Source organism: Triticum aestivum, chromosome 3B, assembly GCF_018294505.1.
Source record: "Triticum aestivum cultivar Chinese Spring chromosome 3B, IWGSC CS RefSeq v2.1, whole genome shotgun sequence".
Classification (NCBI taxonomy): Eukaryota; Viridiplantae; Streptophyta; class Magnoliopsida; order Poales; family Poaceae; genus Triticum; species Triticum aestivum.
In genome coordinates, this window is record NC_057801.1 from 233462551 (window position 1) to 233534639 (window position 72089).

General features: G+C 43.4%; 1 protein-coding gene and 1 pseudogene across 3 annotated transcripts; one reads left to right on the forward strand and one right to left on the reverse strand.

The window, feature by feature from the left end:
* The first annotated feature begins 11467 nt into the window (after positions 1–11467).
* LOC123069477 (ERI1 exoribonuclease 2-like) lies at positions 11468–12760 on the forward strand (annotated as a pseudogene).
* A 736-nt stretch (positions 12761–13496) lies between these two features.
* LOC123069476 (WPP domain-associated protein) lies at positions 13497–18998 on the reverse strand. 3 transcript variants are annotated; one of them, XM_044492349.1, is made up of 5 exons: positions 18852–18998; positions 16299–18137; positions 15933–16059; positions 15672–15773; positions 13497–13985 (listed from the first exon to the last, which is right to left on the reverse strand). In XM_044492349.1, the coding sequence occupies exons 2-5, from the start codon at positions 18104–18106 to the stop codon at positions 13935–13937; spliced, it is 2088 nt and encodes a 695-aa protein (XP_044348284.1). In that variant the 5' UTR covers positions 18107–18137; positions 18852–18998; the 3' UTR covers positions 13497–13934. The 3 variants fall into 3 exon arrangements, with proteins under 3 accessions (XP_044348284.1, XP_044348283.1, XP_044348285.1); XM_044492348.1 differs by lacking the exon at positions 18852–18998 and adding an exon at positions 18712–18776; XM_044492350.1 differs by lacking the exon at positions 18852–18998 and adding an exon at positions 18553–18773.
* Between the last annotated feature and the right edge of the window lie 53091 nt (positions 18999–72089).

Sequence of the window (72089 nt, forward strand, 5' to 3'; positions counted from 1 at the left end):
TCAATTTTTCAATAGTGGATGCCCGTATGGCCAGCATATTGGAATTGGCTCCTACTCTCGAGGAAGAAATTCGCAGTGCTCAAGCACATGACGATTCACTGCAATCATATGCCAAGCCGACCAAGGGTTTCTCTAAGGATCAAAACGGTACGCTGAGGTTTCGAGGAAGGATTTGCGTACCCAACCAAGAAAGTCTGAAAAAAGAAGATATTATCAGAAGCCCATGAATCTTCGTACTCGATTCACCTAGGTGGCACCAAAATGTATGAAGATCTCTGTCAGGTATTCTGGTGGGAAGGAATGAATAAAGACATCGCTTACTTTGTAGCTTGTTGCGACATATGCAATAAGGTGAAGGCGGAACATTAGAAGCCCGCCAGACTCCTTCAACCTTTGCCCGTATCACAATGGTAATGGGACGATGTCTGCATGGACTTCATCACCGGCTTACCAAAGACACACCGAAGGAATGACGCAATATGGGTCATCGTGGATACCTTAACCAAGGTGGCTCATTTTCTGCCTACCCGGACCACTTACCGTGTCAATCAACTTGCACAATTATATGTGTCCAGGATCGTCACTTTGCATGGCGTACCAAGGACCATCACTTCCGACAGAGGATCTCTCTTCACTTCAGCCTTGTGGTCCCGTCTACATCAAGCCTTGGGGACTGCCCTAAAATACAGCACAGCTTATCATCCACAGATAGACGGACAGACCGAGCATGTAAATCAAATACTCGAAGATATGCTCTGAGCATGTGTATTGTCCGAAGGACCTAAGTGGGAAGACTATCTGCCGTACGCTGGGTTTTCCTACAACAACAGTTTCCAGACCAGTTTGAAGATGTCACCATATGAAGCTCTGTATGGCCGTAAGTGCCGCACTCCACTGAACTGGTCTCAAACCAGAGACAGTCGTATCTTCATAACAGACCTAATGATGGAAGCTGAGAAGCAAGTCAACGAGATCCGAGACAGACTGCAGTTGGCCAAGTCACGACAGAAGAGTTACTATGATGCCAAGCACCGTCACATCAGATTTGAACTAGGAGAACGCGTGTATCTCCGAGTCACCCTGATGAAAGGAATTAAGAGGTTTCAGACACAGGGCAAGTTGGCACCCAGATACATTGGCCAATTCCCAGTCATGAACAAAGTTGGAGCAGTTGCTTATCAATTGGAGTTGCCACCAGAACTGTCAGAGGTACACAATGTGTTTCATGTATCCCAGCTGAGAAGATGTATCTCGCCACCGGAGAAAAAGACTGATATGGCAGAGATAGAACTGGCTAAGGATCTGACATATGAGGAAAGACCAGTGAAAATATTGGATAAGACAGAAAGAGTCACTCGCAGCAAAGTAATCAGGTTTTTCAAAGTTCAATGGGAGCACCATACCGAGGAAGAGGCAACCTGGGAAAGAGAGGAATTTTTAAGGACTACTTACCCAGAACTATTTTCCCAAGCAACTGAATCTCGAGGACGAGATTCATCCAAAGTGGGGGATGTTTGTGACAGCCTGGTTTTTGCCTTCTCTCTTTTTCCGGACTTGGTTTGCATTTGCCTTGGTTTTGAGTTTTTAGAATCAATTCAAATGGACTAGTCACTTGGGCAGGCCCTTGACTTTCACCCAAGTGACCCATCTGCGTCTCATCCAACTCCATTTCTTTTTAAAACCCTAGAATGGCCCATTGAATATTTTTCATAAGTGAAAATATTCGTTTTCTTTCTGAAACCTCATTTCAGAAATTAGGGCTCCAAAGCAACCCCAATTTTTATACCTCCAAAAATCCCAAGATAATTCCTGAAGTTTCATTGAACCTTGGGCCACCTCCCTGAGTAAAAATATTGCATGACTTTTTGTAACATTTTTGCTACAGAAAATCTTTTCCTTTCTGGCCCAAAAATGCACTTTGTACAACAAGTGCGTTTTTCCTTAATCTTTTGGAGCTGATCTTTCTTGAGCTTAAACACCCTCCTAAGAAACCCTTAACCCTAGGAGATCAGCCCTAATGGCCTTCTAGAAGCTAGCCAAACTTGGCGACCAAGTTTCTGTCCAAAAACTTGCCAGCAAGCTTGAGTCACTTCTGGTCAGCCTGGGTTTGAGTTTTCACCTTTCTTAGACCTAACACTGCATGTACTTTAGCCCAGACAAGGTTTGGCAGCGTTTGGGCGTCGTTTTGGCAATGCCAGGGCGGTGACCGCGTGTGGACACGGGGCCTAGCATGCGTTCGACGCGCTCTGCGTCGCGCCAGTGCCTCTGTTCGGCACGTGCCCGAGCCAGAGCTCGGCGATGACTGCCGCACCGTGCCACCCCCTTCGCCTCATCACCCTTGACCTCTCCCTAGCGCTCGCCGATGCCGGAGATGTTGCAGCGAGCACGGGCGCGTCGCGGCCAAAAGCCACAGTGCACCCGTGCCCCTGTCTTCTTCTCCCCCTCCTCCCTGTGCTCATCTACGAGCGTGGACAGCCTCCACGTGATCGCTGAGCTTCTCTCACCCTCGCTGACGCCTCTCGTCACCTCTCGTCGTCTTCCAGAGAACTTCGGTGGCGACACGTACCCCCTTCCCCCTCCGGCTATAAATTGAGCCCTCCCCTCCATTCCAGAGCAACCCACAGCACCATCCAACCTCCACACACACACGCAACCCGTCCGGCCAGACCTCTGGCCGCCGTGCCCGACCTGAGCTCGCGGGCGACACCCTTAGCTCAGCCACCCCGTCCCCGACCTCCTGGAGCCCAACCAACCACCTAGGCACGTCCCTAGAGCCCCTTTTGTGTCGTCCCGAAGCCGCAGAGCCCCTAGAACAGCCCCTCGTTGTCGCCTTCTTCCTCTTCGGCAAGACCCGACCGCCGCCGCCGCTTGCGAGGTTGATTGCGAGCAGCTCCAGCCATCTCTCATCGTCCCACGAGTACAAGCAGGTGCGCCGTAGCCCCCTCTCCATTTCTATCCCTCCAGTTTGGCTCAAGGACTCCTCCTCGCCAGCGTGAGCTCCGGTGAAACACCGCCGCGTTCTATTTCTCTCCCCCTCCCCTCTCTCCTGACCAGTGGGGCCCACTGTCAGCCTCTCCACTCGCACCTGAAGCGGTACGAGTGGAGGCGTCTTTTGGCTTGACGCCATCGACGTCACCCCCTTGGATTTTCTGTTTATTCAAATTAATTCAAATATTTTGACCAGAACTTTAACCTTGAATATCTCCTAGCCTATAAGTCCAAATGAGTTTATTCTTTTTGCATTTGGTTTGTTATAGAAAACTCTAGCAACACACCAAAGTGTGGACTATTCCTTGCTGCCTAGAATTTCTGGTGATTTTCAGAGTGGTTCTTGATATTTTGTTTTGTGGTTTAAATATTTTCAGAAGGAGAGACTTGTCTTGAAGCTATCCAGGAGGAGTGTGAACCTCCTCTGCACTAAGGCAAGCCATAATAACATTTGGATGGCATCATCTCAATATCTATGATTTTCTAATTAAATATGATCTTGTTTTCATGCATTTAAAATAGTTAAATAATTATGATTAAATGCTTAGTTACTTTATCATGCTTGTTATGCTTGCTTTAGTTACTGGTTGATTGCTTGCAGTAGTTTAATCAAGTAGAGTAAATATTTTGGCTTAATGAAAGTGCTTTGATAAATAATGGTAGTTTATTTTGATAAGTAAATTTTCATATTAAAGATAAATGACTAAAAGTGAGGTTTGATAATAACCAGTGTAGTAATACTAGTAGTTTTGTTGATGAGTAGTGCAAGAAAGTTATTTCTTTGATGTTGATCCGTTCTTATGAGATGCATCTTGAGCATATCGGGTAGTTGCATGATCATGGCATCATATGGCTTGTAGTGAGTTTATTTTCAAGTTAAACATGAAAATAATCCAACATGAATATTAAGTTGATCAATTCATGGTGCCTCTAAATCGGGTTCTTTTCAGTGCGACCACATTTACCTTTATGGGGGATCTTGATTCAGTCCTTTGTCATGCCTCTTACCAGTGCCTCCAATGAGGGAAGGTTATGGGCATGTGGTACCCTGGCCCGGTAAGTAGACATAACCTTGTGTGCTCGTTTGTTTTTATGGTACCTTGTCCCTGTTTGGGACCGTTTTGCCATGATGCTGGCCGAAGATGCCTTTGGTAGGCATGGGCCACACATGACTTAGCCCTGAGAGGGAGTGAGTCAGAGTGGTCGGGAGAGTGTCATGGCAAGGGAAGGGTTTCGTCGGAACTCCGTTGTCCACCCAAATGGGAGTGCGAGGCCCTTGAGTTCCGTAGTGTGGGTAAAGTGCAATAACCTATGCAGAGTGTATTTTAATCTATCGATAGCCGCGTCCTCGGTTATGGACACAACTCGGTAGTAAGTCACATCGTGGATCAACAATTATAATTAATCTTGCACACTTGGTATTATTGTGGCACTGGTTTCATGATGAACTGTGGATCATGTGATGATCGTAAGTGATTGGCTTTAGTTATGATCCGGGTATGATCACCGTTCGGTTACAGTGGTAACCCGTCTAGTAAGCGAGTCCAAGGGACTCGGTGCACATGTCGGTTTCATTGCATCCGTAGTATCACTTGCATTGCATTAAACCTGATTAATTGGCATGATATTGTTTGTCATTGTGCTTATGTTTGTTGTGAGCTTTCAAGTACATTTAATGTACTGACCTGGCGTGTCATGCCAGCTTTCAGGCAAGACTGATCGGATCGGAGATCATCCCGCGTCTAGCATCGTGTCCATGTCGGTGTCCCTGTACTATGGAGTTCCACTTCGTCTTTATTCTGCTACCGCATAGTTGATATGATCAAGGCCATTTCATGTTCATTAAATAATGTACATACTGTTCAGCTGCACCGTGTGTGCCTCTTGGCCTCTTATCTTCATGTAATCAGAATTATGTACCCGCTAGTATCAATAAAGCGGTTGTTTTCTGTACCATGATGGTGTGTGTTGCCAGAAGACTTGATCTCTTGGCTGGCAATGTAGGTAAACCGGTTGCTCTGAGCTGGGGTGCCACATAGTTTGCTATTTATTTTTCCCAAAAATCATTTCTAGGTACAAAAGTATCTATTTAATCAAAGAAACACCAAAAGTTTCCAAGATTCAACCACTAGCTAGGAACGGTCATGCCCGTAGTTTTGACCGCATTTTGAAACGGGCATGAAAAATTCAAAAAAAAATCAAAAATTGGGAAACCTTCGCATTGTGTCATTGTATGTGGCCAAGTTACTAGGAAAAATAATTAACTTGTAATACGACAATTATTTAAAAAAGTGTTCTCAGAAACGAGCTATCACATGTGGAGATCAATGGCTTTCAAGCCAAATGATCAATCTTATGGCCATATTCATGGCATAGTTTGTTCAAATGATCTCATATTGTGCACAAGGGTGCATATTGGATGGCAAACAATGTTGCCTAAGGAAGTTTTCATTTTCTTCGGACAAAAAAATCATTTTCCATTTTTCGAGCATCCAAAATGAGTTTTTTTAAGAACCTACCAAATAATTGTTGCAAAATTGGACCAAATCAATTTTATAAACTACTAGGCCATATGTAATGCACAATTGACTAAATGGTTGGGTGTGAAAAGCTTTTATCCACCTCTTGTGAAAAAGACAAATTTCCGCCGATTCAGTAGGAAGCGGGTCAAATTTGAACTGCAGCTGCCTTATAGTTTGCTATTTATTTTTCCCAAAAATCCTTTTTTAGGTACAAAAGTATCTATTTAATCAAAGAAACACCAAAAGTTTTCCAAGATTCAACCACTAGCTAGAACGGTCATGCCCGCTGTTTTGACCGCATTTTGAAATGGGCATGAAAAATTCAAAAGAAAAACAAAAAATTGGGAAAACCTCCGTATTGTGTCATTATATGTGCCCAAGTTACCAGGAAAAATAATAAACTTGTAATACGGCAATTATTTTGAAAAGGTGTTCTCGGAAACGAGCTATCATGTGTGGAGATCAATGGCTTTCAAGCCAAATAATCAATCTTATGGCCACATTCATGGCATAGTTTGTTCAAATGATCTCATATTGTGCACAAGGGTGCATATTGGAATGGCAAACAATGTTGCCTAAGGAAGTTTTCATTTTCTTTGGACGAAAAAAATCATTTTCCATTTTTGAGCACCCAAAATGAGTTTTGTTATGTGAAGAACCTACCAAATAATTGTTGCAAAATTGGACCAAATCAATTTTATAAAATACTAGGCTATATTTAATGCACAACTGACCAAATGGTTGGATGTCAAAAGCTTTTATCCACCTCTCGTGAAAAAGACAAATTTCCGCTGATTTAGTAGGAAGCAGGTCAAATTTGAACTGCAACTGCCTCATAGTTTGCTATTTATTTTTCCCAAAAATAATTTTTAGGTACAAAAGTATCTATTTAATCAAAGAAACACCAAAATTTTTCCAAGATTCAACCACTAGCTAGGAACGGTCATGCCCGCTGTTTCGACCGCATTTTGAAACGGGCATGGAAAATTCAAAAAAAATAAAAATTGGGAAACCTTCGCATTGTGTCATTATATGTGGCCAAGTTCCCAGGAATAATAATAAACTTGTAATACGACAATTATTTAAAAAAATGTTCTCAGAAATGAGCTATCACGTGTGGAGATCAATGGCTTTTAAGGCAAATGATCAATCTTATGGCCACATTCATGGCATAGTTTATTCAAATGATCTCATATTATGCACAAGGGTGCATATTGGAATGACAAACAATGTTGCCTAAGAAAGTTTTCATTTTTTGGAAGAAAAAATCATTTCCATTTTTCGAGCACCCAAAATGAGTTTTTTTGTGAAGAACCTACCAAATAATTGTTGTAAAATTGGATCAAATCAATTTTATAAAATACTAGGCCATATTTAATGTACAATTTACCAAATGGTTGGGTGTCAAAAGCTTTTATCCACCTCTCGTGAAAAAAGACAAATTTCCGCCGATTCAGTAGGAAGCGGGTCAAATTTGAACTGCAGTTGCCTCATAGTTTACTATTTATTTTTCCAAAAAATCATTTTTAGGTACAAAAGTATCTATTTAATCGAAGAAACACCAAAAAAATTCCAAGATTCAACCACTAGCTAGGAAGTCATGCCCGTCATTTTGACTGCATTTTGAAATGGGCATGAAAAATTCAAAAAAATTAAAAAATTGAGAAACCTTCGCATTGTGTAATTATATGTGGCCAAGTCCCAGGAAAAATAATAAACTTGTAATACAACAATTATTTTTAAAAAGTGTTCTCAGAAACGAGTTATTACGTGTGGAGATCAGTGGCTTTCAAGCCAACTAATCAATCTTATGGCCACATTCATGGCATATCTCATATAGTGCACAAGGGTGTATCTTGCAATGACGAACAATGTTTCCTAAGGGAGTTTTTATTTTCTTTGGATAAAAAAATAATTTCCCATTTTTTAGTGCCTAAAATGGGATTTTTTTTGTGAAGAACCTACCATATATTTGTTGCAAAATTGGACCAAATCAAATTTCTAAAATACTATGCCATATTTAATGTACAATTGACCAAATGGTTGGGTGTAATTTTTTTTTGATCCACCTCTCGTGAAAAAGGATAAATTCTGGCATATTCATTTTCCATTTTTCGAGTTTCCAAAATGAGTTTTTTTGTGAAGAACCTAACGTATATTTGTTGTAAAAAAACTTCTCCACTTTTCAAGAATATATACCACATTTTATGAACAAATTTGTGTACACTAGAAACATTTTTTATAGATATTAAATGGTTTTTAGTTACATCATTAACATTTTTAATAAATATTTTGATGTCTAATATTTTGAATACATGTCTACATTTTTTAAGACACTTTGTACATATTATTTATATATGTTTAACTTTTTTCACATACATGATTAACATATTTTCATATATTCCCAACAAAAAAGCATATTTTCATACATACGTTTTGATATCTATTTTTTTTACACATTGTACATTTTTGTATACATATAAAACATTGTTGATATTGGTTAGAAAAATTTAAGTACATGATTAACATTTTTAGAAAAATTTAAATACATGATTAACATTGTTGATATTGTTATTTTCCCATTTTCGTAGGGCCGAATATATCTTTTTTTAGTAATATGAGGGCATCCCACATTTCTTCCTCGATAGGCCAAGGCCTACATGGCACATAGATTTTTTTTTTAAAAGGAGGTGGCCTCGTTTCACCTAGGCCCAAGCCCACCTTGAGCGACACATCAAGTACCAATGCATCCATGTTCACAACCTCATGACCATTTATATTGGTCGTAATCGGGTAGAAATAAGGTTGTGGACCACTCTTGTCTGCTTTATGACCATTTGGTGTAAGGCAATTTCAGAGTTTGAGCCCTTCCAAGCGAAATGGCCGTGGATTTACGACCAATTCAGCTGGGGTCACTAAGAGAAGGTCACAAGTTGACATATTTCTTGCAGTGACCCTTCGTTCAATGACCGATATCGAAATCGTGGATGTCCATATCTATCCCTATGAGTGCAGGAATGAAATTCAAGTGAACCTTTGGTTATCATGTGATATTCCCTTTTCTTCATGATACTTCGCAAAAGCAGGGATGCATCGTTATCCTCCTGAGTCATCACATGCTCATTATACCGTTATCCTCGTTACCGGTTTTATTCTTCTTTCTCGTTGTTGTGTTCCGGCATCCCCGTGACGTAGTCACCTATGTCTGGCCAGACGATGATGGATGTCGTCACACCGAGAGGGCACTAAAAATATCTCTCCATCGTCGAAGGAGCAAATCTCCCTTGTCACTTTTCGATGAACCTGTAACTTGTCGTTATGATAACCGTGTTACAAGTGATGTTTGAGCAACCCCAAAGTCCATCGTACGGTAATAATGACTACGGTACTCTCATGGTGTAAGGATAAAAATCACATGTTAACACTCCGTGTTATTACAATTCATTACACACGATATTATCTCAATTCATATAAAACAAGTTTGGGTCGATTCAATATGATCGTTCTTCCAATGTCATAATCTCAATGTTGTTTTAGAACTACCGTTACACGTAACAATACCCAAAGAGCCGGAAAACGTGATCACCAACAACACTTGAGCTAGTCTTAGAGGTGAGACTATGAAATTTCATTTTATTCGTTTATCATTTCACACGTGCATTGAAATTTCCACTGAACCGCATATTTCAGGATTATAGAAGTTATAGCATGAAATATAGACACTTATTTATGAATATGGAAATATAATAATACAATATTATTGCATCTAGGGATAATTTCCAACAGACACGAGGACGACGACGAGCTGCATCTCGGAGGAGTCCCCGATGCTACAACCGACAAGGCGGCAAGCTGGAACCAGCACGGCGACGAACTAGAAACGATGGCGGCAAATGCTACAATCCACATATAGTGAGCTGGAACGGGAGCCCCGATGTTGCAACCATCACGACGGTGAGCCGGAGCTGAATGCAACCAGACGCGGCGAGCAAGCAACCGTGGTGGGGCGACGATGTCAAGCATCGGCGAGCGGTGGTTCAACCGGTGGCAATTTCGGCCATGAGCGCGCTGGTTGCAATTTTTATGCGAGCGGAACGATGCTCTGGTGGTGCCGGGCTATGCAGGGGAGGTTGGGGAACACCTGCTTCGTGTTGACTCTTTTTTGTTACGGGGGACCACTGATCCAATAGTTGTTACACACTCAATCATGTGGATGTGGTGCAACCGACCGAGTTTTCGGCCGTTGACCGGCGCCTAGCGCCAACCCATGTATGGGCGGGAGACACCATGCTTTTTTCAAAAAAAAAATCACTTCTTTTTTGTTTAAAATAATTCAGGACTTTAAGAAAGTTCAAAACCTAAAAAAACTTGCGTATTTCAAAACAAATGTTTCAAGAATTCATAAAATGTTCATGAATTCAAAAAATATTCATGTTTTTTAAAAATATTCAGGAAATCATATAACATCGTGGATTCGAAAAATGTTTGAAATTTCAAAAAAATGTATAGAAAATCAAAAAAAGTTCATGATTTTAAAAGGAGTTCACGTATTAAAAAAAGGCCATGAATTAGGAAAAAAATCATGAATTAAAAACTGTTCATAAATTTTTCAACAATGTTCACAAATTTCAAAAATATTCGTGAATTTCAAAAATTGTTCCCAAGTTTCAAAAACTATATTATTAAGTCTAAAACGGTTAGCCGATTCAACAAATGTTCATGAATTTCAAAATTGTTTCCGAAATAAAAAAATTGTCAGTTGAAAATTAATCAAATAAAAAAATATTCACAACTTTGAAAAATATATTCATAATTTCAAGACTGTTTTGAATTTGAAAAAAGCATTATTTCAAAAATTATTTACAATTTTAGTGTTTGCAAATTTATAAATAATGTTGGAGAATTAAAAAATAATCATGATTTCAAAAAAAATCATTATTTCAAAAACATAATCACGGGTTGAAGCAATGTTCATAATTTCAAAAAAATCATGAATTTTAAAGATGCCGCAAAAAATAGAAAAGGGAATAAAAAAGAAAAAGGGAAGAAAAGAGGAAAATTAAATCAAAATAAAAAACATGAAAAAAAGGAAAATCAACAAAGAAAGAAAATGAAAAAAGAAAGGGAAGAATGAAAATGAAAAAATATCCAAAGAAAACACGCTCACAAAAAAAAGGTTCATTGGGTGTCCAAAAGTATGCAACGGGGAGCGGTGTTTGAGCGTTTGGTCGCTATCCTGCGAGGCAATAGGCCGCTACGCCTAAAGGACGCATGTGATTGGCCTAGCATAGACCTGCGCATGGATAGCCCGGCCCAAAAGCCCGACATCTGGACCGGGCTCGGGTTTAGCTTTCCCGCCTGAAAGCCAGCACAAAATCTCAAAAATAAGCCCGAACATGGCATAAATCATTATTTTATTAGAAATATAGGTACAATGTATATTTTAAATACCCCAAAATCAGTATTTTAATAAATAAGTGCACTATTCTTGTGTTTTGTGCCGGGCTAGGCCAGGCTCGGGCTTGTGATTTTGAGGTCGGAACCAAGCCCGACCCGGAGAATGCCTAGGTTTAGCCTAGCGACATCAGTCATCATGCTAATGTCACTTCCATTTTTTCTCCTCTTTTTTTATTTTCATCTTATTTTATATGCATATACAATTATTTTAAAGACATAAATTTAGTTAAGAAATTCAAAACCACGAATTTGAAAAAATGTTAACATAGTATACAATTTGTTTGCTCGGTTCTTAGAAGATGTGAACAATTTAAAAAAAACCGTGAGAATGAAAAAATGTTGCTTTGTTTCAAAAAATATATGCCCAATTTTTTGAAATTGTTCATTCAATGTAAAATAAATAGATTAGAAATAGCCTTTGATTTGCTGATCCAACTGAAATCGCAGCCTTTGGTTTGTTGATTACTACTGTATAGATTAGAAAGTACTAGCGCCAACGACGTAAAAAAAAACGCGCCAACTGTTGTTCCGAAAAGCATCGGATTGGATTTGGATTTAAAGGGGACGACTCACCGGCGGGTTCGCAACCCTAGTTTTCGATCTGATCCTTCCCCGATCTTCGCCGCCCATCTTCCCAACTTCCCCCCATCTCGAGTTTGCGCGCACTCCGGCGAACATGGCAGCGATCATGGCGGGGCGCGGGCAGGGGCTGGAGCAAGATTTCGATTTCTTCGTGGTGGTCGACTTCGAGGCGACGTGCGTCCAAGACGCGCGGATCTTCCCCCAGGAAATCATTGAGTTCCCTGCCGTGCTCGTCGACGGCGCCACCGGCCGCATCGAGTCCGTCTTTCGCAGGTACGTTCGTCCAAAACATCACCCTGTGCTGACCCAGTTTTGCAGGGAACTCACCGGCATCCGGCAGGAGGACGTCGACGGCGGCGTGGATCTCGGCGAGGCGCTCTGGCTGCACGACGCTTGGTTGAAGGCGGCGACGGCGGGGGCAGGGAACAAGAGACGCGTCCGCTTGGCCGTCGTGACATGGGGGGACTGGGATTGCCGGACCATGCTCGAGTTCGAGTGCCGCTTCAAGGGCATCGAGAAGCCCTCGTACTTCGGTCAGTGGATCAATCTGAGAGTCCCCTTCCAGGCGGCGCTCGGTGGCGGAGGGCGGGTCAACCTGCAGGAAGCGGTCCGGGCGGCGGGGCTGGACTGGGAGGGCCGCCTGCACTGCGGGCTGGACGACGCGCGCAACACCGCGCGGCTGCTTGCTGATCTCATGCGGCGCGGGGTCAAGATCAACATCACCGGCTCGCTGGCGCCGCCGCCGCCGATGCAGAAGCAGCCGGCTCGCACAAGCCTTTGCGGTGGCTCACCGGCGCTGGCGTCGGCGCCGTCGCCGAGCCGCCTCGCACAGGCCCTTTCGGTGGCTCGTTTGCACTGGTGCCGGCGCCGATCCAGCAGAAGCAGCAGCCGCCGCAGCCACACATAATCAACCCCTGCGGTGGCTCCTCTGCGCCGTGCTTCTGGTACTGCGGCGTGGCGAGCAGAGGAGGCATGGAGCCAGGGCCGACGCAGTCTGGATGCGGCAACTGGACGCCGGCCATGGGACCCTACTTCCTGTGGAGCAACTGAACCCAGTGTCGCTCAGCTGCTAGTGTTGATCGTCCTAGCCATCAGAATCTGTCTAGTCTAGGTGTAAATTTGGTCATTGAAATCGAACTTGACCAATAGGGCTATTCTTGATGTAATCGGTGTCTGAATTAGTATTATCAATAGAAATTTCGTTTTAGTTATGTTCCTTCTCCGCGAATTTCTGAGACAACAGAAAATTCAGATCAGGAAAAACAACCAACTGTGGATTTCTGAGATAAGAGCACAAATGCCTCATCATATTGGAAAAAACAACCTTGTATCCAAAATAATTTCCTTGAACACAAATGCCTCAACTATACTCCTAGTCTATCAGTTATTGTTCACTGAAATCGAACGTGACCAATGGGGCTATTCTTGATGTAATTGGTGTCTGAATTATTAGTATCAATACAAATTTCCTTTTAAATACTACTCCCTCCGTCCCATTAACTCCGTCTCATTAAGACTTTTTGACACTCGTGTAGTGTCAAAAAGCGTCTTATATTATATGGGACGGAGGGAGTAGTAATAATAGAAGATTTGTTTTGCCTTCTCTATGGATTTCTTCAGTGCCGAGCAACGGGGCCAACGATTGACTTGTAAGTGACGTTAATAAATTTCTGATGAAGGCTACAATCCCAATCGACAGCGCAAACTTGTAAGCTGTCCTCAGATGAAGCCCCCTGCTCGTCCGAGGGGCTGCTCGCCGGACGGGGCATCCATCACGTCGGCCAAAGACATGGCGGTAACGACCGACCCCATGAGGTATGGTCTCTCTCCAAGGCACATTCGTCAGCACCGAACAAGACAATGTTGACAACTTGCCATCTTGCCGCATATCACCATCATATATGCAACATTATATCAAGATTGAAAAATAAAACAGCCAACTGTAGATTTCCGAGATAAGAGCTAATTCAAATCATTTGCTCCAACACAAATGCCAACGCTTGTCAAGCTCTTACATAAACGCCATACATTATCAGTCACAAAACGAAAACTTGGTTACAAGCACACCACAACCGTTGTTGCTGGCCAATCAAGTCTCCCCTCTGCAGACCAGCAGGTAGCATCACAGCCAAACACAAAGGAAGGACTAACCAGTAACCATGGTTTGGGTGAGTCGGTAACAAGGTGCTCAAAGACTAGCAAAATCTACTGCCTAAGGAGGGGAACAAGCTACTCTGCGCTACCATAGCCCTTGGTTTCTACTGCAAGGGCTATATCAACCACCTAGAGAAGTTGTCGCAGACCACCTGAAGTGCGCCTTCAGGCCAATAAAACCAAGGTTTGCTGTTAGCATCACACCAGCTGATGTGAATGTGCATAGAAATTTCACTTTGTTGTGCTGATGTGTTTCCTGATCATGTTCAAGGTCTCCATAACCTGTGAAAGCAAGACTACAATAAGTACCCGACAGAAACATCAAAATCATAATTTGTAAGGGTGCAAGAAAATCATGCTGTCCCAATGGATGCCAGCAATTCCTACCACACTAGCATGATATGGAGCAATAGGTAATCCTAGACGAGAAAAATCCACTTTACAACCCTCAACTTGCCACTCGGCTTAGGACTGAGAACCCAAAACCGGTTACCCCACACCCTTAACTTGCCACTAGGTTCAGAAATCAACCCCCTTTTTGGTTTTGACTGCGTTGACTGCTGAGTCAGCCTGTGGGACCCAACCAAAAAATAAAAGCTCTCTCTGCCACCTGCTGGGGCCTGGCTGCCGACTTGCAGTGGACATGCACCGTGGCCGTGGGTGCAGCCAGCACAGGCGAGCAAGGAGCCAGTGCCAGCAGCCGCTCCAGCTCCTTTGCCATGAAAAGGTTTGCTTGATGCGGCGAGCAAGTGCCTGACGGGGAGCGAGGCGTTGACGACGGTGTGAACCCAGCTGGGCGAGCAGGGTGCAGGTCTTGTCGCAGGCACCAGGTGCACGCCTGCCAGCTTGGTCGGCTCTGACAAGCTCCGCCGCCCCACGATCTCATTCTACGACCACACCCGCTCCTCTGTATATGTCCTTTCCTTTCTTAGGGATGCCGATGCACCCTTGCGAGCCATCGTCCCCCATCCTTTCACACCACCCCCCCCCCCCCCCCGGCTGTCGTCGGCGCACAACCTGCTCCTCCACGTGCCGTGCAACGACGGCAGAGGCGCGCACAAAAACTCTGCCCGGAGCGCTACGGGCAAGGCCCCAACCTCCGTGCCCGAAGCCACACGGGCGATGCCCCAGCCTCCTACTTCCCCAGCAATCTCCGTACCCGAGGCGGCGCGGTCGACGGCAAGAATGGGCGAGTCGGGGGAGCGGCGCAGGTGAGGCTCACCCACCTTGACCGGAGTGCAACAGGCGAGGCCCCAACCTCCTCTACCCGGCTACCCCCCTGCCTGGAGCGGCGCGATCGACGACAGGAATCAGTGAGTCGTGGGATGGCAGGCGTGCAGGCATGGCAACCGCACCCGTTTCCTCCTCATGCTTCCCACTAATTCCGACCGCACCCCTCTCCTCCAACTCTGCCAGAAATCGCCGCTGCATTTGCCGATGACCGTGTCAAGCCTACGGTGAATCCCGGATCAATTCCCCACGACTAGAGCTCCCTCTCCACCCAACTCAGCTGCTCCCCCTTCAATTGCAGATCGGAAGCCTCCCCGTGAGCGCAACGTCGACATGGCCGGTAGCTGTTGTCGCCAGCAAGAGAGAATAGAGAGATATTTATTTTTCTTCGATTTTTGGGTGGGTCTCACATGTAAGGAGGGTTCAACGTGGTTAAACCCAATCAAAACCGGCCAACATGGTTAAAACCGAGTGGGGGGGGGGTCAGGGTGTGGGACAACCGTTTTCAAGTTCAGGGTTGAATCCTAAACCGAGTGGAAAGTTGAGGGTTGTAATGTGGACTTTTCTCATCCTAGACATGTCCTCAAATTGCACGCAAAGAGCAAATTCCTTAATGAAGAAACAAACCAGCAAATTTTGATTGGAATTTCTATTAACATCCATGTTATATGAATTCGTGCTTTTAGCAAATTGTTTTGGTCAACGTCAAACAGAGATGGACTAATTATCGAGACTTACCCCAGAATAGTGTTGCAAAACTGGAGAATAGTGGTCAAGCGCAATATAAATTTTTGCAAGAAGATCCGTTAAGGCCTCAACTTCATCGCCAAGTAAATCCACCTGCAGAAAAATTCAGAAATCACAACTCAATACATCACTCGCCTCCCACTTTAGGGCATTATCAAGGTTATAACCTTGTTGCATTTTGCAGGCAAAGCAATATACATGGAACAGAAGCAATAAAGTATACTAGTCGATAGGATCTGAAATTATATTTACCTCGAGCTCAGCCTTTTGAAGATTAGATCCTCTTGTCTCAGATATCTCCTTGTATCGCAATGCCTTTCTTTTTAAAAGATTGCCTTCTTTCGTGAGGTGTTTACATTGGTCTTTCAGTAAACAGAACCTGTGCAAGAAAAGGACACCATCCTTATTCACAGAAATACCTGGTGCATGTAGCTCCCGCTTGCGCAGGGTCCAGGGAAGGGTCATAAGTACAACACAGAATAGTCATAAGTACTGTGAACTATAAAGGTAATCATATGGCAAGATTAGTTAAGATAAAATTAATTATCAGCAAGTAATCTAGTTTTCACAAAAGTAAACAGGTATCCTCAGTACTGAATGCAATGCAAATAAAAGCACCTTGATTCACTGTGCTGAATTTTGTTTGCAATGATAGTTTGTTGATCTGTAACCAGATTCTCAAACCCTCTCAATGATTCAACAAGACTTGTCATGCGTTCTTTGAACTCCTTTTCTTTGTAAATGGTTGATGTGAATATTTTCTCCTTATCTTGGATGACGTTACGTAAATATTGATTTTGTTTCTCCACCTCCTTTAGAGAGTCTGTAGCATTTCTAAATCTGTCGAGCAACTCACTGGAATTGATCTCATTTTGACGTACATCCTGCAGAGCTTGCTCCAGCCTGCCGGCAATCATATCAAACTCCTTGTTTTTTTCAGATATACAAGAGTCTTGCTTGTCGACTTTGACTGTAAGTAAATCAAGTTGGTGGGATAATAAATCCGTATGACCCTTCATTGCTCCCAGTTCGATCTGACACGCCTCTTTTTCCCTCACTACTTTACTGAAAGAGTCAACAGCTCGCTTCAGTTTCTCAATCTCTTGCTTTTGTAGAGTCGATACCGCTTCACAGCAGCTCCTTTCCTCATTGTACTTTAACAATGAAGAGTTGAGGTTTAACACCGCTTCTGCTACAGCTTCATTCTGAATGACTGAACAAATGTCTTGCTTCATGTTATACTCCATCTCATTACCATGCAACCGTATTTCTATTTCGTTAACAAACTCTCTTAGTACAATCATCTCTATCTCTTCTCTAATGATGGTTGCCATCCTGGCGTCTTCAACATCAGATTCTAGCATTCCAATTTTCTTTGCATGATCTGGCTCTATGGATGTAGTGTGGGATGCCTGGATGGGAAAAGCACACGCTTCTACTTGATTATTAGTGGCAGCACACTGTATTTGCTGGATTTCAGAATCTAAAGCATTGCTCTTGTCGTGTTGGCCAGCAAATGTTTCTGCCTTGATGCCAGAAGTGGTTCTCTTATTATTCTCCAAGAGAAGGCCATCTAATCTTGTCATAACTTCCCCGATTTTCTTTCTAATTTGCTCGAATTCTTTGTTATTCCGTAAATGCCATGGGTTGGATCCTTCCTTTTTTAGCAGCTTTCGCTTTAGTGTGAATATCTCTTCTGTCTTCTCTTGCACGACCTTATCATGCTGCCTTTTCATATGATTCATCTCTTTATTAAAATGGGCTATCAAAGCATCCTGATCCATGTGCTTCAGGTATGACGGATCACCAAAAACCTCTTCAGGAGGGACTCTAGGACTGTCTTCCTTTGTTGTACCATTTCTACAAGATTGTTCCTTGCCTCTTTGTTTACTCACATCTTCTGCACCATCAGAGTTATACTGGGATCCCAAAAGCCCCCACTCAGAATTCAAGAGCGACTTGGAAATGGCATCAAGCTGTTGACGAACACTATAAATTTCATCATATTTTCTATCCCGGCCCTCAGGCAAACTTAAGCTGACATTTCCAAGCTGCAGAAGCTTTTGGTTCAGCAACGTTATCTCTTCATCCTTGGAAGCAAGCTGCTGACCTATTTCCTGTTCTGCATCCTTTACAAACCCTTTGATGACAGAGTATGTCACGAATGTTGAGATGTCAACCATGGTATTTACATCATCCCACAAGGAGTCCATCTCATCCACGATGATTAACTCATTTCCTTCCGAAGAACATTCATCCTGAACAGTGGCACTTCCATTCGTGTCACTTACTGGCACATCCAAGCTCTCCTCACCATGAACACTGGCACTTCCGTTGGTGTCACTGAGTGGCACACCCAAGCTCTCAGCCTGAACAACAGCACTTCCATTGGTGCCACTGAGTGGCACATCCGAGCTCTCTGCCATGTTTGCTAGGCTGGGATTTGAAGGCACGCCACTGCAGAAATGAAAAAATATAAATAAGGAAATTGCAGCAACTGAATGCAGCTGTAATTAGAACAAAGCTCACTCTAACAACAGATTGGAACACGCTATCCCGAACGTCTAACAACAGAATGATTTGTAAGCAAAGCCCTAGCTTTATCAATCAACCAACCAGAAAGACTTACAAATATCTGGAACCAATCAGTTCATAATGCCCGGTTAACTATTTCTTATAAAGACAAAAAACAAATAGACGAGGATAAGGACACAAGCATCAGTATAGTCCAAATGCTCTACACCTGACTACATGCTAACCGAGAAAGGGACATGGATTGATATCCAAAGGAGTGCGGAGATAAATTAATCCTAATCAGTCAAACATGGTAAAACAAGAAAAAATTAGAACTGCTCTAATATACTGTACTAACCAAGACCTAACCACCAACCGCCGAGATTAATCAGCTCCAGGACTAGACGAACTCGGAAGGACTCCATCAGCCTATGCTCGAATCAGGGGCAAAATATGGGAACAAGACCGAAAGAGTCTCAGCGAGAAGAGCTACGCACCACCAAGGACACGAACTTACAAGGAAACAGATGAAGAAAATGGCAAGAAATCTAGAGAACACGGCCACATAAGGCAACTACTGCGACAATCCCCGCAGAAGATATAACAGCTAATGCGACAATCAGCGGATGATTTTCGCAATCGGGCAGGGAATCATACCTTTCCTGCCGCGGTGCCGCCGCCGTGGTGGGCGCGGGGAAAAGCGGCCGCCTTTCCTCTCCTTTTCCGCCGCCGCCGCTGAACTGGTGCGCTCCCCGTGTGCTGTCGCCTGTAGTGGGAAGCGACTATGCAACTGCTGCTTCTCGGCTCGGCCCCCATAGCCCAAGCCCCAGTAGCCCATTTCGTTATAGAAGCCCAACTCAGGCCCAACCCCTGGGGCCACATGGAGAAACCGGCGCTCACGCGCCCCAGGTTGTGGGCGGGCCCATCTTAAAGGCGAGCGCTCGATTGACCGGTCAACTGTTGACTTTCGAAAAAATGCTGAAGAAATAAAGTTTTGTCTTTAAAAGTTCATGATTTCAAAAATGTTCACGAACTTCTAAAACGTTCATGAATTTTAAGATTTTCATTAATTTTGGAAAAAAAATCGCCGAACTTAAAACATGTTCAGATAAATAAATAAAAATCATAAAAGTCGAAAAAAAGTTCATAAAATTTGAAACCATCAAATTTAAAATCTTCATTGAATTTGAAAAGATTTCACCGAATTTTAAAAAAGTTCATCAAATTTGCAAAAAAAATCATCGAGTTTGCAAAATAGTCATTGAAATTGAAGAAAAGTTTATCGAATTTGAAAATAAGTTTAGCAATTATAAACAATAATCAATATGAAAAAGGTTCATGCATTTAAGAATAGAAAAAATGAATAGGACACAAAAAATAATAAGAAGAAAATGTAGAAAACCCACGTGGAAACGCAGAAGAAAATGAACAGAGAGAAGAAATGGGTCGGATCGCTAAAAGACCTAGTGTATAGGGGTTGCGCCCTGTACCGGTTGGCTTTTAAGCGGCGCTTAAGGTGCCGTTTATGATTTTCCCGCTTTCTTGGCTTTTTGAAACAATGAATCAGGTAGATGGGGAGGTGTTAGAGCATGTGATACCAAACCGGCTGGGGATGGCGTCTATCGCTTTTTTGGCTTTTCGAAACCATGGATCAATAGGATTGGGCATGAGTTCTAATCATCATGTGGGCAATCTGGTGGGCGAGGAGACGTGCGATACACGATGACGAATTTTTGACTCCACTAAAAAATCAAACCGGATTGAGGATGAGCGTCTATAGCTTTTTTGGCTTTTTGAAACCATGGATCAGTAGGATTTGGTTTGAGTTCTAATCACTACGTGGGCGATCTGGTGGGTGGGGGATAAGATGTGCGATACAAGATGACGAATTTTAGATTCCACTAACAGCTAGGAGTCTAGGACTATGTGCTTTAACAACATATCTTAGAGAACCTAAAAATAGTTGATGCTCGTGTTCCTTGCTCCATCAGTTCTTTGCTTATACCTTGTCAGACGGTTGGTTATAGATTGCACCTGAGGGAGAGGCTCCAAAAATAAATACTGATGGTGGGCTACCTTGCCATTGCAGCATGGGTGCAGAGGTGATTGTTAGTAGGGAGGAGGAGGATCACTTCGTGGAAGCTTCTGCTGTTGTCTTTGATGGCCTAGTCGACCGAGCTAGCATGGAAGCACATGCATGTAATGAGGCACTCGCATTGCCAAGGACCTCAATCTCCCGCACCTAGTTATCGCGTACAATTGCATTGAAGTTATATCAAATATCAACAAGGGGACTGCAGACCTCATATGATTTGACTATGAGCGAGATCAATCACAGGAGCAGGTGTTTTGCTAGTGTCTAATTACGTTTCAAGAATTGAGAGGCTAACTTTGAAGCACATGCATTAGCGAAAGCAGTATCATTTCTTCCTGTAGGACACCATCTCTGGCTAGGGATAATTTCCAAAATTGCTTATATACCTCATGTTTTGAAATATGAATAAAATCCCTCGTTCACCTAAAGAAATTAATTTTGTCACGTAGCACACTCCCTATTCTGCTTGTAGGACGGGGTTGTCAAGCAAACACGCTCTTGATTTTTTCCTTTGCTGCACTTCGATTTAGTTTTCTTTTTCCGGGTTCACGTGGTTTTGTTTTCTTTCTCCTTTCTTTACTTTCTATTAGTTTTCCCCTTTTAATTTTTATCAGTTTTATTTATCTACCATCCTTTTTCTTTGCTAAAACCAAGAAAATTATTTCAATTCATGGTTCTCTTAGAAGTAAGACCACTCTGTGAATTCGTGAAAGCTTATTATATTTTTATTTATTTTTAAATAAATGAATGGTTTTTATAAAATTATTGAATAATCCAGCGCGTTGCAGGGTTGCTACGTATCCAGCGCACCATCCAGCGTGTTGCGCGTGGAACTTGGCTCTTCTCACGTGGGGAGAAGAGAGGGAAGCTCTTATTCACCGCTTAAAGTGACTAGCTAGTTGCAAGTGCGTTACAATAGGGACATACACCTATATCTATATCTATACCTATATAAAAAGACGCAAAGAGGTAGATCAAACAACTCAATTATCAAACAATATGATTCAACAATCTATATTGCTCCAATGGCTAGTGCTCAACATGTTTAACGTGCAATTAATAACATACCGAATATAGATTATCCACGTAATTATCACATAATTGATATCATATCTAATATTAACATGCAATTAATGTTTAGCCTACTACCAACATGCAACTAAATTCGTTGATTCTAGATGATACTTTTTAATATTAAGGTGATCCTCCCGTCCAATGCTCGAGGATACTTTTCATAGTTAACTGAAAGAAATATGCCCTAGAGGCAATAATAAAGTTATTATTTATTTCCTTATTTCATGATAAATGTTTATTATTCATGCTAGAATTGTATTAGCCAGAAACTTAGTACATGTATGAATACAGAGGCAAGACAGTGTCCCTAGTATGCCTCTACTTGACTAGCTCGTTAATCAAAGATGGTTATATTTCCTAACCATAGACATGTGTTATCATTTGATGAATGGGATCACATCATTAGGAGAATGATGTGATGGACATGACCCAACTGTTAGCTTAGCATTATGATCGTTACATATTCATTGCTACTGCTTTCTTCATGACTTGTACATGTTCCTCAGACTATGAGATTATGCAACTCCCAAATGCCGGAGGAACACCTTGTGTGCTATCAAACGCCACAATGTAAATGGATGATTATAAAGATGCTCTACAGGTGTCTCCGAAGGTGTTTGTTGGGTTGGCATAGATCGAGATTAGGATTTGTCACTCCGTGTTTCGGAGAGGTATCTCTGGGCCCTCTCGGTAATGCTCATCACTATAAGCCTTGCAAGCAATGTGACTAATGAGTTAGTTGCGGGATGAAGTGTTACAGGGTGAGTAAAGAGACTTGCCGGTAACGAGATTGAACTAGGTATGATGATACCGACGATCGAATCTCGGGCAAGTAATATACTGATGACAAAGGGAATAACGTATGTTGTTATGCGGTTTGTGAAGGAAATATGCCCTAAAGGCAATAATAAAGTTATTATTTATTTCCTTATTTCATGATAAATTTTTATTATTCATGCTAGAATTGTATTAACCGGAAACATGATACATGTGTGAATACATAGACAAACTTAATGTCACTAGTATGCCTCTACTTGACTAGCTCATTAATCAAATATGGTTATGTTTCCTAACCATAGACATGTGTTGTCATTTAATTAACGGGATCACATCATTAGAAGAATGATGTGATTGACTTGATCCATTCCGTTAGCCTAGCACTTGATCGTTTAGTATGTTGCTATTGCTTTCTTCATGACTTATACAAAGTTCCTACAACTATGAGATTATGCAACTCCCGTTTACCTGAGGAACACTTTGTGTGCTACCAAACGTCATAATGTAACTGGGTGATTATAAAGGTGCTCTACAGGTGTCTCCGAAGGTACATGTTGGGTTGGCGTATTTCGAGATTAGGTTTTGTCACTCCGATTGTCGGAGAGGTATCTCTGGGCCCTCTCGGTAATACACATCACTTAAGCCTTGCAAGCATTGTAACTAATGAGTTAGTTACGGGATGATGTATTACGGAACGAGTAAAGAGACTTGCCGGTAACGAGATTGAACTAGGTATTGGATACCGACGATCGAATCTCGGGCAAGTAACGTACCGATGACAAAGGGAACAACGTATGTTGTTATGCGGTTTGACCGATAAAGATCTTCGTAGAATATGTAGAAGCCAATATGAACATCCAGGTTCCACTATTGGTTATTGACCGGAAACAGTTCTAGGTCATGTCTACATAGTTCTCGAACCCGTAGGGTCCGCACGCTTAACGTTACGATGACAGTTATATTATGAGTTTATGAGTTTTGATGTACCGAAGGAGTTCGGAGTCCCGGATGAGACCGGGGACATGACGAGGAGTCTCGAAATGGTCGAGACGTAAAGATCGATATATTGGACGACTATATTCGGACTTCGTAAAGGTTCCGAGTGATTCGGGTATTTTCGGGGGTACCGGGGAGTTGCGGGAATACGAGAAAGAAGCAATGGGCCTAATGGGCCAAGTGGTGGAAGAGAGGAGGTAGGGCGCGCGGCCCCCCTAGCCCAAACTGAATTGGACTAGGGGGCCGGCCCCCCTTTCCTTCTTCTCCTCCCTCTCCTTCCTTCTCCTTCTCCTCCCCTTCCTTCCCTTCTCCTAGTTGGACTAGGAAAGGAGGGAGTCCTACTCCCGGTGGGAGTAGGACTCCTCCCTGGCGCGCCCTCCCTTGGCCGGCCGCCTCCTCCCCCTTTCTCCTTTATATATGGGGGCAGGGGGGCACCCCATGACACACAAGTTGATCTACGTGATCGTTCCTTAGCCGTGTGCGGTGCCCCCCTCCACCATATTCCACCTCGGTCATATCGTAGCGGTGCTTAGGCGAAGCCCTGCGTCGGTAGAACATCATCATCGTCACCACGCCGTCGTGCTGATGGAACTCATCCCCGACACCCTGCTGGATCGGAGTCCGAGGATCGTCATCGAGCTAAACGTGTGCTGAACTCGGAGGTGCCGTACGTTCGGTACTTGGATCGGTCGGATCGTGAAGACGTACGACTACATCAACCGCGTTGTCATAACGCTTCCACTTACGGTCTACGAGGGTACGTGGACAATACTCTCCCCTCTCGTTGCTATGCCATCACCATGATCTTGCGTGTGCGTAGGAATTTTTTTGAAATTACTACGTTCCCCAACAGTGGCATCCAAGCCTAGGTTTTATGCGTTGATGTTATATGCACGAGTAGAACACAAGTGAGTTGTAGGCGATACAAGTCATACTGCTTACCAGCATGTCATACTTTGGTTCAGCGGTATTGTTGGATGAAGCGGCCCGGACCGACATTACGCGTACGCTTACGCGAGACTGGTTCTACCGACGTGCTTTGCACACAGGTGGCTGGCGGGTGTCAGTTTCTCCAACTTTAGTTGAACCGAGTGTGGCTACGCCCGGTCCTTGCGAAGGTTAAAATAGCACTAACTTGACGAACTATCATTGTGGTTTTGATGCGTAGGTAAGAACGGTTCTTGCTCAGCCCGTAGCAGCCACGTAAAATTTGCAACAACAAAGTAGTGGACGTTTAACTTGTTTTTGCAGGGCATGTTGTGATGTGATATGGTCAAGACGTGATAAGATATAAGTTGTTGTATGAGATGATCATGTTTTGTTGAAGTTATCGGCAACTGGCAGAAGCCCTATGGATGTCTCTTTGTTGCATAAGATGCAAGTGCCAAATAATTGCTTTACTTTATCGCTATACGATAGCAATAGTTGCAAGAGCAATAGTTGGTGAGACAACCATGTGATGACACATTGATATAGATCAAGATGATGAAGATCATGGTGTCGTGCCGGTGATGATAGAGATCATGACTGTACTTTGGAGATGGAGATCAAAGGCGCAAGATGATCATGGCCATATCATGTCACATATTTTGATTGCATATGATGTTTATCTATTATACATCTTATTCTTGCTTTGATTGACGGTAGCATTTTAAGATGATCTCTCACTAATTATCAAGAAGTGTTCTCCCTGAGTAAGCACCGTTGCCAAAGTTCGCCGTGCCCAGACACCACGTGATGATCGGGTGTGATAAGCTCTACGTCCATCTACAACGGGTGCAAGCCAGTTTTGCACACACGGAATACTCAGGTTAAACTTGACGAGCCTAGCATATGCAGATATGGCCTCGGAGCACGGAGACCGAAAGGTCGAGCGTGAATCGTATAGTAGATATGATCAACATAGTGATGTTCACCATTGAAAACTACTCCATCTCACGTGATGATCGGTTATGGTTTAGTTGATTTGGATCACGTGATCACTTAGATGACTAGAGAGATGTCTGTCTAAGTGGGAGTTCTTAAGTAATATGATTAATTGAACTTAAATTTATCATGAACTTAGTCCTGGTAGTATTTTGCAAATTATGTTGTAGATCAATAGCTTGCGTTGTTGCTTTCATATGTTTATTTTGATATGTTCCTAGAGAAAATTGTGTTGAAAAATGTTAGTAGCAATGATGCGGATTCGATCCGTGATCTGAGGTTTATCCTCATTGATGCACAGAAGAATTATGTCCTTAATGCACCGCTAGGTGATAGACCTATTGCAGGAGCAGATGCAGACGTTATGAACGTTTGGCTAGCTCAATATGATAACTACTTGATAGTTTGTGCACCATGCTTTATGGCTTAGAATCGGGACTTCAAAGATGTTTTGAGCATCATGGACCATATGAGATGTTCCTGGAATTGAAGTTAATATTTCAAGCAAATACCCGAGTTGAGAGATATGAAGTCTCCAACAAGTTCTATAGCTAAAAGATGGAGGAGAATCTCTCAACTAGTGAGCATGTGCTCAGATTGTCTGGATACTTCAATCACTTGAATCAAGTGGGAGTTAATCTTCCAGATAAGATAGTGATTGACAGAATTCTCTAGTCACCATCACTAAGTTACTAGAACTTCGAGATGAACTATAGTATGCAAGGGATGACGAAAACGATTCCCGAGCTCTTCGTGATGTTGAAATCAACGAAGGTAGAAATCAAGAAAAAGCATCAAGTGTTGATGATTGACAAGACCACTAGTTTCAAGAAAAGGGCAAAGGGAAATAAAGGGAAACTTCAAGTAGAATGGCAAACAAGTTGTCACTCCCGTGAAGAAGACCAAAGCTGGACCAAAGCCTGAAACTGAGTGCTTACACTGCAAAGGAAATGGTCACTTGAGGCGGAAATGCCGTGAATATTTGGTGGATAAGAAGGATGGCAAAGTGAACAAGGGTATATTTGATATACAGGTTATTGATGTGTGCTTTACTAGTGTTTATAGTAGCCCCTGAGTATTTGATACTTGTTCGGTTGCTAAGATTAGTAACTCGAAACAGGAGTTACAGAATAAACAAAGACTAGTTGAAGGGGAAGTGACGATGAGTGTTGGAAGTAGTTCCAAGATTGATATGATCATCATCGCACACTCCCTATACTTTCGGGATTAGTGTTAAACCTAAATAAATATTATTTGGCGTTTGCGTTGAGCATGAATATGATTTGATCATCTTTATTGCAATATGGTTATTCATTTAAAATCAGAGAATAATTGTTGTTCTATTTAAATGAATAAAACCTTCAATGGTCATACACCCAATGAAAATAGTTTGTTGGCTCTCGATCGTAGTGATGCACATATTCATAATATTGATGCCAAAAGATGCAAAGTTAATAATGATAGTGCAACTTATTTGTGGCACTGCCGTTTTTGGTCATATCGGTGTAAAGCGCATGAAGAAACTCCATAAAGATGGATTTTCGGAATCACTTGGTTATGAATCATTTGATGCTTGCGAACCGCGCCTTTTGTGCAAGATGACTAAAACTCCGTTCTCCGGAACAATGGAATAAGCTACTGACTTATTGGAAATAATATATACCGATGTATGCAATCCAATGAGTGTTGATGCTCGTGGCAAGTATCGTTATTTTCTGACCTTCACAAGATGATTTGAGCAGATATGGGTATATCTACTTGATGAAACATAAGTATGAAATAATTGAAAGGTTCAAAAAAATTCAGAGTGAAGTGGAAAAATCATCATAACAAAGAAAATAAAGTTTCAGCGATCTGATCGCGGAGACGAATATTTGAGTTACGAGTTTAGTCTTCAATTAAAACAATGTGGAATAGTTTCACAGCTCACGCCACCTGGAACACCACAACGTTGTGGTGTGTTCGAACGTCGTAATCGCACTTTATTGGATATGGTGCGATCTATGATGTCTTTTACTGATTTACCACTATTGTTTTGGGGTTATGCATTAGAGACAGCTGCATTCACATTAAAAGGGCACCATCTAAATCCGTTGAGACGACACCATATGAACTGTGGTTTAGCAAGAAACCCAAGTTGTCGTTTCTTAAAGTTTGGGGCTGCGATGCTTATGTGGAAAAGTTTCATCCTGATAAGCTCGAACCCAAATCGGAGAAGTGCATCTTCATAGAATACCCAAAGGAAATTGTTGGGTACACCTTCTATCACAGATCCGAAGGCAAGATATTCGTTGCTAAAAATGGATCCTTTCTAGAGAAGGAGTTTCTCTCAAAAGAAGTGAGTGGGAGAAAAGTAGAACTTGATGTGGTAACTGTACCTTCTCCCGAATTGGAAAATTGTTCATCACTGAAATCAGTTCCAGTGATTTCTACACCAATTAGTGAGGAAGCTAATGATGATGATCATGAAACTTCAGATCAAGTTACTACAGAACCTCGTAGGTCTTCCAGAGTACGGTCCGCACCAGCGTGGTACGGTAATCCTGTTCTGAAAGTCATGTTACTAGACCATGATAAACCTACGAACTATGAGGACGCGATGATGAGCCCAGATTCCGCAAAATGGCTGGAGGCCATGAAATCTGAGATACGATCCATGTATGAGAACAAAGTGTGGACTTTGGTGGACTTGCCCGATGATCGGCAAACCATAGAAATAAATGGATCTTCAAGAGGAAGACGGACGTTGATAGTAGTGTTACTATCTACAAAGCTCGACTTGTCGCAAAAAGGTTTTTGACAAGTTCAAGGTGTTAACTACAATGATATTTTCTCAACTGTAGTGATGCTTAAGTCTGTCCGAATCATGTTAGCAATTGCCACATTTTATGAAATCTGGCAAATGGATGTCAAAATTGCATTCCTTAATGGTTTTCTTAAAGAAGAGTTGTATATGATGCAACCAGAAGGTTTCGTCAATCCTAAAGGAGCTAACAAAATGTGCAAGCTCCAGCGATCCATCTATGGACTGGTGCAAGCATCTCAGAGTTGGAATATACGCTTTGATAAGTTGATCAAAGCATATAGTATTATACAGACTTGCGGTGAAGCCTGTATTTACAAGAAAGTGAGTGGGAGCTCTGTAGCATTTCTGATAAGTATATGTGAATGACATATTGTTGATCGGAAATAATGTAGAATTATTCTGCAAAGCCTAAAGGAGAGTTTGAAAGGAGTTTTTGTTTCAAAGAAAGACCTCGGTGAATCTGCTTACATATTGAGCATCAAGATCTATTGAGATAGATCAAGACGCTTGATAAGTTTTTCAATAAGTACATACATTGACAAGATTTTGAAATAGTTGAAAATGGAACAGTCAAAGAAAGAGTTCTTGCCTGTGTTGCAAAGGTGTGAAATTGAGTAAGACTTGAATCCCGACCAAGGTAGAAAATAGAAAAGAGAATGAAAGTCATTCCCTATACCTCAGTCATAGGTTCTATAAAGTATGCCATGCTATGGACCAGACCTATTGTATACTCTGCCCTGGTTTGGCAAGGGAGTACGATAGTGATCTAGGAGTAGATCACTGGACACTGGTCAAAATTATACTTAGTGAGAACTAAGGAAATATTTCTCGATTATGGAGGTGATAAAAGAGCCCACCGTAAAGAGTTACATCGGTGCAAGCTTTTACACCAATCCAGATGACTCTAAGTCTCAATCTGGATACATATTGAAAGTGGGAGCAATTAGCTAGAGTAGCTCCGTGCAGAGCATTGTAGACATAGTATATTTGCAAAATACATACGGCTCTGAATGTGACAGACCAGTTGACTAAACTTCTCTCACAAGCAAAACATGAGCATACCTTAGTACTCTTTGGGTGTTAATCACATAGCAATGTGAACTAGATTATTGACTCTAGTAAACCCTTTGGGTGTTGATCACATGACGATGTGAACTATAGGTGTTAATCACATGGTGATGTTAACTATGGGTGTTAATCACATGGTGATGTGAACTAGATTATTGACTCTAGTGCAAGTGGGAGACTGAAGGAAATATGCCCTAGAGGCAATAATAAAGATTATTTATTTCCTTATTTCATGATAAATGTTTATTATTCATGCTAGAATTGTATTAACCGGAGACATGATACATGTGTGAATACATAGACAAACTTAATGTCACTAGTATGCCTCTACTTGACTAGCTCATTAATCAAAGATGGTTATGTTTCCTAACCATAGACATGTGTTGTCATTTGATTAACGGGATCACATCATTAGAAGAATGATGTGATTGACTTGACCCATTCCGTTAGCCTAGCACTTGATCGTTTAGTATGTTGCTATTGCTTTCTTCATGACTTATACAAAGTTCCTACAACTATGAGATTATGCAACTCCCGTTTACCGGAGGAACACTTTGTGTGCTACCAAACGTCACAACGTAACTGGGTGATTATAAAGGTGCTCTACAGGTGTCTCCGAAGGTACATGTTGGGTTGGCGTATTTCGAGATTAGGTTTTGTCACTCCGATTGTCGGAGAGGTATCTCTGGGCCCTCTCGGTAATACACATCACTTAAGCCTTGCAAGCATTGTAACTAATGAGATCGTTACAGGATGATGTATTACGGAACGAGTAAAGAGACTTGCCGGTAACGATATTGAACTAGGTATTGGATACCGACGATCGAATCTCGGGCAAGTAACATACCAATGACAAAGGGAACAACGTATGTTGTTATGCGGTTTGACCGATAAAGATCTTCATAGAATATGTAGAAGCCAATATGAACATCCAGGTTCCACTATTGGTTATTGACCGGAAATAGTTCTAGGTCATGTCTACATAGTTCTCAAACCCGTAGGGTCCGCACGCTTAACGTTACGATGACAGTTATATTATGAGTTTATGAGTTTTGATGTACCGAAGGAGTTCGGAGTCCCGGATGAGATCGGGGACATGACGAGGAGTCTCTAAATGGTCGAGACGTAAAGATCGATATATTGGACGACTATATTCGAACTTCGGAAAGGTTCCGAGTGATTCGGGTATTTTCGGGGGTACAGGGGAGTTACGGGAATACGAGGAAGAAGCAATGGGCCTAATGGGCCAAGTGGTGGAAGAGAGGAGGTAGGGCGCGCGGCCCCCCCTAGCCCAAACTGAATTGGACTAGGGGCTGGCCCCCCTTTCCTTCTTCTCCTCCCTCTCCTTCCTTCTCCTTCTCCTCCCCTTCCTTCCCTTCTCCTAGTTGGACTAGGAAAGGAGGGAGTCCTACTCCCGGTGGGAGTAGGACTCCTCCCTGGCGCGCCCTCCCTTGGCCGGCCGCTTCCTCCCCCTTGCTCCTTTATATACGGGGGCAGGGGGGCACCCCATGACACACAAGTTGATCTACGTGATCGTTCCTTAGCCGTGTGCGGTGCCCCCCTCCACCATATTCCACCTCGGTCATATCGTAGCGGTGCTTAGGCGAAGCCCTGCGTCAGTAGAACATCATCATCGTCACCATGCCATCGTGCTGACGGAACTCATCCCCGACACCCTGTTGGATCGGAGTCCAGGGATCATCATCGAGCTGAACGTGTGCTGAACTCGGAGGTGCCGTACGTTCGGTACTTGGATCGGTCGGATCGTGAAGACGTACGACTACATCAACCGCGTTGTCATAACGCTTCCGCTTACGGTCTACGAGGGTACGTGGACAATACTCTCCCCTCTCGTTGCTATGCCATCACCATGATCTTGCGTGTGCGTAGGAATTTTTTTGAAATTACTACGTTCCCCAACAGTTTGACCGATAAAGATCTTCGTAAAATATGTAGGAGCCAATATGAGCATCCAGGTTCCGCTATTGGTTATTGACCGGAGATGTGTCTCGATCATGTCTACATAGTTCTCGAACCCGTAGGGTCCGCACGCTTAACGTTCGATGATGATATGTATTATGAGTTATGAGTTTTTGATGACCAAAGTTTGTTCGGAGTCCCGGATGAGATCACAGACGTGACGAGGAGTCTCGAAATGGCCGAGGCATAAATATTGATATACCGGACCATGTTATTCGGACACCGGAAGTGTTCTGGATAGTTTCGGATATAAAAGGAGTGCCGGAGGGGTTACCGGAACCCCCCGGGGGAACTAATGAGCCACCATGGGCCTTAGTGGAGAGAGAGGAGGGCCGCAGGAGGGCTGGCCGTACCCCCCCCCCCCCGAGTCCGAATTGGACAAGGGAAGGGGGGCGGCGCCCCCCTTTCCTACTCCCTCTCCCTCTCCTTTCCTCCCCCCCTCTTCCTTAGAGGGGAATCCTACTAGGACTAGGAAGTCCTAGTAGGACTCCTCCTCTTGGGGCGCGCCATAGGGCCAGCCGGCCTCCCCTCCCTCCTTTATATATGGGGGCAAGGGGGCACCCTATAACACACAAGTTTCTCTTAATCGTGTGTGGTGCCCCCCTCCACAGTTACACACCTCGATCATACCATCGTAGTGCTTAGGCGAAGCCCTGCGTCGGTAACATCATCATCATCGTCGCCACGCCGTCGTGCTAACAGAACTCACCCTCGTACTCAACTGTATCAAGAGCACGAGGGACGTCATCGAGCTGAACGTGTGCTAAACGCGGAGGTGTTGTATGTTCGGTACTTGATCAGTTGGATCGCGAAGAAGTTCGACTACATCAACTGTGTTACTAAACGCTTCCGCTTTCGGTATACGAGGGTACGTAGACACACTCTCCCCTCTCGTTGCTATGCATCACCTAGATAGATCTTGTGTGATCGTAGGAATTCTTTTTGAAATTACTACGTTCCCCAACAGTGGCATCTGAGCCACGTCTATGCGTAGATGTTTTATGCATGAGTAGAACACAAAGAGTTATGGGCGATAATAGTCATACTACTTGCCACCAACGTCTTACTTTGATTCGGCGGTATTGTTGGATGAAGCCACCCGGACCGACATTACATGACCGCGTTCATGAGACTGGTTCTACCGACGTGCTTTTGCACATAGGTGGTTGGCGGGTGTCTGTTTCTCCAACTTTAGTTGAATCGAGCTTGACTACGACTGGTCCTTGTTGAATGTTAAAACAACACACTTGACGAAAAATCGTTGTGGTTTTGACGCGTAGGTAAGAACGGTTCTTGCTAGAAGCCCGCGGCAGCCACGTAAAACTTGCAACAACAAAGTAGAGGACGTCTAACTTGTTTTTGCAGGGCTTGCTGTGATGTGATATGGTCAAGACATGAGATGATCATGTTTTGTAACAAAGTTATCGGCAACTAGCAGGAGCCATATGGTTGTCGCTTTATTGTATGCAATGCAATCGCCATGTAATTGTTTTACTTTATCACTAAGCGGTAGCGATAGTCGTAGAAGCAATAGTTGGCGAGACGACAATGATTCTACGATGGAGATCAAGGTGTCGTGCCGGTGACAATGGAGATCATGACGATGCTTCGGTGATGGAGATCATGAGCACAAGATGATGATGGCCATATCATGTCACATATTTTGACTGCATGTGATGTTTATCTTTTATGCATCTTATTTTGCTTAGTACGGTGGTAGCATTATAATATCATCCCTTACTAAATTTCAAGGTATAAGTGTTCTCCCTGAGTATGCACCATTGCTACATACAGTTTGTCGTGCCGATAAACCACATGATGATCGGGTGTGATAAGGTGTACGTTCACATACAATGGGTGCAAGCCAGTTTTGCACATGCAGAATACTCGGGTTAAACTTGACGAGCCTAGCATATGCAGATATGGCCTCGGAACACTGAGACCGAAAGGTCGAACGTGAATCATATAGTAGACATGATCAACAAAGTGATGTTCACCATTGAAAGCTACTCCATCTCACGTGATGATCGGACATGGTTTAGTTGATTTGGGTCACGTGATCATTTAGATGACTAGAGGGATGTCTATCTAAGTGGGAGTTCTTAAGTAATATGATTAATTGAACTTTAATTTATCATGAACTTAGTCCTGATAGTTATTTTGCATGTCTGTGTTATTGTAGATCAATGGCCCGTGCTATCGTTCCTTTGAATTTTAATGCGTTCCTAGAGAAAGCTAAGTTGAAAGATGATGGAAGCAACTACACGGACTGGGTCCGTAACTTGAGGATTATCCTTATTGCTGCACAGAAGAATTATGTCCTGAAAGCACTGTTAGGTGTACCACCCGCGCAGCAACTGCAGACATTGTGAATGCCTGGCAGATGCGTGCTAATGACTACTCGATAGTTCAATGTGCCATGCTCTACGACTTAGAATCGGGACTTCAAAGACGATTTGATTGTCATGGAGCATATGCGATGTTCCAAGAGTTGAAGTTAATATTTCAAGCAAATGCCCGAGTTGAGAGATATGAAGTCTCCAACAAGTTCTACAGCTGCAAAATGGAGGAGAATAGTTCTATCAGTGAACATATACTCAGAATGTCTGGGTACCATAACCACTTGACTCAGATGGGAGTTAATCTTCCTGATGATAGTGTCATTGACAGAGTTCTTCAATCACTGCCACCAAGCTATAAAGGATTCGTGATGAACTATAATATGCAAGGGATGAACAAGACAATTCCCGAGCTCTTAGAAATGCTAAAGGCTGCGGAGGTAGAAATCAAAAAGGAGCATCAAGTGTTGATGGTCAACAAGACCACTAGTTTCAAGAAAAAGTGCAAAGGGAAGAAGGGGAACTTCAAGAAGAACGGCAAGAAAGTTGCTGCTCAGGAGAAGAAACCCAAGTCTAGACCTAAGCCTGAAACTGAGTGCTTCTACTGCAAAGGGACTGGTCATTGGAAGCGAAACTGCCCCAAGTATTTGGCAGATAAGGATGGCAAAGTGAAAGGTATATTTGATATACATGTTATTGATGTGTACCTTACTAATGCTCATAGTAGCGCCTGAGTATTTGATACTGGTTCTGTTGCTCATATTTGCAACTCAAAACAGGGGCTATGGATTAAACGAAGATTGGCTAAGGACGAGGTTACGATGCGCGTGGGAAATGGTTCCAAGGTCGATGTGATCACCGTCGGCACGCTACCTCTACATCTACCTTCGGGATTAGTTTTAGACCTGAATAATTGTTATTTGGTGCCAGTGTTAAGCATGAACATTATATCTAGATCTTGTTTGATGCGAGATGGTTATTCATTTAAATCAGTGAATAATGGTTGTTCTATTCATATGAGTAATATCTTTTATGGTCATGCACCCTTCCTGAGTTCCTGAGTGGTCTATTTTTGTTGAATCTCGATCGTGATGATACACATATTCATAATATTGAAGCCAAAAGATGCAAAGTTGATAATGATAGTGCAACTTATTTGTGGCACTGTCGTTTAGGTCATATCGGTGTAAAAGCGCATGAAGAAACTCCATGCTGATGGGCTTTTGGAATCACTTGATTATGAATCACTTGGTGCTTGCGAATTGTGCCTCGTTGAAAAGATGACTAAAACTCCGTTCTCCAGAACAATGGATTGAGCTACTGACTTATTGAAAATAATGCATACCGATGTATGCAGTCCAATGAGTGTTGAGGCTCGTGGTGGGCATCGTTATTTTCTTACCTTCACAGATGATTTGAGCAGATATGGTTATATCTACTTAATGAAGCATAAGTCTGAAACATTTGAAAAGTTCAAAGAATTTCAGAGTAAAGTGGAAAATCATCATAACAAGAAAATAAAATTTCTATGATCTGATCGTGGAGGAGAATATTTGAGTTACGAGTTTGGTCTTCATTTGAAACAACGTGGAATAGTTTCACAACTTACGCCACCTGGAACACCACAGCGAAATGGTGTGTCCGAACGTCGTAACCGTACTTTCTCAGATATGGTGCAATCTATGATGTCTCTTACTGATTTACCGCTATCATTTTGGGGTTATGCTTTAGAGACAACTGCATTCACTTTAAATAGGGCACCATCGAAATCCGTTGAGAGGACGCCTTATGAACTGTGGTTTGGTAAGAAACCAAAGTTGTCATTTCTTAAAGTTTGGGGCTGCGATGCTTATGTGAAAAAGCTTCAACCTGATAAGCTCAAACCCAAATCGGAGAAGTGCATCTTCATAGGATACCCAAAGGAAATTGTTGGGTACACCTTCTATCGCAGATCTGAAGGCAAGATATTCATTGCTAAGAATGGATCCTTTCTAGAGAAGGAGTTTCTCTCGAAACAAGTGAGTGGGAGGAAAGTAGAACTTGATGAGGTAATTGTACCTTCTCCCTTATTGGAAAGTAGTTCATCACAGAAATCAGTTCCAGTGATTCCTACACCAATTAGTGAGGAAGCTAATGATGATGATCATGAAACTTCATATCAAGTTACTACCGAACCTCGTAGGTCTTCCAGAGTGAGATCTGCACCAGAGTGGTACGGTAATTCTGTTTTGGAAGTCATGTTACTAGACCATGGTGAACCTACGAACTATGAGGAAGCGATGATGAGCCCAGATTCCGTGAAATGGCTTGAGGCCATGAAATCTGAGATGGGATCCATGTATGAGAACAAAGTGTGGACTTTCATGAATTTGCCCGATGATCGGCAAGCCATAGAAAATAAATGGATCTTCAAGAAGAAGACTGACGCTGACGGTAATGTTACTGTCTACAAAGCTCAACTTGTTGTGAAAGGTTTTCAACAAGTTCAAGGAGTTGACTACGATGAGACTTTCTCACCCGTAGCGATGCTTAAGTCTGCCCGAATCATGTTAACAATTGCTGCATTTTATGATTATGAAATTTGGCAGATGGATGTCAAAACTGCATTCCTGAATGGATTTCTGGAAGAAGAGTTGTATATGATGCAACCAGAAGGTTTTGTCGATCCAAAGGGTGCTAACAAAGTGTGCAAGCTCCAACGATCCATTTATGGACTGGTGCAAGCCTCTCGGAGTTGGAATAAACGCTTTGATAGTATGATCAAAGCATATGGTTTTATACAGACTTTTGGAGAAGCCTATATTGACAAGAAAGCGAGTGGGAGGTCTGTAGCATTTCTAATATTATATGTCGATGACATATTGTTGATTGGAAATGATATAGAATTTCTAGATAGCATAAAGGGATACTTGAATAAGAGTTTTTCAATGAAAGACCTCGGTGAAGCTGCTTACATATTGGGCATCAAGATCTATAGAGATAGATCAAGACGCTTAATTGGACTTCCACAAAGCACATACCTTGATAAAGTTTTGAAGAAGTTCAAAATGGATCAGTCAAAGAAAGGGTTCTTACCTGTGTTACAAGGTGTGAAGTTGAGTGAGACTCAATGCCCGACCACTATAGAAGATAGAGAGAAAATGAAAGTCATTCCCTATGCTTCAGCCATAGGTTCTATCATGTATGCAATGTTGTGTACCAGACTTGATGTGTGCCTTGCTATAAGCATAGCAGGGAGGTACCAAAGTAATCTCGGAGTGGAGCACTGGACAATGGTCAAGAACATCCTGAAATACCTGAAAAGGACTAAGGATATGTTTCACGTTTGTGGAGGTGACAAAGAGCTCGTCGTAAACGGTTACATCGATGCAAGCTTTGACACTGATCCGGATGACTCTAAGTCGCAAACGGGATACGTATTTTTATTGAATGGAGGAGCTGTCAGTTGGTGCAGTTCCAAGCAGAGCATCGTGGCGCGATCTACGTGTGAAGCGGAGTACATTGCTGCTTCAGAAGCAGCAAATGAATGAGTCTGGATGAAGGAGTTCATATCCGATCTGGGTGTCATACCTAGTGCATCGGGTCCAATGAAAAATCTTTTGTGACAATACTGGTGCAATTGCCTTGGCAAATGAATCCAGATTTCACAAGAGAACCAAGCACATCAAGAGACGCTTCAATTCCATCTATCATCAAGTGTCGGAAGGGGACATAGAGATTTGCAAGATACATATGGATTTGAATGTTGCAGACCCTTTGACTAAGCCTCTTCCACAAGCAAAACATGATCAACACCAAAACTCCAATGGTGTTAGAATCATTACTTTGTAATCTAGATTATTGACTCTAGTGCAAGTGGGAGACTGAAGGAAATATGCCCTAGAGGCAATAATAAAGTTATTATTTATTTCCTTATTTCATGATAAATGTTTATTATTCATGCTAGAATTGTATTAACCGGAAACTTACACTACAAAAAATACACTTCCGTGATGATACGTGTTTGTCACAGTAGGTCGCGTTTTTTATCATGCATGTACATCCATGATGATTTTATGACAGAATCAAGATAGTCATATGCGTGCTGTCGTAGAAGTGTTCCATGACATTACCAAAATTATCATCACGGAAGTATCCACTTCCATGACGATAAATCGCGTGTCACAGAAGTGCTTTCGTCAAGGGTGACCGACACGTGGCATCCACCGTAACGGGACGCCATTAACCGCCGTTAACCTATCGGGTCCGTTTTTTGGATCCGATAACCCGCTAACAGCCACGACCAATGCCGATTTTCCATGTGTAAAATTCTCATTGGCTGAGGGATCCACGCGTCAGCTCCGCGTTGGCATAGGTGTCACTCATCCAACGGTTGAGATGGGCCTATGATATGTTGACACGTGGACCGGCCCAAAAGTGGCCCATAAAGTTTAAATGGGCCAGCCCAACTGAAGGCCCATAAGATTTAGCGGACCATAATGGGCCGGCCCAGCTAATGGCCCACAAGATTTTGCAGACCATAATGGGCCGGCCCAGCTAAAGGCCCACAAGATTTAGCGGACCACAATGGGTCGGCCCAGCTAAAGGCCCACAAGATTTTGGAGACAATAATGGGCCGGCCCAGCTAAAGGCCCAACATTCTCTGTCAAATCGGCCCGTCAAAGGCCTGTCCTAAACTTGTCATCATCGCGGCCCATGGTCACTTTTGGCCCGTTAACAGTCCGCTAAGTAATTGGGCCGAATTACGACCCAGTGTATTTCCGGCCTATTAAAGGTCCCGCTTCATTTGGTCCCATTTACAGGCCATCAAAACTTTCGGCCCATAAACGACCGTGAAGGATTTGGGTCATATTCGGCCATGTCTGACATTCGGCCTGTTAGAGGCCCACTATAGATTTGGGCCACTTTCGGCCTGTTGTCATTTTCGGCCTGTTAACGCCGGACGAAAACCATGGGCCATATGTGGCCCAACGTCATATCGGGCCCATTAACGGCCCATATAAAAATGACGATAATCTAGCCCGACCGAAGTTCCGGCCTGTTAAAGGCCCGTGTATTAGGTCGGCGCATTTACGGCCCGTCCGAATTTCGGCCTGTCAAAGATCCGCATCGTAAATGGGCCACCATTTCGGCCTGCTAAGACCAGTGGGTTATTTGGCACAATCAGGGCCCAATCTCACTTTCGGTCTATTAAAGGCCCATGTTTTTATGGGCTCGAGATATTTACACCTGTAAACGGCCTATTTTTACTGAGGGCCCAAATTATGTTTAGGCCTGTTAAAGGCCCACTATGGGCACAGGCCTACCAGAAAAATATGAAAGCTTATGCTGATTTAGGCCCAGATATTTTTAGTGGGCTACATGCCAATTTCGGCCCGTAATCGTTTTTAGCCCAATTGGAATGGGCCCGACGAATGTTGGCATGTTGGGCTCCTACGAAGCTTTCGGCCGAATACATTACTAAGATAAACCTACACTATACAAAAATAGCGTCATAATTACTGCAGCCTATGGCAGCATCATAAATGCTGTATCACAACAAAATAAATTCCAACCATACAACAAAAGGCCTATTGGCATAAAGTTTACAGTCCTTCTAGATAAAAGCACCATCAGATGTATAGAAGCACAGATCATTTGACCTGAGTGCTAATGTTTCAGGCTGTAGAATCTGATGGAGCAGCATGATCTTCACCTTTTTTCCGCCATTGCTCTTGAACAACGAAGCGAATGTCTGATAGTCTGGTTTCAAAACCATTCATATCTTGACGACATTTGTCAACCACTATTCTTGTTTCCGAAACGACGTCCATTAGGGATTGGACTTGTGTCTGGAGCACAGATATATCACTCTGTCTAGCAGGAAGATTTTGTTCAGTAGGCGATTTGGACGAGGTTACCTTGACAACCAACCCAGAATTACGCAGGAAGGTGCTTTTTGCACTGTTAGTGGAGAGATACTGACGCACTGCAGCAAGAGGTGACATTGTGCCTGTGGTAGCCTCGTCACCTTCAGGTGGTTGTGGCTGTTCAATCATTTGTTCCATAGCTTCCTGAAAGTTTGAACTTGTAGATTAGTGTACCAGATAAGTTACTAATGAGACAAAAACAAACAAAGTAGGTTAAACGTTTATACATAACTTATTTTGGTGAACTACTGTAATACATTAGCATGTATTGTAGTGCCAACTACATAATAAAATCACTTTCGGAACATATGTCCATGTAGCATGCCTACTGTATTGTCTATTTCCTCACATTCGTTGACATCTAAGGATAAAGAGACATGGTTTAAAGTAGGATGAACATAGTATGACATCATTCATATCATGGGCAAACAGATATAAAACAAACAGGCTATTTTATCATTGTGTGCGCACGTGAACATAACAACTAGATTACAGATCAAGACCAAAAGAATATCCTTCATCTCTTTTAAACCATGTAAGGTGAAATGATACGTTAAGACAACTGTGTATAAAAGTGAACAGAGTAACTGACATTGGCTGCAAACCAAGTAGTTAAATGAACACATCACAGTACCAATCAGTTCAAGGCAGGAGGAGTAAGGACTTACAACAGCGGCTTGAACTGGTGTGCTCATGCCCTTCATCTTGCTGGTGTGGCAATCCTTGAAGATTTGCACTGCATTCGGTTCAGGTTCTTTTTGGTCCGCACGGGCTTTCCTCTGTATTTGGAACAAGTCAATATAGATACGATAATATGGCACAAAAAAAGAAGGAAGTAGCAGCTATTTACAAGAGCCTCGCAGTGTGCAATATAGCTACGAGATCCTGTTGTCTGTTGGAATTTCACTTTAGAACGGTTGGTTTTGTTCTTCAAACAGTTAGCCTAGAAGAAGATACACTTGTAAGGCACATACATAAATACAAGTTCAATATGTGGTCTGATCAAATATATATAGCCTACCTGATACTTTGGATCAGACCAGTGTTTAACGAGGGCTGTCCAGTCTTCATCTGTAATATATTCCACTGGAGATGTTTGGGCGATTTCATTGTTAGCCTTGCCTTCAAAGTGAGATTTTCTAAGGTGGTACCGATACTGTCGCAGAGCAGACTGAAAAACATGAGTGCATGCTTGTTTAGTTGCATCATCTTTCGGATCCAACTTGAACCTCATCTGTTGAAAAAAGAATGTGAGTCTTATTAGGAGGAAGCTAGAAAGTATGGGACAGAGCAAGACAATATTACTAATTGCGATGAATAACATTACTTACGGATAAATGGTCAAGGAAGGTGTTAAACTGGGTATTGTCTTTCTCATTCCTGTACTGGATCCACGTTGGGAGGATACGTGCATGACACCTAACGGCAACGGCTGCCTCTGATACTAACTTGGCTGACTCTGTAGCATCACGTGGCCTTTTTAAACCTGCCTCAAAATGGATCTCCATTCTTCCTCCTTTAGATTTTGTTAATCTGTCAAGCATTATCCCTGATGTCTGTTTCCGCTTGCGCCGTGGTGCTAGTTCAACAACGAATATGGAAAGTGTTAGTGTACATCAAACTGTGAGAGTACATATAAAGGAGCATGCAACTGCAACTTGACTCGGTCAGGTACCGTCTTGGTGTTGATGCTCATGAGGTTCATCTGATCTTGCCAAGTCCTGTTGTGTCAGCAGTGCTTCGGAAGTAGTGTTAGGTGTGAAGGCAGCTTGGGAACTGGCCAGTTCCGGAGCAAACGAACGAGTAACTCGTTGAGATGCTGGTACAGTTGAAGCGGATGCTGCAGCTGGTGGAGCAGGTGATACTGTGTTTGTAGATTTAGCCGGTGGACTTGGACCTTCTACTGCACTATAAGTACCAGCAGAATCTCGACGGCAGATCCTTTTCCGTTTCACCCGACGAGTAACAGCACTCCCTACTATATTATTTTCCTTGCTCTTTTTTGACTTTGCCATGTCAAGCCGTACCCACAACACAAAAGAATAAAATCGCTCTTCAGAACTCATTGATGCATGATACAGACAAGCAATACTTTGATGTAAGACAACCGTATGAGGATGGAATATGTAAGAAAAACAGGACGGCATGACATATTCACAGCTACGATGTGCAAACTAAGCAGAAGGATTTTCAAGAAAATAGAAGTAATGCAAGCTAGACACCATATGAAAGATGCAACCAATATTACTCTGCCAAGTTAAAAGTGTCTTGTCATAAGTGGCAATTCGAAAAATTAGAAGCAGTACAACGTAGAAATCAATGCAAGATGCAACCACTATCAAACTGCCATGTTAAAAGCGTCCAATCATGAGTGACTGATGCGGGATACACAACAGCAGTACTTTGATGTAAGAACATGGTATGATAGATAGATGCAGTGTATTCTAGACACAGAAAGCCATGTCATATGCACATGTATAACGTATAAACTCAGCAGGTGCAATTTAATCAAAATAGAAGAAATACAGGCTAGACAACATATGCAACATGAAACCAATTATCACACTGTCAACTTAGAGCAAGCACCTGCGATGGTGGAGTACGGGAGATGAACTCATCATGTAGACTTGGGACTTCAACTTCATTAGCAGTAGCAGTGGCAAATCTAGAGAGTCTCTGTTTGCGTCGGTGCGGAGGACCACCAACATCCCCTAACTTACTCTTTTCCTTCCTATTTTCTGATATTGCCTTATGAAGTCAAAACCACAAGAAGATGAATAAAATTAGCTCTGCATAACTGGTTGATGCATGATACAGACGAACACTACTTTGATGTAAGGCAAGCGCAGGATAGGAGGATGGAATATATACAAAAAAGACAGCGTTTCATATTCACACGTACGATAGGAGGATGGAATATGTATGAAAAAATAGTAAGCGGAAGGCATTTCAACAAAATTAGAAGAAATGAAAGCTAGGCACCATATGAACATGCAACCAATATCACTCTATCAGGTAAAAAGTGTCTCGTCGTAAGTGCCATTTCAAGAAATTAGAAGCAGTACAAGCTAGAAGACAATGCAAGATGCAACCTACATCACAGTCCCAAGTTAAATGTGTCTTATGGGTAAGTGATCGTTGCAGGTATAAGTTGTAAGCTACACAGATGCAATTCAACATAATCAGAAGCAATACAAACTAGACATCATACGAAAAACGCAACCACATATAATAGTTCCAAGTAAGAGCAAGCACCTATGATGGTGGAGTAGGGGAGATGTGCTCATCATGTACACATATGTTCTAGAAACAGGAACACGTGTCATATTCACAGGCATTATGTGTAAAGTAAGCATATGCAATTCAAGTTAGAAGCAATACAAGCTAGACATCATACACAACATGCAACTACATATAATCGTGCCAAGTTAGAGCAAGCACCTGTGATGGTGGAGTAGGGGAGATGTGCTCATCATCTACACAACTACGTTGACTGTCTAGCCTTGTGTTGTCTTGCGAATCTTGTTGGGAGGATGGTGGAGTAGAATCTGTAGAGACTCCCTGTTTGAGTCGCTCCGATGGACCACCATCATCCACTGCCAAACTAATTTCCTTCAACTGTAATGATTTTGCATTGTGAAGTTAAACCGATAAGAAAAAGGAATAAAATTCGCTCTTCAGAACTCATTCATGCATGCTACTGACGAACACTACTTGGATGAAAGGCAAACACATGATGCGAGTATGGAATATGTATGAAAAACAGGATGGCGTGACATATTCACACCTATGATGTGGTAACTAAGCTAGACACCATATGAAAGATGCAACCAATATCACTCTGCCAAGTTCAAACTGTATGACATTTCAACAAATTAGAAGCAGTACATGCTATAAATCATATGCAAGACACAACCAATATCACAGTGGCGACTTAAAGGTGCCTTATCATAAGTGACTGATGCGGGATATGCAAGAACAGTAGTCTGATGTAGAAACAGGAACACATGTCATATTCACAGGCATTATGTGTAAAGTAAGCAGATGCAATTCAACAAAGTTAGAAGCAATACAAGCTAGACATCATACGCAACATGCAACCACATATAATAGTGCCAAGTTAGAGCAAGCACATGTGATGGTGGAGTAGGGGAGATGTGCTCATCATCTACACAACTACGTTGACTGTCTAGCCTTGCGTTGTCTTGCGAATCTTGTTGGGAGGATGGCGGAGTAGAATCTATAGAGAACCTCCGTTTCAGTTGCTCGGAAGGACCACCATCATCCAATGCCTTGCCAATTTCCTTCAGCTTTATTGATTTTGCATTGTGAGGTCATACCGACAAGAAAAAGGAATATAATTCGCTCTTCAGAACTCATTCATGCATGATATTGACAAACACTACTCTGATGAAAGGCAAAATCATGATACGAGGATGGAATATGTACGAAAAAATGGATGGCTTGACATATTCACACCTATGATGTGGTAACTAAGCAGAAGGCACTTCAACAAATTAGAAGCACTACAAACTAGACACCATATGGAAGGTGCAATCAATATCACTCTGCCAAGTTAAAACTGTCTCGTCATAGGTGGCGTTCATCAAACTAGAAGCAATACATGCTAGAAATGATATTCAAGATGCAAACCAATATCACACTGCCAACTTAAAGGTGTCCCATCATAAGTGACTGATGCAGGATACACAAGAAGAGTAGTTTCATGTAAGAACATGGTGTGATAGACAGATATAGTATGTACCAAAAACAGGAAAGTGTGTCATATTCAGATGTATCATGTGTAAGCTAAGCAGATGCAGTTTACACTAATTAGGAGCAATACAAGCTAGACACCATATGCAACATGCAACCAGATATCACACTGCCAAGTTAGAGCAAGCACCTTGGATGGTGGAGTAGGGGAGCGGAGACTTGGACCTTGTAATGCACTATCAGTACAAGGAGAATCGGTACAGATGCTCCGTTTACGTTGCTGCAGAGGACCACCATCATCGCCTTCCTTACTCTTTTCCTTCCTCTTTCTTGATTTTGCCTTGTCAAGTCAAACCCACAAGAAAAAGGAATAAAATTTGCTCTTCAGAACTCATTGATGCATGATATTGACAAACACTACTTACATGTAAGGCAGCCGCATGATAGGAGGATGGAATATGTATGAAAAACAGGACGGCGTGACATATTGACATGTATGATGTATAAAGTGTAAACTACACACAAGGTGCTTGAACTTGTTAGAATTAATGCAAGCTAGAAACCATATGAAAGATGAAACCAAATATCACTCTGCCAAATTAAAAGGGTGCCCTAACAAATGTATTTGACCAAATTAGAAGCAATACATGGCAACAGGCTAGAAATAGTATGCAATATGCAACGAATAAAGGTGACTCATCGTAAGTGATTGATGCAGGATATAGAAGAGAGGTAGTTTCATGTAAGAACAAGGTTAACACATAGATGTAGTGTGTACCAAAATAGGAAGGCATGTCATATTCACAGGTATAGTGTGTAAACTAAGCAGATGCAATTTACCCTAATTAGAAGCAGTACAAGCTAGACACCATATGCAACATGCAACCACATATCACACTGCGAAGTTAGAGCAAGCACCTGTGATGGTGGTGTAGAGGACGTGCGGTCTTCAAGTACAGAGCTACGTTCAATATCTTCATTTAGCCTTGCTGTTTCTTGAGAATCATGTGGAGAGGATGAAATTGCATTCTTTATAAGAGTAGTGCGTCTCATATTAACCCACGTGCATGACTGTCTCATCATAAGCGATAGATGCAGGATACACAAGAACAGTAGTTTGATGTGAGAACATGGTGTGATAGGCAGATGTAGTATGTACCAAAAACAGGAAGGCGTGTCATATTCACATGTATAATGTGTAAGCTAAGGAGATGCAATTTAACAAATTAGGAGCAATACAAGCTAGGCACCATATGCAACATGCAACCAGATATCACACTGCCATGTTAGAGCAAGCACCTTGGGTTGTGGAGTAGGGGAGATGAGATTTGGAACTAGCACTGCAGTACGAGTAGCAGGAGAATCTGCAGAGATCATCTATTTCGGTTGCTCCAGAGGACCACCATGATTCCGTGCCTTCGTCCTTTCAGATTTTGCCTTGTCAAGTAAACACACAAGAAAAAGGAATGAAATTCGCACTTCCAAATTCGTTGATGCATGATACTGACAAACACAACTTTTATGTATGGCAACCACATTGTAGGAGGATGGAATATGTATGAAAAACGCTAAGCAGAAGGCATTTCCACAAATTGGAAGCAATGCAATCTAGACACCACATGAAAGATCCAACCAAAATCACTCTACCAAGTTAGATGTGTCTCATTATAAGTGGCACTTCAACAAATTAGAGGCAATACATGTTTGAAATGACATGCAAGGTGCAACCAATATTACACTGTCAACTTGAAGGTGTATCGTCAGAAGTGATTGATGAGGGATACACAAGAAAAGTAGTTTGATGTAAGAACATGGTTAATAGAAAGACGTAGTATGTACCAAAAATAGGAAGACATGTCATATTCACAGGTATAATGTGTTAACTAAGCAGATGCAATTTACCCTAATTAAAAGCATTACAAGGTAGACACCATATGCAACATGCAACCACATATCACACTGCCAAGTAAGAGAAAGCACTTGCGATGGTGGTGTGGGGGAATTGCGGTGATCAACTAGAGAGCTACGTTGACTATCTTAATTTAGCCTAGCTGTTTCTTGAGAATCATGTGGGGAGGATGACACTGCACTCTTTAAACAAGTAGGGCGTCTCACAGTAACCCAATGGGGTGACCGTCTCATCATAAGTGATTGATGAGGGATACAAAAGAGCATTAGTTTGATGTACGATACATATGTCATTATCAAAGGCATGTCATTATCAAAGGTATAATGTGTAAAGAGCATTAGTTTGATGAGGGATACATATGTAGTATGTATCAAAAATAGGAAGGCATGTCATTATCAAAGGTATAATGTGTAAAGTAAGCAGATGCAATTTAACCAAATTGGAAGCAATACAAGCTAGACACCATATACAACATGCGACCATATTTGACAGCGCGAAGTTAAAGCAAGCACCTGGGATGGTTGTGTGTGGCAATTGAGATCATCAACTGCAGAGCTACGTTTACTATCTCCAACTGCTGACACTGCACCCATTAGAGCGCTGAAATGCTAAGTGCTTATCTTCGAATTACACTAGAGCGACTTTTGTCTTTTCTTTTCTGCATTCATCAACACTGCGTCAGAGTCTGAAATACCCATGCATAAAAAACAATAGTGTGAGTATGGGCGAAGTGTGTGCACAATTAGTACAGTGTAAAGGTAGCAGATAGCAGGTCGGTGAGAAATAAATGACAAGAGACATATGATAGCTCTACAACATGCATGGCACACTAAATTACTACATGATTCTATGAAAATAACAGTCGACTGAAAACAAAGGTCAGTCCATTTTTTCTGCACCGTCTGATGTACAAAGAACGGGCGGATCGCGTTCATCTACCTCCAGCCAGTCAGTGTTGACGATCTTCCTTGAAAAGCCAGTGACCATCGGCCCAGTATTCCTCCCCTGCCTGCGCCCTCCCTTCGACGTACTGCATCGCCGTGCTTGCCACTGCCCCCCGGCCATCCATTCAAGCCCCGCCGACCTCCAGATCGGGCGCAAGCAGCTCCTGCGCCCACACCCCTATGATAGACACCGATGCGCCGCTTCCCCGGGGAACAGGCGGACTAGGTGCTTTGCGCACCTAAGTGGGTGCTGATTCTTTTAATTGCGGTTCGACTGACCCTGAATTGAAATCCAGGCGGGCTACTGACCTCTAGCAAAGGTGAAATTGTAAAGGGAGGAAACCTTGTGCATTTAGTATCACGAAGAAGATGTAGTAAGAAGCGCTCAACTAGTTTCTTTCATGGGATGAATACGGTGCGAGCAGAGACGTAAGATTTGCACGAATAAGGGAAGAGGGGTACCTCTTTCTACTGGCAATGCTGTGTCCTCCTTCTGTTTTGCCAACGATCTTCTTGTGGTTGATACGTATCCAACATATCTATAATTTTTGATTGTTCCATGCTATTATATTACCCCTTTTGGATGTTTATGGGCCTTATTTTACACATTTATATCATTTTTGGGACTAACCTACTAACCGGAGGCCCATCCCGTATTGCTGTTTTTTTGCCTATTTCAGTATTTCGAAGAAAAGGAATATCAAACGGAGTCCAAACAGAATGAAACCTTCGGGAGTGTGATTTTTGGAACAAACGTGATCCAGAGGACTTGGAGTGCAAGCCAAGAAGCAGCCGAGGCGGCCACGAGGGTGGACGGCGCGCCCACCCCTACAGGGCACGCCCCCCTATCTCATGGGCCCCTCAGGAGGCCACCGACGTACTTCTTCCTCCTATATACACCCACGTACCCCGAAAACATCCAGGGAGCCAACCAAAAAAAGTTTCCACCGCCGTAACCTTTTTTTATCCGCGAGATCTCATCTTGGAGCCTTCGCCGGCGCTCAGCCGGAGGGGGAATAGACCATGGAGGGCTTCTACATCAACACCATAGCCCCTCCAATGAGTTGTGAGTAGTTTACCACAGACCTTCGGGTCCATAGTTATTAGCTAGATGGCTTCTTCTCTCTTTTTGGATCTCAATACCATGTTCTCCCCCTCTCTTGTGGAGATCTATTCGATGTAAACTCTTTTTGCGGTGTGTTTGTCGAGATCCGATGAATTGTGGGTTTATGATCAAGTTTATCTATGAGAAATATTTGAATCTCCTCTAAATTCTTTTATGTATGATTGAGTTATCTTTGCAAGTCTCTTCGAATTATCAGTTTGGTTTGGCCTACTAGATTGATCTTTCTTGCAATGGGATAAGTGCTTAGCTTTGGGTTCAATCTTGCGGCGTCCTTACCCAGTGACAATAGGGGTTGCAAGGCACGTATTGTATTATTGCCATCGAGGATAACAAGATGGGTTTTATATCATATTGCATGAGTTTATCCCTCTACATCATGTCATCTTGCTTAATGCGTTACTCTGTTCTTGTGAACTTAATACTCTAGATGCATGCTGGATAGCTGTCGATGTGTGGAGTAATAGTAGTAGATGCAGGCAGGAGTCGGTCTACTTGTCACAGACGTGATGCCTATAAACATGATCATACCTAGATAATCTCATAATTATTCCCTTTTCTATCAATTGCTCGACAGTAATTTGTTCACCCACCGTAATACTTATGCTATCTTGAGAGAAGCCACTAGTGAAACCTATGGCCCCCGGGTCTATCTTTTATCATATAAGCTTTCAATCTACTTTTATTTGCATCTTTACTTTTCCAATCTATATTATAAAATACCAAAAATATATTTATCTTATCATACTACCTCTATCAGATCTCACTTTTGCAAGTGGCCGTGAGGGGATTGACAACCCCTTTATTGCGTCGGTTGCGAGTTCTTTGTTTGTTTGTGTAGGTGCGTGGGACTTTTGAGGAGCCTCCTACTGGATTGATACCTTGGTTCTCAAAAACTAAGGGAAATACTTACGCACTATTGCCGCATCACCCTTTCCTCTTCAAGGAAAACCAACGCAAGCTCAAGACGTAGCAAGAAGGATTTCTGGCGCCGTTGCCGGGGAGGTCTTCGCTCAAGTCAAGACATACCAAGTACCCATCACAAACTCATCTCCCTCGCATTTACATTATTTGCCATTTGCCTCTCGTTTTCCTCTCCCCCACTTCACCCTTGCCGTTTTATTCGCCCTCTCTTTCCCAATCTTCTCCTCTCTCTTTCACTTGCCTTTTTTCTATTTGCTTGTGTGTTGGATTACTTGTTGCCATGGCACAAGATAATACCAAATTGTGTGATTTCTCCAATACCAATAATAATGATTTCCTTAGTACTCCGATTGCTCCTCTTAATGATGTTGAGTCTTATGAAATCAATACTGCTTTGCTGAATCTTGTTATGAAAGATCAATTCACCGGTCTTCCTAGTGAAGATGCCGCTACCCATCTAAACAACTTTGTTGATTTGTGTGATATGCAAAAGAAGAAAGATACAGATAATGATATTGTTAAATTGAAGTTATTCCCGTTTTCACTTAGAGATCGTGCTAAAGTTTGGTTTTCGTCTTTGCCTAAAAACAGTATTGATTCTTGGAACAAGTGCAAAGATGCTTTTATCTCTAAATATTTTCCTCCCGCTAAGATTATCACTCTTAGGAATGATATTATGAATTTTAAACAACTTGATCATGAGCATGTTGCCCAATCTTGGGAAAGAATGAAATTGATGATTCACAATTGCCCTACTCATGGTTTGAATTTATGGATGATCATACAAAATTTTATGCCGGTTTGAACTTTGCTTCTAGAAATCTTTTAGATTCGGCCGCGGGAGGCACATTTATGGAAATCACTTTAGGAGATGCTACAAAACTTCTTGATAATATTATGGCTAATTATTCTCAATGGCACACCGAAACATCTACTAGTAAAAAAGTGCATGCTATAGAAGAAATTAATGTTTTGAGTGGAAATATGGATGAACTTATGAAATTGTTTGCTACTAAGAATGCTCCTCTTGATCCCAATGATATGCCTTTGTCTACTTTGATTGAGAATAATAATGAATCTATGGATGTGAATTTTGTTGGTAGGAATAGTTTTGGAAACAATGCTTATAGAGGAAACTTTAATCCTAGGCCGTTCCCTAGTAATTCCTCTAATAATTATGGAAATTCCTACAATAATTCTTATGGTAATTTTAATAAGATGCCCTCTGATTTTGAGAATAGTGTGAAAGAATTTATCATTTCTGAAAAGAATTTTAATGCCTTGCTTGAAGAAAAATTGCTCAAAGTTGATGATTTGGCTAGGAACATTGATAGACTTTTGCTCGATGTTGATTCTCTTAAACTTAGATCTACTCCTCCTAAGCATGATATCAACGAGTCTATCAAAGCCATGAGAATTTCCATTGATGAGTGCAAGGAAAGAACCGCTAGATTGCATGCTAAGAAAGATTGCTTTGTAAAGGCGTGTTCTTCTAGTTTCCATGAAAATAATGATGAAGATCTTAAAGTTATTGATGTGTCCCCTATTAGATCTTTGTTTTGCAATATGAATCTTAATAATAATGGGACTGGAGATGAGTCAACTTTAGTTAGAAGGTGTCCCAATAATTCGGAGTTTTTAGATCTTGATGCTAAATTTGGTAAAAGTGGGATTGGAGAGGTCATGACTTTAATTTGATTACGATAATTGTTCTTTAGAAGGTTGTATTTCCTTGTTGCAATCCGTTGTGAATTCTCCTCATGATTATAGTCAAAATAAAGCTTTTACCAAACATATTGTTGATGCCTTGATGCAATCTTATGATGAAAAACTTAATTTGGAAGTTTCTATACCTAGAAAACTTAATGATGAGTGGGAACCTACTATAAAGATTAAAATTAAAAATAATGAGTGTTTTGCTTTTTGTGATTTGGGTGCTAGTGTTTCCACGATTCCGAAAACTTTATGTGATATTCTAGGTTTCCATGATCTTGATGATTGCTCTTTAAATTTGCACCTTGCGAATTCCACCATTAAAAAGCCAATGGGAAGGATGAATGATGTTCTCATTGTTGCAAATAGAAATTTGGTGCCCGTAGATTTTATCGTTCTTGATATAGATTGCAATCTTTCTTGCCCTATTATTCTTGGTAGACCTTTCCTTAGAACGATTGACGCGATTATTGATGTGAAGGAAGGGAATATTAGATTCCAATTCCCATTAAGGAAGGGCATGGAGCACTTTCCAAGAAAGAAAATTAAATTACCTTATGAATCAATCATGCGGGCTACTTATGAATTGAGTGCCAAAGATGGCACTACCTAGATCTATCTTCGCTTTTATGCCTAGCTAGGGGCATTAAACGATACCGCTAGTTGGGAGGCAACCCAATTTTATTTGTGTTTTTGTTTTTGTTTCTGTTTAGTAATAAATTTTGCATCTACCTTCTGTTTAGATGTGTTTTTGTGTTTTAATTAGTGTTTGTGCCAAGTAGAACCTATAGGATGACCTATGGTGATAGTTAATTTGATTCTGCTGAAAAACAGAAACTTTGCGCGCACGAAATTAGTTTTGTTAAATCACAGAAACATGCTTTTACCTTGATTCTTTTCGCTGTAGATCAATAGAAAAATTTTCCAGGACTTCCTATTTTGGTAGGATTTTTAGAGTTCCAGAAGTTTGCGTTAGTTACAGATTTCTATAGATTGTTCTGTTTTTGACAGATTCCGCCTTTCGTGTGTTGTTTGCTTATTTTGATGCATCTATGGCTAGTATTAAGTGGTATGAACCATAGAGAACTTAGAATACAGTAGGTTTAACACCAATATAAATAAAGAATGAGTTCATTGCAGTACCTTATGTGGTGGTTTTCTTTTCTTTCACTAACGGAGCTTATGAGATTTCCTGTTGAGTTTTGTGTTGTGAAGTTTTCAAGTTTTGGGTAAAGATTTGATGGACTATGGAATAAGGAGTGGCAAAAGTCGAAGCTTGGGGATTCCCATGGCACCCCAAGATATTCAAGAATAGCCAAAATCCTAAGCTTGGATATGCCCCCGGAAGGCATCCCCTCTTTCGTATTCGTTCATTGGTAACTTTACTTGGAGCTATATTTTTATTCGCCACATGATATGTGTTTTGCTTGGAGCGTATTGTATGATATTAGTCTATGATTTTTAGTTTACCACAATCATCCTTGCTGTACACACCTTTTGGGAGAAGTCCACTTTATTAGAATACTCTATGTGCTTCATTTATATCTTTTGAGCTAGATAGTATTTGCTCTAGTGCTTCACTTATATCTTTTAGAGCACGGCGGTGGCTTAATTTTGTAGAAATTGCTAGTCTCTCATGCTTCACTTATATTATTTTGAGAGTCTTTTAGAACAGCATGGTATTTGCTATGGTTATAAATTTGGTCCTAGAATGATGAGCATCCAAGTTGGGTATAATAAAAAGTATCATAGAAAGTGCATAACACACTAGGATCAATTTGATGCTTGATAATTGTTTTGAGATATAGAGGTAGTAATGTTAGACTCATGCTAGTGGGTAATTATGAAATTGAGAAATACTTGTGTTGAAGTTGGCAAGTCCCGTAGCATGCACGTATGGTAAAAGTTGTGTGACAAATTTGTTGCATGAGGTGCTCTTTTAATTGCCTTCCTTATGAGTGGAGGTCGGGATCGCGTGATGGTTAACTCCTACCAACCCTTCCCCTAGGAGCATGCGTAGTAGTACTTTGCTTCGAGGGCAAGTATACTTTTGCAATAAGTATATGAGTTCTTTATGACTAATGTGAGTCCATGGATATACGCACACTCACCCTTCCACTTTGCTAGCCTCTATTTTACCATGCAACTTTCGCCGGTATCATGCACCCATTATTTACCTCCCTCAAAACAGCCACCATACCTACCTATTATGGCATTTCCATAGCCATTTCGAGATATATTGCCATGCAACTTTCCACCGTTCTGTTTATTATGACACGCTTCATCATTGTCATATTGCTCTTTGCATGATCATGTAGTTGACATCATATTTGTGGCAAAGCCACCTTCATAATTTTCATACATGTCGCTCTTGATTCATTGCATATCCCGGTACGCCGGAGGCATTCATATAGAGTCATATCTTGTTCTAGTTTTGAGTTGTAATTCTTGAGTTGTAAATCAATAAAAGTGTGATGATCTTCATTATTAGATCATTGTCCCAGTGAGGAAGGGATGATGAAGACTATGAATCCCCCACAAGTCGGGATGAGACTTCAGACTTTATAAAAAGAAAAAAAGAAAAAAAGGAGAAAGGCCAAAAAGAAAAAAAGAAAGGCCAAAGAAAAAAAAGAGAAAAGAAAAAAAAGAAGAAAAAAAAATAAAATGAGAGAAAAAGAGAGAAGGGACAATGCTACTATCCTTTTTACCACACATGTGCTTCAAAGTAGCACCATGATCTTCATGGTAGAGAGTCTCCTATGTTGTCACTTTCATATACTAGTGGGAATTTTTCATTATAGAACTTGGCTTGTATATTCCAATGATGGGCTTCCTCAAAATGCCCTAGGTCTTCGTGAGCAAGCGAGTTGGATGCACACCCACTTAGTTTCTTTTGTTGAGCTTTCATATATTTATAGCTCTAGCGCATCTGTTGCATGGCAATCCCTACTCACTCACATTGATATCTATTGATGGGCATCTCCATAGCCCGTTAATACGCCTAGTTGATGTGAGACTATCTTCTCCCTTTTTGTCCTCACAACCACCACCATATACCACCACAGTGCTATGTCCATGGCTTGCGCTCATGTATTGCGTAAGAGCTGAAAAAGCTGAAGTGCGTTAAAAAGTATGAACCAATTGCTTGGCTGAAACCGGGGTTGTGCATGATGGGAGTATTTTGTGTAATGAAAATGAAGCATGGCATAACTATATGATTTTGTAGGGATAAGCTTTCTTTGGCTATGCTATTTTGATAGGACATGATTATTTGTTAGTATGCTTCGAAGCATTATTATTTTTTATGTTTCATAAGCTTTTATATTGAATCATTTGGATCTGAACAATCATGCCACAATAAAGAAAATTACATTGAGAAATATGCTAGGTAGCATTCCACATCAAAAATTCTGTTTTTATCATTTACCTACTCGAGGACGAGCAAGAATTAAGCTTGGGGATGCTTGATATGTCTCCAACGTATCTATAATTTTTTATTGTTCCATGCTATTATATTACCCCTTTTGGATGTTTATGCGCTTTATTTTACACATTTATATCATTTTTGGGACTAACCTACTAACCGGAGGCCCAGCCCGTATTGCTGTTTTTTTGCCTATTTCAGTATTTCAAAGAAAAGAATATCAAACGGAGTCCAAACAGAATGAAACCTTCGGGGGCGTGATTTTTGGAACAAATGTGATCCAAAGGACTTGGAGTGCAAGCCTAGAAGCAGCCGAGGTGGCCACGAGGGTGGAGGGCGCGCCCACCCCTACAGGGCGCGCCCCCTATCTCGTGGGCCCCTCGGGCGGCCACCGACGTACTTTTTCCTCCTATATATACCCACGTACCCCGAAAACATCTAGGGAGCCAACCAAAAATAGTTTCCACCGCCGTAACCTTTTGTATCAGTGAGATCTCATCTTGGAGCCTTCGCCGGCGCTCCGTCGGAGGGGGAATAGACCACGGAGGGCTTCTACATCAACACCATAGCCCCTCCGATGAGTTGTGAGTAGTTTACCACAGACCTTCGGGCCCATAGTTATTAGCTAGATGGCTTCTTCTCTCTTTTTGGATCTCAATACCATGTTCTCCCCCTCTCTTGTGGAGATCTATTCGATGTAAACTCTTTTTGCGGTGTGTTTGTCGAGATCCGATGAATTGTGGGTTTATGATCAAGTTTATCTATGAGAAATATTTGAATCTCCTCTGAATTCTTTTATGTATGATTGAGTTATCTTTGCAAGTCTCTTCGAATTATCAATTTGGTTTGGCCTACTAGATTGATCTTTTTTGCAATGGGAGAAGTGCTTAGCTTTGGGTTCAATCTTGCGGTGTCCTTACCCAGTGACAATAGGGGTTGCAAGGCACGTATTGTATTATTGCCATCAAGGATAACAAGATGGGGTTTATATCATATTGCATGAGTTTATCCCTCTACATCATGTCATCTTTCTTAATGCGTTACTCTCTTCTTATGAACTTAATACTCTAGATTCATGCTGGATAGCGGTCGATGTGTGGAGTAATAGTAGTAGATGCAGGCAGGAGTCGGTCTACTTTTCATGGACATGATGCCTATATACATGATCATACCTAGGTAATCTCATAATTATTCGCTTTTCTATCAATTGCTCGACAGTAATTTGTTCACCCACCGTAATACTTATGCTATCTTGAGATAAGCCACTAGTGAAACCTATGGCCCCCCGGGTCTATCTTTTATCATATAAGCTTTCAATCTACTTTTATTTGCATCTTTGCTTTTCCAATCTATATTATAAAATACCAAAAATATATTTATCTTATCATACTATCTCTATCATATCTCACTTCCGCAAGTGGTCGTGAAGGGATTGACAACCCCTTTATTGTGTTGGTTGCGAGTTCTTTGTTTGTTTGTGTAGGTGCGTGGGACTTTCGAGGAGCCTCCTACTCGACTGATACCTTGGTTGCCAAAAACTAAGGGAAATACTTACACTACTATTGCTGCATCACCCTTTCCTCTTCAAGGAAAACGAACGCAAGCTCAGGACGTAGCATGGTTCGCTGGAAACGAGAAGTTGTGGAGGACGGTGGAGCCTTGGACGAACCCGTGGACAAGTTGTTGAGTGTGGTGCGGTGGCCGTCTGTCGGCGGCGGGGAACCAGATCCGAGGCGGCGAACGACGGCGTAGCGGGAACAACTCTAGTGTGGTGGACGGTTGTGACAGTGGAGCGACAGCAGTGAGGCGCATGACGGCGTGATCATAGTGGTTCTGGTACGGCGCATGTCGGCGTCGGCGTCGTGGAGGCAGCTTTGCCTCGGCTTCAACTGCTAAGTCCTTGAGGGCGTTGCGGTTGCGGTTGCGTTGGATGATGACATCGGGGTACCAGCTCCGACGTGATGGAGGAGGGCGGCGGTGGATTGGCCGCTATGGGGTGGAGGACAAAGGAGGCTGGGGTTTTGCGACTGGTGGAGAGGGTGTTTTGGCGCCCACGGATTATGAATGGGGAAACAGAGGGAGGCGGGGAACTAAGGGGGAACAATGTTTTGGTTTGAGACGCGCTTGTTTGAAATTTGGGGAAAGTTACAAACTTTGCCCCCATCTAAAATTTTGGACATATTGCGGGTTGGGGCTAGGACAGTAATCTCAGGTGTCCCAAATGTGGGCGGGATAGATTTCGGCCGAGCGCATGGGTGTTTAGGCGCCCACGGTGTATGAATGCTTCCCGGAGGCGGTTGAGACTGGCGTCTTGGTGAAGTTACAAACCTACCCTGGTTTAGACCTTTGGACATAGGGCCGATAGGCTACACGGGCCAGAGTCAGGACAGTAATTTCCTACCACCAAACATTAGTCTCGCACGGTTTTGGGTGACCACAAGCCTATTTGGCGCTTCGTTCAATATTTGGGAGCAGAAGCATTAACGTTTTCGGTTCTCTTGAACTGAACTTTCAGGATTTGTCAAATTTCACAAATCTTTACTCTTGAAAATCCTAAAGCTACAATTATTTTGGAATGGAGGGGGTACATTTGAATATACATTGTACACGAGTATATATTAAAAAATATGCAACTTCCCTCAGTTCATGCATGGTTCCAGATATAATCTCCTTGGTTGCAAAAAAAGTTAGATATGCGTATGAATATATAGCATGTTCAAACTCGCAACAAAGATTGATGCCCCCTTTTACATCTGATTTACAAATGCCATTATCTCGGGTTCAAATAGATGAATGCACTTTCTATGAATTCGAATCTTCGAAACCCCCTTTATGTTGAATTTGACATGTATTCTATTTCATAGCTAGCAATTTGGAATGTATTCATGCAAGTGACAAATGTATAAAGTGCTTACACTAACAACATGGAGTGCACTAATTAATGTTTATATATGAATTGCAAAAGCATCCATTGCTTGTATTTCAAACCGCTCTCACTCTATGGATCGATAATATGAAATAAACACATGCACATGCTAGAATTCAATAGAGTATGGGTGTCTGATAGACCGATTTTCGTCCATACGCAATTTGCAAAATTCATGATCTCATCCAAAAATAATAATGCCATTTATATTTTAATTTAATGCGTAGAACCACCTTTTACACGTAGATGCACTATGCCTCGGCCCATTCTCACAAACGCGTTATATATCTCTCTATCTAACGCATAAGTGCACACACTTTATATGCATCGGCATTTCTCTTTCACACATGCTCACAATCTCTCTCAGGGTGTCGGGGTGTCTCACGCACATGCTCTCTCTATTTCTCTCTCTCTTTTTGACTACTATGTACCACTCTTTTCACTAATCTTAGTTGGAAAACACTATTTCTCTCACATGCATATATACACACGCACGTTCTCTACTAGCCCTCTATACGCACATATATGTGCCTACGTGTCTCCCGCACGCACATTATGTTTAGGCCTCTCTCGCACACATTGCCCCTAGACACACCTCTCTCTTAGTAGTTGGCAGATATGATTTCATCATATCATTCGGTAGGATATCCCTGACTGTTAGGCTGGATGGTAATATGGGGCAAAGTTTTACCCTAGTTCGGACCCTTGCAGTTGAAGAAAGAGCCTACTCCTGGTACTGTATATTAGTGATAGGGGTGTGTACAAAGTACACGTGAATACCAGGCATTGTGTGTGTGTGTATACTATCGACGAACTAGCCCTCAAGCTTCTATAACATACTGGGGGCCTAGGGTTACAAATCATATATAGTCGGCTTATCACCAGTGGGGTTAGAGTCCTCCGCGACTCTGGTAGCTTAGTGTTGTACGCTGAGTCCTCCACATGGGTCTTCATATAACGCGTCTCGGTCCAACCTATATGTGGCGCAGGATGGAACCGACCCATGAGTCTTCATGTTGACCCACCACAACTAGAAATGATGTGCCCACCACATCACACATGCAATCGGCCACTAAGAAAATAAGCATATACAATAGTACAATGGTATCTAGCTCACGATACGTCTCCATATTTTGTTGATGACACTGACGGACTTTGCATTTGATGCATGCTCCGTATTTTGTTGACGACACTTATGGTCATTGTATTTGAAGCGAAAGCACGATATGGTCACTGGACTTCAGAATAAGCTCACCACGCTCACCACATACATTTTGTCGTGCTAACCAATATGTAGTTGGATGGTTATGAGGACAGTGGTTTCTCGAGCCCACCAAGGTTAAAGTCCCGGTGCTCGCATTTATCTTGTGTTAATTTCAGTATTTTCCGGCGATGTGCGTTCAGTGGGAGGAGACGTTCCACTTGACTACGAGGCACCTATGGTGACTTCGTAAAATCTCAAGATCATATATGCTGGCCCACTCTCTCGAAGGTGCTCATAGCGGTAGGGTCCGCGTGTGTGCGCTTATAGCGGTGAGTGCTTGCGCGTATATATATGAGCCCTTGCGTCTGTACCGTGTTAAACAAATACATGTCATGATTATACGATCGCTAGCTCACCCGTACAACTCCGTATTTTGTTGATGACACAATCAATTGACCAGTCAAACATTCCATGCGGCGCAACTAGTGTTGCACCATCGGGGTGCGTAACCATGGGGCCCACCTGTCAGCCCGTATATGAAAGAAAGAAATGGTAGTTTGAGTATGTACCGTGTTAATAAAATAGGAGTACATTTTAGGGTGATCACACGGTCACTGGCTCACCATGCAGCTCTGTAATTTGTTGATAACATGATCAATTGACCAGTCAAACGGTCCACATTCAGCAGCGTACATTACCATAGGGCCCACCCATCAGCGTGTATATGAAGGACAGAAATGGTAATAAATTAGTGGTCGATGGGTATTCGAAGTCGTGAGACCTCTGTTTGGCAGTCGCTAGCGGTGGGGGGGGGGGCGTTGATTGGGCGGTGGGGTGGGGATCGCCGGAGGAAAAGCTCGGCGTGGGGGGCCTAGAGGGTGTTGGAAATATGCCCTAGAGGCAATAATAAAAGGTTATTATTATGTTTCCTTATTCATGATAATTGTCTTTATTCATGCTATAACTGTATTATCCGGAAATCGTAATACACGTGTGAATACATAGACCATAATATGTCCCTAGTAAGCCTCTAGTTGACTAGCTCGTTGATCAACAGATAGTCATGGTTTCCTGGCTATGGACATTGGATGTCGTTGATAACGGGATCACATCATTAGGAGAATGATGTGATGGACAAGACCCAATCCTAAGCATAGCACAAGATCGTGTAGTTCGTTTGCTAGAGCTTTTCCAATGTCAAGTATCTTTTCCTTAGACCATGAGATCGTGTAACTCCCGGATACCGTAGGAGTGCTTTGGGTGTACCAAACGTCACAACGTAACTGGGTGACTATAAAGGTGCACTACAGGTATCTCCGAAAGTGTCTGTTGGGTTGACACGGATCGAGACTGGGATTTGTCACTCCGTATGACGGAGAGGTATCTCTGGGCCCACTCGGTAATGCATCATCATAATGAGCTCAAAGTGACCAAGTGTTTGGTCACGGGATCATGCATTACGGTATGAGTAAAGTGACTTGCCGGTAACGAGACTGAACGAGTTATTGGGATACCGACGATCGAGTCTCGGGCAAGTAACGTACCGATTGACAAAGGGAATTGTATACGGGGTTGATTGAATCCTCGACATCGTGGTTCATCCGATGACATCATCGAGGAGCATGTGGGAGCCAACATGGGTATCCAGATCCCGCTGTTGGTTATTGACCGGAGAGCCGTCTCGGTCATGTCTACGTGTCTCCCGAACCCGTAGGGTCTACACACTTAATGTTCGGTGACGCTAGGGTTATTAGGAAGACTTGTATGTGATTACCGAATGTTGTTCGGAGTCCCGGATGAGATCCCGGACGTCACGAGGAGTTCCTGAATAGTCCGGAGGTGAAGATTTATATATAGGAAGTGCTGTTTCGGCCATCGGGAAAGTTTCGGGGTCACCCGGTATTGTACCGGGACCACCGGAAGGGTCCCGGGGGTCCATCGGGTGGGGCCACCCATCCCGGAGGGCCCCGTGGGCTGAAGTGGGGAGGGGACCAGCCCCTGGTGGGCTGGTGCGCCCCCCTTGGGCCCCCCTCTGCGCCTAGGGTTGGGAACCCTAGGGAGGGGGCGCCTCCACTTGCCTTGGGGGGCACTCCACCCCCCTTGGCCGTCGCCCCCTAGAGATCCCATCTCTAGGGCCGGCTCCCCCTGGGGGCCTATATAAAGGAGGGGGAGGGAGGGCAGCCGCACCCCTGAGTCTTGGCGCCTCCCTCCCCCTGCTACACCTCTTCCTCCTCCCGCGGTTGCTTGGTGAAGCCGTGCCGGAGTACTGCTTCTCCACCACCACCACGCCGTCGTGCTGCTGCTGGAGCCTTCTTCCTCAACCTCTCCTCCCCCTTGCTAGATCAAGAAGGAGGAGACGTCATCCGCTCCGTACGTGTGTTGAACGCGGAGGTGCTGTCCGTTCAGCACTTGGTCATCGGTGATTTGGATCACGGCGAGTACGACTCCATCATCCCCGTTCTCTTGAACGCTTCCGCTCGCGATCTACAAGGGTATGTAGATGCACTCCTATCACTCGTTGCTTAGATGAACTCATAGATGGATCTTGGTGAAACCGTAGATTTTTTTTTAATTTTCTGCAACGTTCTCTAACAGTGGCATCATGAGCTAGGTCTATGCGTAGTTCTCTATTGCACGAGTAGAACACAATTTTGTTGTGGGCGTAGATGTTGTCAACTCTCTTGCCGCTACTAGTCTTATTTTGCTTCAGCGGTATTGTGGGATGAAGCGGCCCGGACCGACCTTACACGTACGCTTACGTGAGACAGGTTCCACCGACTGACATGCACTAGTTGCATAAGGTGGCTAGCGGGTGTCTGTCTCTCCCACTTTAGTTGGAGCGGATTCGACGAAAAGGGTCCTTATGAAGGGTAAATAGAAGTTGACAAATCACGTTGTGGCTTTAACGTAGGTAAGAAAACGTTCTTGCTAGATCACCTATAGAAGCCACGTAAAAACTTGCAACAACAATTAGAGGACGTCTAACTTGTTTTTGCAGCAAGTGTCTTGTGATGTGATATGGCCAAAAGTTGTGATGAATGATGAATGATATATTGTGATGTATGAGATCATGTTCTTGTAATAGGAATCACGACTTGCATGTCGATGAGTATGACAACCGGCAGGAGCCATAGGAGTTGTCTTTATTTTTGTATGACCTGCGTGTCATTGAAGAACGCCATGTAAATTACTTTACTTTATTGCTAAACGCGTTAGCCATAGAAGTAGAAGTAGTCGTTGGCGTGACAACTTCATGAAGACACGATGATGGAGATCATGATGATAAAGATCATGGTGTCATGCCGGTGACGAAGATGATCATGGAGCCCCGAAGATGGAGATCAAAGGAGCTATATGATATTGGCCATATCATGTCACTACTATATAATTGCATGTGATGTTTATTATGTTTATGCATCTTGTTTACTTAGAACGACGGTAGTAAATAAGATGATCCCTTACAACAAGAAGTGTTCTCCCCTAACTGTGCACCGTTGCTAAAGTTCGTCGTTTCGAAACACCACGTGATGATCGGGTGTGATAGATTCTTACGTTCACATACAACGGGTGTAAGACAGTTTTACACATGCAAAAACACTTAGGGTTAACTTGACGAGCCTAGCATGTACAGACATGGCCTCGGAACACAGAGACCGAAAGGTCGAACATGAGTCGTATGGAAGATACGATCAACATGGAGATGTTCACCGATGATGACTAGTCCGTCTCACGTGATGATCGGACACGGCCTAGTCGACTCGGATCGTGTAACACTTAGATGACTAGAGGGATGTCTAATCTGAGTGGGAGTTCATTAAATAATTTGATTAGATGAACTTAATTATCATGAACTTAGTCTAAAACCTTTGCAAATATGTCTTGTAGATCAAATGGCCAACGCTCATGTCAACATGAACTTCAACGCGTTCCTAGAGAAAACCAAGCTGAAAGATGATGGCAGCAACTATACGGACTGGGTCCGGAACCTGAGGATCATCCTCATAGCTGCCAAGAAAGCATATGTCCTAGATGGACCGCTAGGTGAAGCACCCATCCCAGAGAACCAAGACGTTATGAACGCTTGGCAGTCACGTGCTGATGATTACTCCCTCGTTCAGTGCGGCATGCTTTACAGCTTAGAACCGGGGCTCCAAAAGCGTTTTGAGCAACACGGAGCATATGAGATGTTCGAGGAGCTGAAAATGGTTTTCCAAGCTCATGCCCGGGTCGAGAGATATGAAGTCTCCGACAAGTTCTACAGTTGTAAGATGGAGGAAAATAGTTCTGTCAGTGAGCACATACTCAAAATGTCTGGGTTGCACAACCGCCTGTCCCAGCTGGACATTAACCTCCCGGACGAGGCGGTCATTGACAGAATCCTTCAGTCGCTCCCACCGAGCTATAAGAGCTTTGTGATGAACTACAATATGCAGGGGATGGTGAAAACTATTCCTGAAGTATTTTCAATGCTGAAGTCGGCAGAGGTAGAAATCAAGAAAGAACATCAAGTGTTGATGGTCAATAAAACCACCAAGTTCAAGAAGGGCAAGGGTAAGAAGAACTTCAAGAAGGACGGCAAGGATGTTGCCGCGCCTGGTAAGCCAGTTGCCAGGAAGAAGTCAAGCAATGGACCCAAGCCTGAGACTGAGTGCTTTTATTGCAAAGGGAAGGGTCACTGGAAGCGGAACTGCCCCAAATACTTAGCGGACAAGAAGGCCGGCAACACTAAAGGTATATTTGATATACATGTAATTGATGTGTACCTTACCAGTACTCGTAGTAACTCCTGGGTATTTGATACCGGTGCCGTTGCTCATATTTGTAACTCACAGCAGGAGCTGCGGAATAAGCGGAGACTGGCGAAGGACGAGGTGACGATGCGCGTCGGGAATGGTTCCAAGGTCGATGTGATCGCCGTCGGCACGCTACCTCTACATTTACCTACGGGATTAGTTTTAAACCTTAATAATTGTTATTTAGTGCCAAGTTTGAGCATGAACATTGTATCTGGATCTCGTTTGATACGAGATGGCTACTCATTTAAATCCGAGAATAATGGTTGTTCTATTTATATGAGAGATATGTTTTATGGTCATGCCCCGATGGTCAATGGTTTATTCTTAATGAATCTCGAGCGTAATATTACACATATTCATAGTGTGAATACCAAAAGATGTAAAGTTGATAACGATAGTCCCACATACTTGTGGCACTGCCGCCTTGGTCACATTGGTGTCAAGCGCATGAAGAAGCTCCATGCTGATGGACTTTTAGAGTCTCTCGATTATGAATCATTTGACACATGCGAACCATGCCTCATGGGCAAAATGACCAAGACTCCGTTCTCCGGAACAATGGAGCGAGCAACCAACTTGTTGGAAATCATACATACCGATGTGTGCGGTCCAATGAGCGTTGAGGCTCGCGGAGGATATCGTTATGTTCTCACTCTCACTGATGACTTGAGTAGATATGGGTATGTCTACTTAATGAAACACAAGTCTGAGACCTTTGAAAAGTTCAAGGAATTTCAGAATGAGGTAGAGAATCAACGTGACCGAAAGATAAAGTTCCTACGATCAGATCGTGGAGGAGAATATTTAAGTCACGAATTTGGTACACACTTAAGGAAATGTGGAATCGTTTCACAACTCACGCCGCCTGGAACACCTCAGCGTAACGGTGTGTCCGAACGTCGTAATCGCACTCTATTGGATATGGTGCGGTCTATGATGTCTCTTACCGATTTACCGCTATCATTTTGGGGATACGCTCTAGAGACAGCTACATTCACTTTAAATAGGGCACCGTCTAAATCCGTTGAGACGACACCGTATGAATTATGGTTTGGGAAGAAACCTAAGCTGTCGTTTCTAAAAGTTTGGGGATGCGATGCTTATGTCAAGAAACTTCAACCTGAAAAGCTCGAACCCAAGTCGGAAAAATGCGTCTTCATAGGATACCCTAAGGAAACCATTGGGTATACCTTCTACTTAAGATCCGAGGGCAAGATCTTTGTTGCCAAGAACGGATCCTTTCTGGAAAAAGAGTTTCTCTCGAAAGAAGTAAGTGGGAGGAAAGTAGAACTCGATGAAGTACTACCTCTTGAACAGGAAAGTAGTGCAGCTCAGGAAAATGTTCCTGTGATGCCTACACCAACTGGAGAGGAAAATAATGATGATGATCAAGGTACTTCGGATCAAGTTGCTACTGAACTTCGTAGGTCCACAAGGACACGTTCCGCACCAGAGTGGTACGGCAACCCTGTCCTGGAAATCATGTTGTTAGACAACGGTGAACCTTCGAACTATGAAGAAGCGATGGCGGGCCCAGATTCCAACAAATGGCTTGAAGCCATGCGATCCGAGATAGAATCCATGTATGAAAACAAAGTATGGACTTTGACAGACTTGCCCGATGATCGGCGAGCGATAGAAAACAAATGGATCTTTAAGAAGAAGACGGACGCGGATGGTAATGTTACCATCTATAAAGCTCGACTTGTCGCTAAGGGTTATCGACAAGTTCAAGGGGTTGACTACGATGAGACATTCTCTCCCGTAGCGAAGCTGAAGTCCGTCCGAATCATGTTAGCAATTGCCGCATACTATGATTATGAGATATGGCAGATGGACGTCAAAACGGCATTCCTTAACGGACATCTTAAGGAAGAACTGTATATGATGCAGCCGGAAGGTTTTGTCGATCCTAAGAATGCTAACAAAGTATGCAAGCTCCAGCGATCCATTTATGGGCTGGTGCAAGCATCTCGGAGTTGGAACATTCGCTTTGATGAGATGATCAAAGCGTTTGGGTTTATGCAGACTTATGGAGAAGCCTGCGTTTACAAGAAAGTGAGTGGGAGCTCTGTAGCATTTCTCATATTATATGTAGATGACATACTCTTGATGGGAAATGATATAGAACTTTTGGACAGCATTAAGGCCTACTTGAATAAGTGTTTTTCAATGAAGGACCTTGGAGAAGCTGCTTACATATTAGGCATCAAGATCTATAGGGATAGATCGAGACGCCTCATAGGTCTTTCACAAAGCACATACCTTGATAAGATTTTGAAGAAGTTCAAAATGGATCAGTCCAAGAAAGGGTTCTTGCCTGTATTGCAAGGTGTGAGATTGAGCTCGGCTCAATGCCCGACCACGGCAAAAGATAAAGAAGAGATGAGTGTCATCCCCTATGCTTCAGCCATAGGATCTATTATGTATGCCATGCTGTGTACCAGACCTGATGTAAACCTTGCCGTAAGTTTGGTAGGAAGGTACCAAAGTAATCCCGGCAAGGAACACTGGACAGCGGTCAAGAATATCCTGAAGTACCTGAAAAGGACAAAGGACATGTTTCTCGTTTATGGAGGTGACGAAGAGCTCGTCGTAAAGGGTTACGTCGACGCTAGCTTCGACACAGATCTGGATGACTCTAAGTCACAAACCGGATACGTGTATATGTTGAATGGTGGAGCAGTAAGCTGGTGCAGCTGCAAGCAGAGCGTCGTGGCGGGATCTACATGTGAAGCGGAGTACATGGCAGCCTCGGAGGCAGCGCATGAAGCAATTTGGGTGAAGGAGTTCATCACCGACCTAGGAGTCATACCCAATGCGTCGGGGCCGATCAAACTCTTCTGTGACAACACTGGAGCTATTGCCCTTGCCAAGGAGCCCAGGTTTCACAAGAAGACCAGGCACATCAAGCGTCGTTTCAACTCCATCCGTGAAAATGTTCAAGATGGAGACATAGATATTTGCAAAGTACATACGGATCTGAATGTCGCAGATCCGTTGACTAAACCTCTCTCGCGAGCAAAACATGATCAACACCAGAACTCTATGGGTGTTCGATTCATCACAATGTAACTAGATTATTGACTCTAGTGCAAGTGGGAGACTGTTGGAAATATGCCCTAGAGGCAATAATAAAAGGTTATTATTATATTTCCTTGTTCATGATAATTGTCTTTATTCATGCTATAACTGTATTATCCGGAAATCGTAATACACGTGTGAATACATAGACCATAATATGTCCCTAGTAAGCCTCTAGTTGACTAGCTCGTTGATCAACAGATAGTCATGGTTTCCTGGCTATGGACATTAGATGTCGTTGATAACGGGATCACATCATTAGGAGAATGATGTGATGGACAAGACCCAATCCTAAGCATAGCACAAGATCGTGTAGTTCGTTTGCTAGAGCTTTTCCAATGTCAAGTATCATTTCCTTAGACCATGAGATCGTGTAACTCCCGGATACCGTAGGAGTGCTTTGGGTGTACCAAACGTCACAACGTAACTGGGTGACTATAAAGGTGCACTACAGGTATCTCTGAAAGTGTCTATTGGGTTGACACGGATCGTGACTGGGATTTGTCACTCCGTATGACCGAGAGGTATCTCTGGGCCCACTCGGTAATTCATCATCATAATGAGCTCAAAGTGACCAAGTGTTTGGTCATGGGATCATGCATTACGGTACGAGTAAAGTGACTTGCCGGTAACGAGACTGAACGAGGTATTGGGATACCGACGATCGAGTCTCGGGCAAGTAATGTACCGATTGACAAAGGGAATTGTATACGGGGTTGATTGAATCCTCGACATCGTGGTTCATCTGATGACATCATCGAGGAGCATGTGGGAGCCAACATGGGTATCCAGATCCCACTGTTGGTTATTGACCGGAGAGCCGTCTCGGTCATGTCTACGTGTCTCTCGAACCCGTAGGGTCTACACACTTAAGGTTCGGTGACGCTAGGGTTATTAGGAAGACTTGTATGTGATTACCAAATGTTGTTCGGAGTCCTGGATGAGATCCCGGACATCACGAGGAGTTCCGGAATAGTTCGGAGGTGAAGATTTATATATAGGAAGTGTTGTTTCGGCCATCGGGAAAGTTTCGGGGCCACCCGGTATTGTACCGGGACCACCGGAAGGGTCCCGGGGGTCCACCGGGTGGGGCCACCCATCCCGGAGGGCCCCGTGGGCTGAAGTGGGGAGGGGCCCAGCCCCTGGTGGGCTGGTGCGCCCCCCTTGGGCCCCCCTCTGCGCCTAGGGTTGGGAACCCTAGGGGAGGGGGCGCCTCCACTTGCCTTGGGGGGCACTCCACCCCCCTTGGCCGCCCCCTAGAGATCCCATCTCTAGGGCCGGCTACCCCCCTGGGGGCCTATATAAAGGAGGGGGGAGGGAGGGCAGCCGCACCCTTGAGTCTTGGCGCCTCCCTCCCCCTGCTACACCTCTTCCTCCTCCCGTGGTTGCTTGGCGAAGCCCTGCCGGAGTACTGCTTCTCCACCACCACCACGCCGTCGTGCTGCTGCTAGAGCCTTCTTCCTCAACCTCTCCTCCCCCTTGCTGGATCAAGAAGGAGGAGACGTCATCCGCTCCATACATGTGTTGAACGCGGAGGTGCTGTCCGTTCAGCACTTGGTCATCGGTGATTCGGATCACGGCGAGTACGACTCCATCATCCCCATTCTCTTGAACGCTTCCGTGCGCGATCTACAAGGGTATGTAGATGCACTCCTATCACTCGTTGCTTAGATGAACTCATAGATGGATCTTGGTGAAACCGTAGAATTTTTTTTAATTTTCTGCAACGTTCTCCAACAGAGGGATGGCCGGTGCGGCGGCGGACCGGCGGTGGGGAGTGGTTTCGGGGAGGGCGGGGCGGCCAGGCAGCGCGGACCGGCCGGTGGTGGCTGGCGGCTCAGGGGGGTGGAGTTTGATGATAAACTGGAGGCCCTTGATTTCTTATCCAACGGCTGGAAAATCTAATGACCAGAGATGAAAAAGTCAGTCGACTGACGTGTAGCCTCACCCCGCACGCACACATGCACGCACGCGTGCAGGCGTGCAACACTGACACATACACATAACGTACACACGCACGCATGCAGGTGTGCAACACTGACACCTACACATGCACTCACAAACACACGCACGTACGCACCCATGCATGCAACACTGAAACGTACCCTTGCACACACGCAACCTTTGCACACCTGCATGCACACAACACATGACGCAAGACACACGCTCAACCTATACGTGCATGCACCCTTTGTTAAGGACATGGATTGTTATGGGTATTAATCAATCTTATCTGTGATGAGCAGAACATTGATGTTTGCAGCGGTCTTTATGAATCACAGCGTATCGAACGGGCTATCAACATAGTAGGCTTATCTACAAGAAAAAGATGACGTCACACTCAATGAACGTATAGGTTGCCTGCGTTGGGTCACTGACATGCAGGCCATGTACCCAAAGAGCCCACACGTCAGTGGAAGAACGGCGCGGTGTCCTAGGTCAGAATCGAGGGTGCCACTCGCTGCACGCCCGGCTGAACATGCCTCCTTGCCGCATTCAAACGTCTCCATGAAACCCGCCCGTGTGGAAGCCGAGAAACCCACTCTGGACACACGTCCGTTCATGACCGGGCCGACATTAAATGCAATGCCGGCCGAGCTCCTCCCGTCCGCCGTCTATTTAGTCTCCTATTTAAACTAGGCCAAACGCCGGCCAAGAATCGCACACCTCCGCCACTCCCCTATCTCCTCCTTCACCATTTTGTCCACTCTTACAATGGCTTACGAAGAGTAGTTATTCCGCATCCAAGCCGGCTGGGTAGCCTGCCGGATATGAGCTATGCAGCTCGCTGATCCACCTCCCTCCCCTCGCCCAATGGAGCCAGTTGCCACCCCAAGCCGGCGCGCGGTTCAGCAACTCGCCGCTCCAGGCCAGCTCGACGAGGAGCAGCGCACGGGTGTCGTTGCTGCCGTCCATGCCGCCGCCTCGTACCGCGTCTCCCGTTTCTGTGGCCGAGACTCCCATGCCGGAGGCCGCGCCATGCAAGCAGCGATAGAAGCCGGATGCATGGAGAGCGACGAGTCGGTGGCCAGCGCCTCCGCGTCCGCCGCCATCATTAAGGAGAAGTAGAACACGGGAGGCCGCCGCCGCTTGGGTCCCATGAAGGCCACCGTCGGAGGCGATGCCGGCGTACACAACAGGTGTCTTGACGGATCCTTTTGTTGCGAGGACCTTTGTCGACCCCGCATGGGATCCACGGAAGAGGGGAATGTTAGGATGAACTCGAGCCGGTGCCGGCCATGGCGAAGTAGTGGCCGGTGATGAACTCAAACCGCTGCCGGCCACCATCATCTTCGGCATCAGCCAATGATATCAGTTGGGCAGTGGGGAAGCGATCTGTCCTTTGCGTTGAAGCATATACCTCTGGGGCTCCCGGCAGTCCGGTGATCGTGCTTCCGGACATGAGGAACACAAATCAATCGGTGGGCGACCATTTAGGCTAGGTATTATATACTATGCTATCCAGAACTAGCACCATGTAGTTCATTTGAATGTAATGAAATCCGTCATGTTTGTATGAAAATCCGGTCTTTTATATGATTTCCGTCGTTGTTTATATGAAATATCAGTTTGTCTACGTGTTTGCATGAATTTCGTCTAGTTGGTTGAGTTGTTGTCATAATGTGTGCGACTACGGTTGGATGGCATAATTTGCGGGTCGCCGGTCAGTCTGCGGGCGGCTCGGGCGGCGTGGTGGGACAAAAAAAACACAGCTCGTGCGAGCTCGTGTCCAACGTGCACGCTGCAGGATGCATGAGCACCTGAGCCATTCCTCGTTCATCGGTGGCAAAGGCATCGGTGGACAAAAGGGTCGACAATATTTTGGCTACCCCGAGCAAGATCCAAACAGCCCCTCCCAACAGATTCAAATCCCTCGTTCGCCGTGGAATTTTGCCATGTGTTGTTTTCATGGACTAGCAAGATGCCCATGCATTGCACGGAACATCAAGATGCATTTTTTGTACAAACTCCCGCATGCATGCAAGGGATAATTAATGTCCTCCTTTGCTAGTACTACGAGGCAAACACCATTAAAATTGCATCGATTAGTGTTAGTGGCCTTGTATATCTGCAAATTGTAATTTTGATAGTGGCCCCTTGTATATAAAAATGGAGGGAGAAAGATGAGAGATAAGGTGAGGAGGAGTGGGGCGTGGTGGTGACTGGTGGTCGGACTGGGCGGAGGCATGGGGATGGACGGCGCATTATGTCTAGGTTTGAATCTCTATCACACACACCCACGTAGGTGGGGGACGTGCACAAAGAGAAGAGGTGCACGCACGACGCACATACTCCCGTCTCTTTCCCAACCACACCTGCGCGGGTACACGGTGGAGCTGATTTCTATACAAAAAGGCAGCCCACGTGGTAATTTGACACATGTACTGGTTGTCCACTTGGTGGAGGGAGAATCGTCTACCACGGGTGAACAAACAAATTGCAACTTGACGTGTTATGTTAAAAAAGAGGCAAACCATGTGGGGCCTACCTTAGAGGCAAGGCTCTATACACTGGAGTACTTTTGACGTGTCCCGTCAACTCGCATAACGAGGAGAAGCTTGCTTAGTACACCGTCTCCCCCGCCCACGGGCACGGTGGCTCGCAGGATGAGGTGAAGCTTGCTTACGAGTAGTAGTACTACTACTGTACGCCTTACGCCCGCTCCCTCGCCCACGCGTGCGGTGGCTCGCAGGACGAGGAGAAAATTTTACTACTCCCTCCGTTTACTCCTCGTCCCTACTACGTACCTTGGTTAGAGAGATTATCATATTGTTTGGAATATATATGTCCTTTAGTACTCCCTCCATTTACTTATACAAGGCCACTATAAAAAAAATACATTTTGCATCTATACAAGGCCACAAATAGTAATCGAGACAAAAGTTACTACTCCCTCCTTTCCAGTTTATGGCTCAATTTCAAAATCTTTCCAACCAAGGTAGACGGTGAGTGGTCGAATTAATTTCGTAGTTTGCACAAGTAATTAGTACGCTCGTTTTTCTCAAGAAGTTATGTTTACCGAGGCATTAATTAGGACGAATGCATGAATGACCACTAAATTTCCATGAACTTCTACATGCATTGGTGAGTTTCCTCTTGACACTGCTTGCATCGGGTGATCTAACGCACCTCGAAATCCAACATGTAATGGTACTACTACTAGTACTAGTAGAATTGAGACTTATCAAAAGGAAAAATGAATGTTTTTTAGATGAGCCCTATAAACCCTAGTGGGTACGTACTCCGTAAAAACAGATTTTTCCAAAACTAAGTCGCTCCCTTTCATGAATTCTGTAGTATACTCCTCCGTCGACGCTCCCTTTCATGAATTCTGTACTTCCTGTCGCCGACATGTGGGACATATAGCAACTGGGTCTACGTGTCAAGCACCAAATAACAATGCAGAGTAGCAGGGGGGACGCACCCCACTCGTACCGGCCCAGTAGTAGTAATGAGCAATGAGACATCAAATCACAATGCCGCACCTTCCTAGACGGATGAAGCAACCATTATTTCACACTTCGGTTCGCCATCATCTCAAACCACGTAGTATTACTTCTGCCTCAAGAGGGACACGCGCATCGCCTTGGTACATCATGACACGTGGGACCGCATGACATGCCATGCTCCCCCGCCGATCGCTCGGTAAAATCACCTCATTTTTACTATACTTCCTCCATATCAGTTTACATGGCATGCACGTCATTCTAGGTTTAGAATTTAACTGGCTATATATGTGATGAACAATACTCTAGCCTTTTAAAAAATGTATACTTTTGCATAGTAGTAGTATCGATGGATTGCGCCATGGAGCAAAAACTGAAATTAAAAAAAAGGTGGTACATATAGAGAGCGCTCGTCGCCAAATTATGCATATAGTACTATTAAAAAAAGCTAGTACGTGCTTAATTGGGGTGCTAAATTCTATTAAAGAAATACTAGTAGTATGTACGTACTGAAGAGTTAAAGTAACGAGAAGAAGCATAACATAGTTCTGCTAGGGGCTCAGCATAACACACCCCTCAAATTAAACTAAGCACACCTGAAATTAAACTGTGCAACTAATCCGGTAGACACTGCATTAGAACCACCATGAGCAATGACACTTACACCTTACTCACTCGGAGTCCTCGTCCACGTCCTTGACTTCGTCCTTGTCCC

Coding starts and splice junctions, on each gene's coding strand:
- LOC123069476 (XM_044492348.1), bottom strand. CDS start 18,761: ATGTGGCCGTGTTCTCTAGATTTCTTGCCATTTTCTTCATCTGTTTCC. Junction 18,138..18,711: donor TTTTCTTCATCTGTTTCCTT/GTAAGTTCGTGT, acceptor TCATTTCTGCAG/TGGCGTGCCTTCAAATCCCA. Junction 13,986..15,671: donor TTTTGCAACACTATTCTGGG/GTAAGTCTCGAT, acceptor TTGCTTTCACAG/GTTATGGAGACCTTGAACAT.